This window comes from Dipodomys spectabilis, unplaced genomic scaffold (assembly GCF_019054845.1).
Source record: "Dipodomys spectabilis isolate Male_0828 unplaced genomic scaffold, ASM1905484v1 ptg000228l, whole genome shotgun sequence".
In the NCBI taxonomy this organism is placed as follows: domain Eukaryota; kingdom Metazoa; phylum Chordata; class Mammalia; order Rodentia; family Heteromyidae; genus Dipodomys; species Dipodomys spectabilis.
The window spans coordinates 2,662,818-2,734,906 of record NW_024870905.1 but is presented as its reverse complement, the minus strand read 5'-3'; the positions used below and the strand labels follow the sequence as shown (position 1 = coordinate 2,734,906).

The 72,089-nt window shown below is 38.5% G+C and overlaps 1 pseudogene; it reads right to left on the bottom strand.

Moving 5' to 3' along the window:
• Positions 1-39,492: 39,492 nt before the first annotated feature.
• On the bottom strand, positions 39,493-39,592 carry LOC122123467 (annotated as a pseudogene).
• Between the last annotated feature and the right edge of the window lie 32,497 nt (positions 39,593-72,089).

The following is a 72,089-nucleotide window of genomic DNA, read 5'->3' as shown; positions in this document are numbered from 1 at the left end:
CCCTTACTGGAAATGATCATTCCCCAACCAATAAATTTAAGACTAGATTTACTACGAACCACCGACCTATCACAAAATCAGTGTTGTAATGATTCTTCCACCTGCTTCATACACAATAAAAAAAACCTTGCTGAACAAGAGATTGAGACTGACAATTTCTGACCTGCTGTATCAGGGAAGATTTGTGAGTCCAGCTCGAGCTGTAATAAATGAGCCTCCTGCATTTACATTGGCAATGGCTCTCTGCTGGCCTTTGGGGGGTGTATGGCCTGGTACTTCAGCAGGAAGCAGGAGGACAGCGAGAGTCCAGAAGACAGGAGAGGCACAGGAGTGAATGCACTTTTCCTTGGAGACCACTGGGCCATGCTTATTAAGTTCCCATCATGCACGTGTTGGCCACCACGAAAGTCCCTGGAAGTCCCACTGGTCTGGGGCAAACTGCCTGTTCTAGATCTACAGTCCGAACTTCCCCGGTGGCCCTGGACCTGGCTGGGCTGGAGCTGCACCCACCAGCCATGCTTCCTCCACCAAGTTGCGCATAGCCTCTCAGCCACTACCTGGTCTTCAGCATCTATGCCAGTGTGGCTCTCTGGGGCAGGCTGAGGCTGAGGTGACCATTCCAGGTGCCTGTTCAAGTCGAGTGAGGCCAAAGCTGTGGTGGAGCCAGTCCTCACACACTTACAGGTATGTCCAGAAAGGATTGAACGCCACTGGCCCAGTGCTGCCGTCCTCTCCATTCCCAGAGTTTACCTGCATATCCCCACCTTTGTTGTTGAAATTGTTCAGCCACTGTGATCTTAATTTTCATTGTCCTCCTTTGCAGTACTTGAGACTCCTTCCTCTTCTCACCAGGCCACCAGGCCCCATGGGATCCGCCCCAACAACCCCACTCACAGACATTCTCCAGAACCAGGCAGCCTTTGGGCATGCTGCATCCTAAGCCTCCAGCTTCCTGCCTCTTTCCTTGCTTCACCAGCTTCTGCCAAGGAATCCTCTCCCCTCCACACTGCCCCAAACCCCAACCCCAGTGTGGCCTCCCATGTGGCCAAACTCATCTCCCTACCACGCCCAATCCAACCCCAGTGTGGCCACTGCACTGGAGAAGACAACTAAGGTCCAGCAGCAGCAAAGATGCCACAGTGTACAGCTGGCTGAGAACTGGAGGCAGAGCAGAGAGACCTCTCTCTGATCATCTTTCTCTTCACTTACTCAGGTATTAATTGAATTTAGTATTTAATTTTTGGTACACAAAATTTCATAAGTATCTTCTTATGAAGCCTTTGCAGAATAGCTGGTAGAAATGCAGTCGCAAAATACGGATTGTGTGTTGTTTAATTTTTTTGAGATTCAGAGATGTTTTAAGTAGTTATAATCATCATGAATTCTCACTTTCATAGCAGAGCGCTATTCAGAAAATAATTACTTATGCATCTATTATCAATTATTTACATGACTTGAAACTTAAAGTTTCAAATATTACAGTAAGCACTTTGATTAATGTTGAGTGGATGTGAGTAGGTTGAGCTGTTGCATACATTTATTGTGTGTGTGTGTGTGTGTGTGTACAGGGGGTGTATATGTATTATTGAAATCAGGGATAAGGATGAGCACTGGTCTGAACTTGTTTACTTTTTCTGAGATATATGGTATTTCTGTGTTGGTGGTAGGCTCTGACTGCTTGCCTTTGCCTGATGTGCACTTTGCAGTTTTTTTTTCATATATGCTTCTTATTTCTTATTGAGCAGATAGGGCTCTGATATTGCTTTGCCTTTAATCTGCCATCTAGGATCTTATTTTCCTCTTTAAAAATTAACATACAATATAAATTTTATCCCCTGTCTTATTTTCCCTTTAATTTGCATTTTGAAATAAGTAGTATAAGAAGTTTGAGCTCTGTATTCATGAAGTTTGAATTTTCTGTTTAATGTAATAACTGGACACATTTGTTAGCACAAAGATCTTAAATTTCTTTTGTAGTTTTAGTTTAAAATACCCTCCTCCATGTTTTTAGCATGGGAAGACAAACAATTCCTAGTAAAAATGATAACAATTTATCCTTTAACTATCAGATAATTCATAATTAATGTCTAGTGGCAAATGAATACATTTGCTGAATAGATTTCCTTGATAGACCCGTGCACAAAAATACCCCTCATAGGTTCTGAGAAGGTAGATCAGTGTTAGACAGATTACCTTGCATGCCTGAGGCCCTGGGTTTGATTCCTCATCACCACGTAAGCAGAAAAAGCCAGAAGTGGTACTGTGGCTCGAGTGGTAGAGCACTAGCCTTGAGCTGAAGAGCTGAGGGCAGCGACCAGGCCCAGAGTTCACCACCAGCAACAAAAATAAATAAATAAACAAATAAATATATAAATGAATAAAGAAATAAAACAAACTCATACACAAGTAAATTAATTTCAAAGGTTGATTACTATTTTAGTTAGGGGCAGGGTGCCAAGATATAGCATACCTCTGTCCCAGAGCTTCAAGAAGGATTTCAACAGTTGACAAATACTGAAAACAAAAAGTAAAAAACATAGCTCTGCCAATAACATATAGAATCTCCATTCAAACAGAAAGAAGTACTACGAATGAAATACTTTTTATAACATTTGTTAAGAGATTTTGGCTCTATATTAATTATCATATCAATTAACCTTCGAAAACTCTATAGGTGGGCTTGACTCTCAAGGTCCTCTAACTAAAACTAGAGGAGAGAATCATCAACCTGGACTTTTAAAATTTTTTATTGTTAATATAGTGGACATACGGGTCACCATTTTGTAATTTAGATAATGAGTTCATTTCATGTTCGAAAATCTCATCACTTCTTTGCTCTCTCTCTGTTTTTCCCTCCTTTCCCTGCCCACAAGTGGTATAGTTGATTGTCAACATAATATCTACAGAGTATCACTGCTGCATTTGTTTCCTTGTTCTCCTTGAATTTCTGTGGCTCCCTCACTGCCCAGAAATGGATAAACAAAAAAAGAAAAATCCATCGTTTCCAATTCCTTTAATTCATTTCAATATAAACATCAGTAGTTTTATGAGATTGTCAGGCTCTGTCTGCACATCCCGAACACTTACACTTCCTATACCTAGTCATAACTCCCACCAGATTCTAAGATCCACAAAATAATTTTGTTCACTTTCCACACAAGAAGAAGCTGAGATTCAGAAAGATTAAGTAACTTCCTGGAAATACTGGGCTGAGCATAGTGGCTCACTCTTATAGCCTTACCTACTCCAGAGAGTGAGATCTGAAGATCATAATTTGAAACCAACCAAGGTTGACATATACCTTACATGTTTATCTCGTTAACCAACAGAAGTCAAGAATTGTGTAATTCAAGTGGTACAGCTAGAATGCCACCTGACTTGAATGGGAAACCTAAAGATAGTGCCAATAGGATGATTTTTAAGAAACAGTGCTGCCCCATACAAAATCTCAGACACCATACACACACCTTTAAAAAGATGTTAGTACTGAAACCCAAATAGTTTTTTTTTTTATTTTTATGTTTAGTTATTACCTTTATTGAGGTATTAACTGACAGTCTTTGCTGATGAGCCACAATTTAGTACTTTGTTGTAATTATATCCATGTCTGTGCCAGAGAAACATTCTCCTAGTTGTCTTCCCCCGTTTCTAGCAAAGATAAGTTGTCTCGTCTTGGCCCAGTTTCAAGTACATTGTTCTAGTAGATCACAACCATCCTAATAACAAGGGTTATAGGTGGTAACTACTGTACTGGACAATACCTGCCTTGGGAAAATTGTTCAAATTTCTCCATTCAGTGGAGGTTGTTAGGATACACCCATGATCACTTTGTGCTCAGAATTGGGAACTTTTTAGGTCCAGGAATTCAGGGCAAGCATTGTGTGCTATTTCATACTTGTTAACTTTAATTTCAGCTTCCTATTATCTACTTTAAGCATTGTGTGAAGAGAAAAATTGCCCCTAGGAGACAGAAACACAATACTAACTGTTGTTCTCAAAACACAGGAGGAGGGAAAGAAGTTCTGAAAGAGGCATATAGCCTACACAATGAGTTCTTAGAAACTTGGGCTGCCTGTTATTCTTTACTTCAACATAGAAAGTCAGAGCCTGCAGTGGCTTGTAAGCACCATTTATATTCCTGAGCATGCGGCTCCCTTAGCTCCATTTATATTCCTGAGCATGCGGCTCCCTTCCCCTCAGCCCTTCTGATCCTTTACATCAGGGTTTCTTAGTGTGTCTTAATGTGTTCCTGTTAGTTCAGTGCACAGGTTAAAAATTTAAGCATGCCCAACCATGGGTTTCCATTGCCCTAGTAGATGTTTTGCATTTTAGGACATTCCTTCCAGGGAACTCTCTTCTTGGGCCCTCATATGCATATGATCACAGAAGCGAATGTCTCACAAACCATGGAACGCAGTTGTTCAATGATGATTAACTCACACAGAGGCTCAGACAGGTTGGGTTAGGAGCCTTTGTGAGAGGCCTTGGACTAGGCACTGTGGCAACATTGACAGTAATTCCTCAGAGAAATACCACTGATTAGAGGGCTATGGAGAGGTTAAAGGAGAGTGAATTTAACTAAGTTCTTATCTCAGAGAGAGAAATAGATTAGACAGAGTGATTAGGAGAGTGATTTAAAAGAAAAGAAGAAAAATGGAAATAAAAATTTAAATTTAAACAGTGAAACACTTAAAAATTATGTAAGTTTAAAGAAATGGTATTGAGAGAAGGATAGAATGAGAGGAGGTGAGGGATAGGAGACATGAAAAACTAAAAAATAAAAGTGCTTAAAATTAGTTATTAAAAATTAGGGCTGGGAAAGTGGCTCAGTGGTAGAGTGCTTGCCTTGCATGCATGAGGCTCTGGGTTCGATTCCTCAGCACCACATAAGCAGAAAAAGCTGGAAGTGGCGCTGTGGATCAAAGTGGTAGAGCACTAGTCTTGAGCTGAAGAGCTGAGGGACAGTGCCCAGGCCCAGAGTTCAGGCCCCATGACCAGCAAAAAACAAACAGAGAAACAGGAAATTATATAGGTATAAAGATATAATATTGCTGCTAAAGTATTTAACCTAAGAGCTTATGAATTGAGTAATAAATTTCTGGATTAAGTGTATATACCATGGGGTATAAGGTCTAATAATTGACGACGGGTATATATATGGGGATGAGCAGAATATCAATTAAGTCACTCAAAAAAGAAAGAAAGAGAAAAAACAGAAAATAAAAAAGTACCAAAAGATCAGAAGATATAAAAAAAAAGCACACACACACATACACATAAAATAAAAATTATGAGAGGAAAAAAAAGATTAATAGAAAGCAATGAAAAAATACAATTAAAAAAAGGTACAAAAAGAGTTCTTTTTTGGAGAGGGGATTGGAAGATCCTTTATCTCCACTGTGTCCATAACCACTCTCTTGGTGCAGTCTCAGGTCTGCTTGTGGTGTTTGGTTTTCCTGTGGCTTGATTGGATTCTTAAGTCAGTTTGTTTGAACAGGCAGAAAAATGCTCTGCTTTACCCAGGATTTTGTGATCCTCTTCCCAGGCTAGTTCAATGGGAGGGAGATCTGCTTTGAGTATCACAAAAGAGGGAGATGGCTGTTTCCTCTAGTTTCGAGATGCTGTGATGAGGATAGGTTCTGGGTAGGGTTGAGGCTTTTCAGCAAACTAGCTTTTCCCTGAGGGTCTAGCTCCAGAGACACAGAGCCCAGCCTGGATCCATTCTCAGGGTTTGTGTTTACTGAATTTTAGTTGATTTTCTAGGCTGCTGTAGGGAGGGGCAGCCTCTGGTTCTGTTTACACAGTGAAGAAAATCTCTCCTAAGGTGGGAGGTGGATCTTCCTCTGTCTGGGCTGGATGATTTTCCCCTGGGTGGAGCTGAGCCTGGCAGGTTAGGTCAGGTTCTTGTGACCTGCTAAATGACTCTTTTCTTTTCATCCAAGGCCTGAGTTGTAGCTAGTTGCTCACAGGGGCCTTTGTCAGTATGGAAGATGGAGATCTCTGGTGGTTGGGGAGGGATGGCTTTCCCTCCTCTGCTCCCAGATAAGGAGTGAGGATGTCAGGGTTCTACTCATGCAAGAGTGTTGGTTCCTGAGTTGTCTATGGTGTGTGATCTGCAGGATGAAGATAACTGCTCTTTGTCAGTTCTTGCTAGTGATGAGTAGAATCTACTCACCCGCTGTGTCTGGTGCTGTTTTCCTGAACTCTCTCTGTTATAGGTATGGCCACTACCGCCACTGTCACTGCCGCTGCATCCGTTGCAGGCTTGGCTACCTGCAAGTGCTCAGTTTTGCCTCCTTGTGTGGATTTTCCTTCTCTGGCCAAGCTCTCTGTACCTGACGGCACACTTGGGGTGATTCTGTAGCCTAGGACTGTTCACTAAACAGTGTTTAGCAACACTAAAACTGCTTTCTATGCTGGAGCTTGTTTAGCCTCCAGCTTCTCCTTTGCCATCTGCCTCGGAACTTCTCTAATGAGATTCTTATCTCTAATTAGCAATCAGAAAACTAGAAGTGGACTCTGGTGGAGTGCTTCACTTCAGCTGAAGAGCTCAAGGACAGCACCCAGAGTTCATGTCCCATGACTGATAAAAAATAGAAAGAAAGAAAACAAGTGAGTGCCCAGAGCCAGTGGCTCATACCTGTAAGTCTAGCTAGTCAGAAGGCTGAGATCTAAGGATCAAGGTTCAACAACAGCTTGGTCAGGAAAATCTATAATATTCTTATTTTCATTTAACCACTGAAACCCATAAGTGACCATGTAACTCAAAGTGGTAGAGCACTAGCTTTGAGCACAAAAGCTCAGGGGCAAGATGCAGGACCTGAGTTCAAGCCCCACAACTGACAGAAAAAAAAGAAAAAGGAATGAGAAGCCACCTTAATGAAATAACTAGACAAGTACAATATACAGAATAACTCCTCCCTTCGTTCTTTTCTTCCTTCCATATGTTCACATCTTTCCCTCGTTTTTATCCTAGAACTTAAACTCAGGGCCTCATGCACTTTAGGTAGGTGCTCTACCAGTTGAGCCATACACCTGCTTTTTTTGCATTAGTCATTTTTGTTTTTGTTGGTCATGTGTCTTAAACTCTGTGCCTGAGCACTGTCCCTGAGCTCTTCAGCTCAAGGCGAATGCTTTACTACTTGAGCCACATCACCACTTCTGGTTTTCTAATGGTTTATTGGAGATGAGTCCCACGGATTTTCCTGCCTGGGATGGCTTTGAACTGTGATCTACAGATCTCAGCCTCCTGAGTAGCTAAGTCTACAGGCATGAGTCACCTGCACCCGCTCTGCTTGAGACATTTTTGTGGTATGGTTTTATGTTTATGACCAGGCCATTATGGACCACAATCCTTCTTTTTACCCTTTCTGAGTAGATGAAATAAAAAGCACAATGCATTGGTTTCAGATATTGATTGCGATCCAATATTGTGAATGTTTTGCCTGGGCTAGCATCAAATCATGGTCCTCTCTGCATTAGTCAAGACACAGCAGTTAGCATTACAAGTGTGAGCTCCCATGCTTGGCTCAAATTTCTGACTATTAAAACATATGAATAAAGTTTTAATAATTTCAAATGATGAATTTGGGGACAATGGGTGCTCTTACTTGCCTAGTTTCAAATTTCACCAAAAGTCCCAAACGTTAACTTTTGATTTCCTCGAGTAAATTAAATAAGCAGATAATTTATTTTATTTTATTTTTTTGGGTCCGGTCGTGGGGCCTGAATTCTGGGCCTGGGTGCTGTCCCTCAGCTCCTCAGCTCAAGGCTAGGGCTCTCTACCACTTGAGCCACAGCACCACTTCTGGATTTTTTCTTTTTTCTTATGTGGTGCTGAGGAATAGATCCCAGGGCCTCAGGCATGCAAGGCAAGCACTCTACCACTGAGCTACCTTCCCAGCCCAAACTTTTAAAAGCAATTAACTAAAGAAAAAAGTTAAACAGAAAACATCCTTACCATTGCAACTTTGGATTTAACACATTGTCAAACATTGCTTATATCATAGTTGTTTTTTTCTGGGCAGTATATTCCATACACGAATCATGCCACCACCAAAGTTGAGGGCTAAACAGCTTATAGGCTGTAGGCAAACATACAAGGGAAGGCATGGTCCAGCAGCATTTTAGGTGGTAATGTCCCAAAATAGGACTTGGAAGGTTAGGGCAGCTTAAATAGAGCTTTTTTCTTAGAAATAATACTCTATTAAGCCATACCTCTTTTTCTGGGTTTATCACTGATTAATTGGAGACAAGTCTCATGGACTTTCCTGCTTGGGCTGCCCTGAAATCATGCTTCTCAGATCTCAGCCTCCTAAGCTGTGAGGATTATAGGCATAAGCCACCAATGTCTAAATCAATTATTCCTTTAACAAAAATCAAAATGGCTACAGTATGGTTTAACAGAGAGCTTGAATCCTTATCAGTTTTGCTCCTGACCTGCTATTCTAATAGGACCCCACAAAATTCACATTCAATTCTCCACTGAAGTAGAGGGTATCCATTGCATGCTCTGCAGCATCATAAATCACTTGCTGGTAAGGAAAAATACCTCTTTTCCATAGGAAATGCTCAATAAATTCTGATTATTGAATAATCATAAACCTAGGAGATGGAAAATACCAAAATCCAATCACATTTTTTTGTTGTTCATTGTGGTACTTGAACTCAGGGTCTGGGTACAGTCCCTGATCCATTTTCTAGCACTCTACCACTTGAGCCACAACCCCACTTCTGTGTTGATTTTTTGTTGTTGTTGTTCATGGGGCCTGATATCTGGGTCTGGGCGCTGTCTCTCAGCTCTTCAGCTTATGGCTAGCACTCTACCAATTGAGCCTTAGCACCACTTCCAGTTTTTTCTGCTTATATGGTGCTGAGGAATTGAACTCAGGGCCTCATGCTTGTAAAGCAAGCACTCTATCACTGAGCCAAATTCTTAGCCCCCCACTTCCAGTTTTTGAGTGATTAACTGGACATAAGTATCTCATAGGTACTTTTCTGCCCGGGATGGCTTTAAAACATAATCTTTCCATTTCAACTTCCTGAGTAAGATTATAGTCATGAGCCATCTGTCCATGGCTCAATCCACATTTTTGTACAAGTGAATAAAGCTCAGTGATAAAGTGTCTTCCTCTTTAACCAAAAGCAGATAAATAACCAAAAGTGAATTTGAAATTCAGTTGAATCTCAGGCTATATTTTTAACAACTGGGTTGTAAGTTATTTGATCTTTGCACAATTTTGTTAGTAGATACAGTACAAATGTCATGAATTTTCTATTTCAAATGACCATGTGTTCGCACCATCTCACTCGTACTTCCAGTCTGGGTCGGTCCGATTGGCTCTGAGGTAATTACTCTCTCCAGATGCTGTTTTACCATCATGGACTGCAGCCCATATCAGAGGTTAGACTTTTCCAATTCTCATAGCAAAGCATGACATTAAGGGATTAAGATGGAACCTTGCTAGGTTTGAGAACTATGTTATAAAATTGTGCATGTGTGCGTGCATGTGCACTGGTCTTGGGCCTTGAACTCAGGGTCTGAAGTGAATCTGAGATATTTGATTAAGGTAGAGCTCTACTACTGGAGCCACAGCTCAACATATGGCATTTTTGTGGTTAATTGGGACTAAAATTCTCCCAGATTTTCCTGTCTGGACTGGCTTTGAACACGATCCTCGGATCTCAGACTTTTCAGTAGCTAGGATTTACAGGTGTGAACTATGGGCGCCTCTGTATTTGCTTGATTGCCATCCAGAGAGAACTGTGCTTGGTAAGTATTCTGGAGTAAAAAGATTTGAACTCTTCAAATGAGCAGTGGTGAAAATACTCAAGTTCTAGCCTGGCATTGGTGGATCAGGCCTCTAATTCTACCAATTCAGAAATGTGAAATCTGAGAATTGCAGTTTGAAATCAGTGTGTGGAGGACAGAGTCCTTGAGACTCTTTATCTCCAACGAACTACCACAAACCTGGAAAGTGGCACTGTAACTAAGTGGTAGAGCACCAACCTTGAACAAAAACGCTCAGGGACAGCACTTAGGCAGTGAGTTCAAGTCCAATGAGCACAAAAACAAAACAAATCAAGAAAAAAAACCTGGGTTCTTCAGTAAGAGTTTATCATTATAAATATCACTTTCCCATTATATTAAGCTCTGTCATAGGTACATGAATTTTAGGGTATTAAGAAACTGAGCTAAAAATATAGGCAGCCTTGTGTGTGTGTGTGTGTGTGTGTGTGTGTGTGTGTGTGTGTGTGTTTGCCAGTCCTGAGGCTTGAACCTGGGGCCTTAATCTCTTGATTGGATTTTTTCCATTAAGGCTGGTACTCTGCCACTTGGTCCACAGCTCTACTCCCAGATCTTTTTAATTCTTATTTGGGGATAACAGTTTTACACACTTTTCGGCCTGTGGAGGCCGATTCTGGAATATGATTATTTGAATCCTGCTATAAAATATGTGTGTGCAGATAGCTCTACCATAAGGCTGACTTACATTTCTTCAGGTGTATATGTAGGATTAATAGGCATTGTGCTTAGGCAGACATGAAAATTCAACATAGATTTGATTTGCATTTCCTTGATTATTAAAGATGTTGAATATTTTCATGTATTCCTTAGACACCTATATCTGTTTTGGGGAATGATCTAGTGAATTCACTTGCTTATTTATTGATAAGATTGTTCTTAGGTTGTTTCATTTTTTTGAGTCTATACATCTAAATATTAGGATTTCTTCTGTTACTCAAAAGCAGGAGTTTAGTCTTATTTTACTTAATCTTAGCAAAAGATGACTTGTGAGCTTCAAATTATTTAATAGATGATTGATTAAAAATGATCAGAAGGATGTGGCTCACACAGGAGAGTGCCTGCCAACAAGTACAAGTTCTGAACTCAGACTTCAGTGTCTATAAAAAAAGAGATATATTTAATTATTTTAAAACAATAAAATTTAATTAGTTATATACTCTCAAAATATGTAATTTTAAATATTTCACTATTATTCATGGTAAAACTATTGCAAATTTTAGCACAAGCTAACAATTTTAGTTTCTATTTTTTCCTTGGTAATCATTCAAGCCAACAAAACTGATAAAATACAGCTTTGGCCAGGGGCTGGTGGCTCATGTCTGTATTTCTAGCTACTCAGGAGGCTGACATCTGAGGATTGCAGTTCAAAGTCAGCCTGAGCAGCAAACTCTGTGAGTCTCATCTCTAAATTACCACCAGAAAAATAGAAGTAGTGCTGTGGCTCAAGCGGTAGAGTGCTTTCCTTGAGCTGAATAGCTGAGGGACTGCCCCCAGGCCCCAAGATCAAGCCCCATGACCAACCAAAAACAAAACAAAACAAAAATCCAACTTTATATAAAGAGGAAGATCAAGTCCCATGACCAACCAAAAACAAAACAAAAAAAAACCAAAAATCCAACTTTATATAAAGAGGAAGAATCTCCAAGTCTTTATTCAAGATTTTTAATGCTTGTGGCAAATGATTTATCCGGTAGAAAGTGGAGAGCTTATATCTGTCATTGTGATAAACTTGTTACTATGTGGTTGATTTTCTCCCATTTATAATTTCATTCATCTAAACTTGTTGACGATGAAAAATCCATCAAGGACATGACATACTATTTGGCAAAACTTGTAAGTTGAAATGACTATTTTTTTTTCAAGTTTGGCAAAGAAATTGTGGTTTTCCTTCCCTCTCCAGGATTTGAACAATGAAAAAAAATTTTCCCAAAAGTGAGGAAGACAGCTCATATTCAAATAATTAGAAGATAATGAAAAGAATGTTTAAGACACATAATGTATTTAATTTTGAACCTTCTTCTCAAGAAACTTTCAAGAAACTTAGCAAAAATTGGTTATAGATATTTATATCAAAGAGCTCACTGCAGGTGCCTCATACCTATAATTTGTTACTCAGAAGGATGAGATCTGGGATTGAGAGTGGAGCCAGCATGGAAAAGCAATAATTGCATGGATGATGTCCCCTGCTGTTAGATCATATGTGCCTTCCTCCCATCCTCAATATGAAGCTGTCTCCCCACATTACCATCCTTCTGAAATATTGACATTATCATTGTAATTTCTGGTTTTCTCCTTCAGCATGAAAGGTTCATGGAGCAGGCCACTTGCAGGTGTATTCACATGTTTCTCCAGTTGCCTACAACATTGCCTGGTACTTAGTGCTTAGTAGCCTTGTGTAGATGAAACTGCCCTGCTCATGTAATCTCAGAATTCAGTCAGGAAAGCTCATCAAGCTGTGATCTTGTGGTTAATAGTTAATTCTTCTAATTATTTTTTTCTTCTTTGTGTATCTAAAGTCCACGTAAGGGTGAGATCAGTGGCTGACACCTATCTGTTGTAATGGCAAAGTTGACAGTGATATCATAGAAGTTTATTGTGAAGCTGCATGAAGACTCATCTATCAAAGCACTGCAAATCGTAGCCTCCCACATTCAGGAATAGATTTAACAGCTCTGCAATCAAACCATCATTCGCTCTCTGCTAGATTCAGACAGTGTTTCCCTTTCCTATTTAAAATAAAGAAAAATTCAAGACATGCTTTTTTATGTCATTGAATTATGGAAATGTCCTTCCAAACAAAAAAATAAGAATGCCATTAGTGGAATGTAAATACAAGGCAAGGAATAAAACAAGCATAAAATTTCCTAGGGAAAACATCAAAATTTGCATCTGCTACAAAAGTTGGTCCTTAAAACTAGGACTGGACTCTGACACCAGTAATCCTAATATAATATAAGGTAATGAAAGTTTTATTTCTGTGCCAGTCCAGGGGTTTGAACCTGCACTCAGAGCTCTGAGTTCTCTTGCTCAAGGCCAACAATTTACTGCTTGAGTCATAGCTCCATTTCTTGTATATTTGATAGTATAGTGGTAATAAGAATTTCTCAGACTTTTCTGCCTGTGCTGGCTTCAAACTGTGATCCTCGATGTCAGCCTCCTGAGGAGGATTACAGGCATGAGCCACCAGTACCAAGCTAAAAGTTACTTTTGTGAGATATAAAAATAAGATATATAAAGCAACATAAACAAACGAAACATTAGAACAACAAAACTGAAACAAGTTATATAAAAGATATATAAAGACAAACACGAAGGCCCCGAGTTCAATCTTCAGGAACAGCACAAAAAAAAAAAATAAAGAAGTGTAGAAGAAGAGAAGAAATACTCAGTGACAGGGTTTTAAATTAATCAATCACAAAAGTTTGGCAAAGTAGCAGGGTATAAAATTAACCCTCAAAAATCAATGGCTTTTCTGTATGCCAACAATGAGAAAAGTGCGGCTGAAATTAGGAAAGCAACTCCATTTGTAATAGCTCCACAAAAAATAAAATACTTAGGGATTAACTTAACCAAAGAAGTGAAGGACCTCTATAATGAAAACTTTAAAATCTTGAAAAAGGAAATCAAACAGAACTTAGAAAATGGCAAAACCTCCCATGCTCCTGGACTGGAAAGATTAACAACGTGAAAATGGCAATACTTCCCAAGGCTATATACAAATTCAATGTGATACCTATCAAAATTCCAACGTCATTTTTCAAGGAAATAGAAGAGGCAATCCAAAAATTCATATGGAACAATAAAAGACCCCGAATAGCAAAAATGCTCCTCACCGGAAAGAATACTGCTGGAGGAATATCAATACCAAATTTCAAACTCTACTATTAAAGCCATAGTAATCAAAACAGCTTGATACTGGCATAAGAACAGACCTCAGGACCAATGGAATAGATTTGAAAACCCAGAAATGAACCGGCAGACCTATAGCCAACTAATCTTCGATAAGGGAGATAAAATAATAGAATGGAAGAAAGACAGCCTCTTCTGTAAATGGTGCTGGCAAAATTGTTTAACTACTTGTAGAAAACTAAAGCTAGATCCTTATATATCACCCTGCACCAGAATCAACTCCAAATGGATCAAAGACCTCGGAGTCAAACAGACACTCTGAAAACATTACAGGATGGAATAGAAGAGACCTTAGATCTCCTTGGCTCAGGCCGAAATTTTCTGAAAAGAGACCCGGAAACACAACAAATCAAAGAAAGGTTGGACAAATGGGATTGCATGAATTTGCAGAACTTCTGCATGACAAAGGACATAGCTAGCAAAAATAGTAGAAAGCTTACGGATTAGAAGATCTTCACTAGCCGTACAACGGACGAGGGTTTCATATCTAAAATATACTTGGAACTCAAAAAATTAAATCCCCGAACAACAAATCCTCAAAGAAACAACTGCCCAATAAATAAGTGGGCTAATGACTTGAATAGAAACTTCTCTGAAGAAGAAAGAAGGATGGCCAATAGACACATGAAGAAATGCTCAACCTCCCTAGCCATAAAAGAAATGCAAATCAAAACAACATTGAGAAAACACTTCACCCCAGTTAGAATGGCTATCATCAAGAACTCTAACAACAACAGATGCTGGAGGGGATGTGGACAGAAGAGAACCTTACTTCATTGTTGGTGGGAGTGTAAACTTGTTCAAACACTTTGGAAAGCAGTATGGAGGTTCCTGAAAAGACTTCAGATAGAGCTCCCCTATGACCCAGCAATCCCACTTTTGGGCATTTACCCAAATGTTTACAAACAAGACCACACTAAAGCTATCAGCACGACTATGTTTATTCCAGCATTATTTACCATAGCTAAGATATGGAACCAGCCCAGATGCCCCTCAGTGTATGAATGGATCAAGAAAATGTGGTATGTATACACAATGGAATTCTATGCCTCCATCAGAAAGAATGACATTGCTACATTTGTTACAAAATGGAAAGACTTGGAAAAAATTATATTAAGTGAAGTAAGCCAAGCCCAAAGAAACATAAGTCCCATGGTTTCCCTTATTTGAAATATCTAGTATATGTATGAGTCAAGCAGAAAAGGTCAGATAATGTGATGTTAGGAAAATTAACCCTTAGATATGTATTTAATGTTTTTTTTCTTTCATGCATTTGTTTCTAACGTATTTATAAGATTATTTCTTTGTTGCTTTGTCCCTCCCCCACAGTATAACTCGTGCCTTCACTATATTTGATGTCGGTATAATTTGTGGAGGAGATGGGGAAAAACAAGTCGTTTAAGGATACAGGTGGACCCGCTGCAACTATGAGAAGTACAGGTTGTCATGTCGAAAATGAACTTTACAACTTCGGTGCGGGGAGTGAGGGTGGATTGGTTGGGGTGGCTGGGGGAGGCTGGGAAGGGATGTGAAGGGTAAACAATGGAGGAGGCTGCAATGCTTGCTATCTTGCCCATGTAATTGTAACCCCTCTGTACAGTATGTTCACAAAAATTAAAATTAAAAAAATAAATTAATTAATCAATCATTGGTGGCTTACACATGTTGTATTAACTACATAGGAGGATAGAGTCAGAAAATAATATGTAAAGGTAAGCCCAAACAGGAAATTCCATTGGCCATTTTTCTGTGTGTGCTAGTTATGGGGGTTGAATTTGTTCTACTTTACTCTAGGTTGGAGTTTTATCAATCTCATTAGTGGAATCACTACCAGCTAATTGGAGATAAAGAGTATCATGGAATTTCCTTTGCAGGCTGGCTTCAAACTTTGATCCTCAGATTTCAGCTCCCTGAATCATTCTGTAATTTCCATTAGACTGTTATCTCCAATGAACCCCACAAAAGAAGAAAAAAAAAAAACAGCTGGAGCTTGACGTGTGGCTCCAATGGCAGAAATGTGCAATGATTTGGGGACATTACCGACACCTTTAGATCAATCTCCAGGAACAGTATACACAAGAATAAAATAAATAAATGAAAAGAAAGGTGGAAGAAGAAAAGAGAGAGCCAATTTCAGAGGTTAAAATGAGCAAAACTGAAATAGGTTACACTTGTTCTTGTAGTTACTCAAGGGTCTCACATCTGAGGATCAGTGTTCAAGGCCAGCCAAGACAGGGGAGTCCATGGACTCAACTCTAATTAGGCAAATATGGTTTAAAAACAAAGCCCCGAATTGAGCTGTGGCTCACATATTAGAGGTCTAGCATTAAAAATATAGTGGGACTGAACTGGGAAGCTGACTCAGTGGTCCAGTGCTTGCCTTGCATTCATGATGCCCTGGGTTCAATTCCTCAGCAACACATAAGCAGAAAAAGCCAGAAGTGGCACTGTAGCACAAATGGTAGGGCTCTAGCCTCAAGCTGAAGAGCTGAAGGACAGGACCCAGGACCAGAGTTCAGGCCCCATGATGGGCAAAAAAAAAAAAAAAAAAAAAATAGAGATACAGGTGGACCCATTGCAACAATGAGATGTACAAGATGTTATGTTGAAAAACAAATTTACAACTTTGGCTCACGAGGGTGGTTGTCAGGGCGATGGGGGGTTGGTGGGAAGATGGCTAGGGATGGGAAGGGGAAACAAAGGAGGAGGTAACAATGTTTGATAAGAAATGTACTCATTACTTGCTCATGTAATTGTGAACCCTTTGTATGGCATTTTCACAGTAAAAAGAAAAATAAATAAATAAAAAAGATAGACGAGAAAAAAAATTACTGAGACAATACATAGGCTCTGAATTATAGCCCCAAGCCCAGCATACATGTGGAAATAAAAAAGATCGAAATTAAAATATGTGTTGGAAAATCCAACTAAATTTTCAAAATGAGCATGAGTTTTTGTTTCATGTGTGTAATCCTAGATACAAAGATAGATAAAAATCTGAGGGTTATGGTGTCTCATCATCAAATCACCAGCAAAACAAACAAACAAGAAAACAGAAGTGAAGCTGTGATTGGAGGTGTAAAGCACCAGTCTTGAGTGAGAAAGCTGTGAAACAGTGCCCTGGCGCAGAGATCCAGCCTCAGGATCACAAAAATAGTCATAAGAAGAGAATCTGGTGCTGGTGACTCATTCCTGTAATTCTAAAACATCAGGAGGCAGAAATATGGGAATCCAGTATAAAGGCCAATCCAAGCAGAATAGTCCAGAAGGCAGTTGTTTGTGGGCCATCCTGGGGCTAGTACTGTACTACTCCCAGGTTTCTGGCTGTTAATTGGAGGTAAGGATCTTAGACTTTCCTTCTCAACATGGCTTTGAACCATGAAGGTCAGACCACAGCTTCCTGAAACTGTCCAGGGATTGCATGAGTTCCTGCTCCAGGAGCAGCACAAACAAAACAATGAAATTAATAAATGTAAAGAAGGGTAGAAGAAGAGAAGAACCAATAACCGAGGCTTCAATGAGACAAACAGCCAATCACTGATGGCTCATAACTCTAATTCTAGTTACAAAGGAAGCTAAAATCTGAGGATAATATTTAAAGGCCAGACCACGTAGGAAAGTTCATAAGACATGTGTGTGTGTGTGTGTGTGTGTGTGTGTGTGTGTGTGTGTATGTCTGTGTGTGAGACCTGTTGCTTGAACTTGTACTGTTTTGCTTAAGGCTCTACTAATCTCAGCTTTTCAGTGGTTATAATTGGAGGTATCATGGACTTTCCTGCCCATGCTGGTACAAAGTTTGATCCTCAGATTGCTTCCTCATGAATCAGGTCTGGCTCTACATGATAATCATTTCTAGTTAATCATCAAAACAGAAAGAAAACAGGAATTGAGCTGTAGTTCTCCTGGCAAAACTGGGAAAATATTTCCGGGACAGCACCCAGACCCTGAGTTCAAGCCACAGGACAAACACAGAAGAAATAAAAGGAGAACAGAAGTACAAAAGGAAGAGTCAGTGAGAGTAGTTGAAATGAATCAAACATTTGTTGTTCACACATGTTATACGAGTTAGTCAGGAGGATGAAATCTAAGGATCACGGTTCATGACCAGCTCAGGCAGGAAAGTCTATGAGACACATATATCTAATTTGCACCAAAAATAAGTTACAAGCTGTGCTTTGGTTCATGCGGTTGAGTGGTAGTCTTAAACAGAAAGCTTGGGACAGCACCTAAGTCCTAAGTTGAAATCCTAGACACACATTTCAAAAACAAAAACAGAAAACAAAACCAGAAACAAAAAAGCAGAAACTAAAAATGATGGGTAAAGAGAAACATAAAGTTTCAAAATGACAATGGGTTTTGGTTCATGTTTATTCCTAGTTATTCACTTTCAAAAAGACACTTACAAAAGAAAGAAAAAAGACCACAAATTATAAAATATGGGAGAAAGCGAAATTATAATTTCAAAATGAGCCATGGGTTTTTGGTTTATGTGTGTATTCCTAGCTACTAAGAATGTTGAAATTGAGGATGATAGCTGAAAGCCAGCCTGGGCAGGGCAGTGACTGAAATTTTTATCTCTAAGTACCCAGTAAAAGCTGGAAATGAAGGTGTGATAGTAGTTGTAAAGTACTGAAATTCCATGAAAAACCTGGGAAACAATTCCCAATTCAGCCCTAAGTCGACCAAAAACAAAACTGAAAGAAGAAAAGAAATTACCATTTGAAATTTAAGCCTGGGACTGGTGGTTCTTGCTTATTATTTTAGCTATTCAGGAGGCTGAAATCTGAAGTTACCAGTTAAAAGCCAGTCCAAAGAGGAAAGTCTATGGGGCTTTTTATATGTGTGTGCCAACCTTGTGCTTGAATTCATGTAGGAGCACTACCACTTCCAAAGTCTTGGTATTTAGTTGATGAAAATAGTCTCATGGACTTTCCTACCAAGGATGACTTCAACTACAATCCTCAGATTTCAGCCTCCTATGTCTTGCTGGGCTTTACATGAGACTCTTATCTCCAATTAACCACCAAAAGGAAGAAAAATAAAACCTGGTGTTTGAACTGTAGCTCCAATGGCAGAAATGAGAAAATATATTCTGGGACAGCATCCAGACCTTGATATACACCAACACACACACAAAGTATAAAATAAATAAATGTAGAGAAGGTAGGATAAGAAAAAGACAATTTCAGAGATTAAAATGAGCTAAGCGTAGGTGGCACACACCTCTGATGGTAGCCACTTGGGAGATTAAAATCTGAGGATCACATTTGAAAGCCAGCCCTGGTAGAATTCATGGACTCAAATCTAAGTAGCTACTTAAAACAAAACAAAAAGTAATAGCCACAAGTTATGTGGTGGTTCGTGTCTTAGTGTTCTAATCTTGAATAAAATCTTCTGGGCCAGCACTTGATTTTTAGACCCAGGACCAGTATACAAAAGGAAATAAAAATACAAATAAAAAGGTATAAGAATGGCGAAGAATGTGGCTTAGTAACAGAGTGCTTGCCTACCATGTTTGAATCCCTGGGTTTGTTTCCTCAGTACCTCATAAATAAAAAAGAATGAAAGTGGCACTGTGGAGCAAGTAGTAGAGTTCTCACCTTGAGTAACAAGTTCAGGGACAGTGCTCAAGCTCTGAATTCAAGCCTCAGCATTATGAAAAAGAATAAAAATGTTGTGAGAAAATCCAGTTAAAGTTTCAAAATGAACAATGCATGAAATTTTGGTCAATATGTGTAATCCTAGTGAGTCAGAAGGCTGAAATCTGAAGGTTGTTGTTCATAGCCAGCCTGGACAGGGAAGTGCATAAGTCTGCAACTAACCAGCAAAAAACGCCAGAAATAAAACTGTGGTTGTAGTTGTAAAGCAACAGCCTTGAATGAAAAGCCAATTGAAACCATGCCCTGGCTCAGAGATCCAGCCTCAGCATCACAATAAGAAAATTAAATGGTTGGAAGTAGAGAACCCAGGACTCTTGGTTCATGTCTGTTATTCTAGAAATGCAGGAGGCTGAAATATAAGATCTTATGTAAAGGCACACCCAATCAAGAAATTCCAGGAGACTGTTTTGTGTGTGGTGGCCACACTGGGGATAGGTTTTTGTTGATTGATTGGAGATAAGAATTTCATGGATTTTCCTGTCCAGGCTACTTTCAAACCATGATGGCCAAATTTCAGCCTCCTGAGTCAGGCCAATACTTGCATGAGTTCAAGCTCCAGGACCAACACAAACAAAAAGAATGAAATAAATGAAAAGAAGGGTGGAAGAAGACAAGAAAGACCAAGTAACAGAAGTTTCATTGGGGACTCATATTTGTAATTCTAGCTACTTAGGCTAAAATTTGAGGATACTGTTTAAAGCTCAGCTCAAGTATAGGTGTTCATAAGACGTGTGTCTGTGTGTGTGTGTGTGTGTGTGTGTGTGTGTGTGTGTGTGTGTGTGTGTGTTTGGCAGTCCTGGTGCTTGAACTTGCACTATTTTGCTCAATAATCTACAACTCCAGATTTTAGTGGTTCATTGGAGAAAAGAGTGTCATGGACTCTCCTCAATTTTCAGCCTCCTGAATCTGGCTTAGCTATACATGATTCTTTTCTCTCCAATTAACCTCCCCACAAAAGCCAAATGTTGTGGTTGGTCCCATGTATGCCCTGAGACAACATCTGAGCTTCAATTTCCACTCCCAGGAAAAGTAAAAAAGAAAAAAATGAAAAAAAGGTGGAAGCAAGCACATATTAATGTTTTAAAGTGACCCAAATGTTGATGGTTATATGTGTAATCCTTTTTACACAAGAGGCTGACAACTGACAATTGCAGAGTCAAGTCAGTCTAGGAAGGAACATGCTTGAGATTCTTATCCCCAGCTACACAGCACAAAGCCTTGAGCTGTGGCTGAGGTGGTAAAGCACCAATCTTGAATGTAAAAGCTAAGATATAGGCCCCAGAGACAGAGGTCAAGCCACAGGACCCATAAAATTTTCAAAGGAGAGAGGATGAAGATAGGCTGAAATCTGAGAATCATTGTTCAAAGCTACCCCATGCAAGAAAGTCCATGAGGCTTTCTCTGTGTATGCATCTGTGTGCTATGTTTGGCTTGAAATTATGCTGTTTTGTTCAAGGATAGAGCTTTACCACTCCCAGTTTTTCAGTGATTAACTGGAGTTAAGAGTCTCATGGGATTTCCTGCCTTGGTTGGCTTTAAACCGTGATCCTCAGATTTCAGCCAACTGATTCATGCTGGGCTTTGCATAAGACTCATCTCCTATTAACTACCAAGAGTTAAAAAAAAAAACCTGGAGTTGAGGTGTGGCCCAAGATGCAAACTGGGCAGTCACATTCTAGTACAGCACCCAGAGTTTTAGTTCAAGCACAAACACAAAACAAATATTGCCACAAGCTATACTTTGGCTTATGTGCAAAGCCACTACTCTTGAAGAAAAAGCTCTGGCATTGCATCCGGGCCCTGAAATATAGCCCCAGGACAAAAACATATACAAAAGTAAAAAAAAAAAAAACAAGGAAAATTTTAACAAGATAAAGTGGAAAAAATATTAATATTTTAAAATGACCAATGGGTTTGTGGTTCATGTGTGTAATTGGAGCATCTCAGGAAGCTGAAATCTGAGGATCACGGTTTGAAGCCAGACTATCCAGAAAAGTACATTAGAAACTAATGTCAAATAAACAAAAAAAGCTAGAAGTGAAGCTGTGGTTGAATTTGTAAAACATCGTCCTTGAGTCAAAAAGCTAAGAAACAGAAGGGCACTGCTGCCTCTACACTGTAATCTCAGGAGGCTGAGATATGAAGACCATGGTTCAAATCCAGCCTGGTCAGGAAAGTTCATGAGACTGTTGTACTCCAATTAACCACCAGATAACCTGAAGTGGCTCTGTAGGTCAACTGGTAGAGCATTTGCCTTAAGTTGAAGACCACAAAGACACCACCCATTCCGAGTGTTCAATCCCTACCCCCATTCAAAACAACTAAGGAACAGCAATGTGGCCCAAAGAACAGGTCTACTGGACAAAATAAAATGTACTGAGGTTGAAGGCAAGAAAAAGCTGGTTAAAAATATTAAAATAAGATGGGCACCAGTGGCTCATGCCTGTAATCCTAGCTACTCAGGAGGCTGAGATCTGAGGATCACAATTCCAAGCCAGCCCAGACAGGAAATTCTGTGAAACTCTTATCTCCAATAAAGCACCATAAAAGTGAAAGTGGTTCTATGGCTCAAGTGGTAGACTGTTTGCCTTGAGCTGAAGAGCACAGAGACAGCACCTAACCCAGAATTTAAGCCCCATGAATGACCAAAAAAATTAAAATGTCTGCGGTTGAGTGTTCATGCCTTTAAATCCTAGCTACCCAGGAGGCTGAAATCTAAGAGTTGTAGTTCAAATCCAACCCAAGCAAGCAAGTCCATGAGACTTGTTAATGTAATTACAATACTAGGGCTTGAACTTGCCCTGTTTTACACAAGGCTAGATACCGTTCTACTACCCGCAGCTTTTTGGTGATTAATTGGAGATAAGAATCTCAGACTTTGCTGCTCAGACTGGCTTCAAATCAAGATCAGATTTCAGCCTCCTTAGTTGTGCTGGGATTTGCATGAGACTTTTCAAAAGAATGAAGCTGGAAGTTTATCTGTGGCTCAATTGGCAGAACTAAGAAAAATCTCTGAGACAGTGGCTAGTCCTTACATGCAGAAAAAAAAAACATAAAAATTTTCTTTTTCTTAATTTTTATTTTTTAGTGTGAACATACTATACAGAGTGGTTACAATTACGTGGGCAAGATAATGAGTACATTTCTTATCAAGCATTGTAGTCTCCTCCTTTGTTTCCGCTTCCTATCCCTTCCCATCCTCTCCCACTCCCCCACCCAATCCTCCCTGCTACCCCCGTTCCCCCGCACCAAAGTTGTAAAGTTCATTTTTCGATGTAACGACTTGTACATCTCATTGTTGCAATGGGTCCACCTGTATCCCTATTTAAACGATTTGTTTTTCCCCTTCCCCTCCACAAATTATACCAACATCAAATACAGTGAAAGCAGGAGTTATACTGTGGGGGAGGGACATACAAAGCAACAAAGAAATAATCTTATAAATGTGTTAGAAACAATCGCATAAAAAAAAAAAAAACATTTGAATACCTTCGGGTTCATTTCCCTAACATTTTCAAAAGTAAATAATAGTAGTTGTATAATATAGAAAATAATCAAAAACCATGTTTAATATGATACAAAGGAAAACTATGTTTCTTTTTAAATGTAGCAAATGAGAACATAGTATAAAGTTTCAAAATGACATGCTGAGAGTAAGGGAAAAAGGAAAAATTTAAAAATTCATGTAAATATTAAATACAAGTTGACATGACCAAAATATAATGTGATCAGAAACTTATCTCTCAGTTATCTATCACTTGCAATTACTTACAAATAATTGTCCCTGCAGTTTCAGCAGTAACCATGGAAATTTAGACATGACCTCTCTATGCAGCCTAGACTGTGTAAGGGTCTTCCTGTTTTAGCCTCTTGAATTAGATCTGCAGGCATTGCCCTCATTTTAATATATGAGGTTTCCTTTAAAATTTAAAATTAATATTAAAATAATGGATTGTCTGTAAAGCATGACTAAACATCAGAGATCCACCAGAGATCCTCTGAGGGATACAATCAAAATATTAGAAAAGCACCTACCACTCAAGGTAGGTAACAGAAAGATGATTTAGCATTTTTTGGATGTGCTGGGGATGAACGCAGGGCCTCATGCTTGTTAGGCAAGTATAAAATTCAGTGACATTAGTTATATGCACACCATTACCTCTATTTGTGAACTATCTTGTTGATACTGATGGAATCCACACAATCATTGAGTAATAATCACCCCAATGACCTGCCCCAGAAATTTTAATCTTCCATTTTCTCTTATAAAATGGTTTGGTAAATGTTTCACATAAATAGTAGATTATTTTTTGTGTCCATCCGTGACAGATATATATTAAATGCAGCATTTTTGTGGATGGCATAATCCATTAATGCTTACCTCATATTTTGTAAACCTGTATATCTGATAGACACTCCAGGTAATTCCAGCTTCTGACTAATGTGAACTTTGCTGTTATTATTGGCATATGAGCTATTAGTTTTTTCTTTTCAGTTCTTTGGATTATGCAATGAGCAATGGAATTGCTGGGTAATGTGGTAATGCTATGTTATGTTTGAAGAATGGGTCATATTGTACCATAATTGCTATATCACTTTTCATCATCACAGAAATGTACAAATGGTCAATAAAATGTATTTCAAATGTATTTCAAATGTATTTCAAACCTTCCACAGATGTGCCCTAAAAAATCATTTTTTTTTACTTTTTACTTGCTTTTATTTAGGCCATGCAGGCCTGGACCTATGTAGCATTGTCTAGAGCTGAAGTGAGAACAATACCAAATGCCACTGACCTAGCCTCCAAAAACATTTAATCTAGTAGCCATTTTTCCTAGAGATAAAATTTAGTGATTATATGCATTTTTACTCTTCTAAAATAAGGTTTTGAATTTTAAAATGACTTATATATATGTAACACCTCTGTGTACCTTCTTTTTATTAAGAAGAAAAATTATATTTACAAGAAATATAAAAGGACAAAAAAGCTTCTCAGCAGGAAAATACATTACAATCACAGTCTGATTCTGACCCAAGCACATACAATACAACACAAAAAATAATACAATAAGAGCTCATCTAAAGTAAAATGAAGAGTAAGGCCAGGCGCAGAGGTCAAGTGGTAGAGCACTAGGTTGCCTAGCACCAGCCTCTGAATCAAAACCGCAGTACTTCCAAGGGATAAAATAAAGTATTAAAGTTAAGGAAACATGCAGATAAAATATGATGGACAACAAAGAAGGACACAACTGTAATCAAAACACTTGGGAGATTAAGCAGTAGAATTATGAAGTGAAGATCACACTTGGCTACATAATGAGACTACATCTTAAATAACATAGAATAAAATAAATCAAACAAAAATTTTAATGACTAGGGTGTAGTTGAAGTGTAATTAAAGTAGTTTTTGTATGCACAAAAATTGCATGCTTTGATAACTACAACTTTCAGTTTACACTGCAGTACAAGGTGCTCAGTGGCTGGAATCCCTCCTGAGGAACTCTATGGCAGTTGATGCACTTGTATTCTTGGCTGGACTGAGGGTTTTGCTAGGCAAACAGTGTTTTGATCTCAATTCGTGGATCCCACTTACAACTCTTTTTTTTAATACACCACCTACAAATCTCTCCCATCTCAATAACAGGGCCTTCTGGCTTTCAAGTGAATTTATCTTTGATATCTCTTAGGGTTCTCCTCCCCTTTGTCTGGAACTGCTCTGTTCCTGGGTCCACATTCAGCAGCTTATTCTGAGAAGAGTTGTAACTATTTGCTAGCCATCTCTATCCACTGCCATCTCCACCCCAAATTATTCTTTGGTATCAGTATGAGTCAGGTCAGAGGATAGAGCCAGCCTGGGCTGGCTTTGAACCATGATCCTCAGACCTCAGCCACTTGAATAGCTAGGATCACAGGAGTGAGACACTGGCACCCGGCCATCATTTCTTTCTTCCAGGAAAATTTAGGGGGGTGGAATAGCACAGCAGCACATATATTTGATAGCAACTGCCCCAGGGTGAACCAGATGCTCAGATAAAACCACTGACTTTGATATTGCCTTTGGTATCCAACAGGATATTGTTGGAATTAAGGTATCTGTGTGTGATTCTGTTCGGGTATGGGTAGTGAACAGCACTTACAATTTGTGTGAAGAGCCTCTTGGTTTCATCCTCATATAGGCGGCAGGATTTTGAGATCCACCCCAGAAGGTATCCCCTATTGGCCAGTTCCATTGATGAGATACATATACTCTTCCTTCTCCATCACCTGGTAAAACCTGATGGTGTGTTTGTGCCATACCTTCTTAAAAATGTCCACTTCATTCTTTAATTGTTGACTGGAGGACTCTTGCTGTTATGCCATGGTTGCAGGACCTCCCCCCCCCCCCCCCCCGCCCCGCAAGAAGACCACTGAGAGTCAGACTCTACAGCTGTTTTATTTAAATGGGCTGCAGCTTGGGCCTCATCCTACACTCTGACACAGCGGAGCTTAGGAGGATAGCCCCGAGCTAAGGATTTGCAGGTCTTATAAAGGCACACAATCAACCAAGTGTTTGGATTACCACCACATGTTGCTTTGCAACAAGTGGTCACTGTCTCAAACTTTAGCCTTTCAATCCCAACCCCCGCGCTTGATTTATGGTCCTGAGCCACAATCTTGTGGCTCTAGCCCCAAACTAAACTTCAACAGCTCTTGATCTTGAACGAGTATACCAATAACAATCAGTCCATTTATCTTTTCTTGCGTATGCGGAGTGGTTGGGTCGGATGCTTGGAGACTTCCCATGATTCCTGATGGTCATCCAGGGCAAAGGGGTCAGCTGGTCTGGCATGGTAGCAGTGGATCTAAGCAGCAACGCCGTCCACTTTAAGGGCAGTGGGTGTAGCCAGTAGCACCATGTAAGGTCCCTTCAATCGTGTTTCCGGAGATCGCAAGTTGTGCCTTCGAACAAACACCCAGTCCCTTGGTTTAAACAAATGTGGGATAGGAATAGAAGCAGAATCATATAATTCTCTAAGCTGGGGCCACATACTCTTATGCACCAGCTTTAAATAGTCAAGCTTACACAGAAATTCAGTATCATCCAAATCAGCAAGCAATTAAAGACAAGCCGATAGGGTGAATTTCTTATTCTAAACAAAGCAAAAGGAAGGAGCGATACCCCGTCTACACCAGTCTCCAAGGCCAATTTAGTTAAGGTCTCTTATAGAGTCTGATTCATACCTGCCCTGAACTCTGGGGTCTATAAGCACAGTGCAATTTCCAATCCATCCCCAATGTCGGAGCTATTCGCTGACTTACTTTTGAGACAAAGGCCAGTCCATTGTCTGACCTATTGGGGGATGAGAAGCCATACCTGGGTAGAATTTCTTCCAGGATCTTCTTAGCCACGACATTTGTGGTCTCATGCTTTGTTGGGTAGGCTTCAACCCATACTGAAAAGGTTTCTACAAAAACTAGCAAATTTTTATATCCAAATTTTCCAGTTTTAATTTCTGTGAAGTCTATTTCCCAATACACACCTGGCCTATCTCCATGGAGGCAAGCTCCTTTAGTAACCGGCTGATTGGGGGCATTGGTGAGCTGACAGGCTTTACAATTTTTCACAATGTCCTCAAGAGTTGATTCCCTTGCCTAATTTTTACTTCTGAGTGTCAGAGCAAGTCCTGCATTCTTCAGGTTCCCATGTGAGAGACCCGATGGATTCTCTTAAGAATCCCCTTGCCCAATCTTTGTGGCAAGGTAAGTTTTCCCTCACCAGTTTTCCACTAGTCTTTTTTTCCTTCTCTGCCAGGGGGTTTATAGGCCATGGGAATTTTCTTTATCCACTCCAAGTCTTCTTGGGAGTACTGAGGCTCAGGAGGCAAAGCTCGTGGCCCTGGGTCTACTAGAGTCAGTACTTATGCTCTGGGCTGGAGGGCCGCCTCCTTAGCTGCCTGATCAGCCGAGTTATTTCCTTTGGTTATTGAATCAGTTCCCTTTTGATAGCCTGGGCAGTGCATAATGGCAATATTTGCTGTTTCCCATTGGGCACAGATGAGGCTTAAATTTTCTTGTTTTTAATAGTCTTTCCCTCAGCTGTCAGCATCCCCCTCTCTTGGTAAATGGCTCCATGGATATGCACGGTGGCAAAAGCATACCGACTGTCTGTGTAAATGTTTAGTCTCTTCCCTTTTCCCATTTGTAGGGCTTTTGTTAGTGCCACTAGCTCTGCTCTTTGTGCAGATGGTCCCTGGTGGAGTGCTTCTACCCACGCTATCACAGTGTCCATGGTGACTGCTGGGCCCGTATACCTTTTTCCATCTCGAATGAAACTGCTGCCATCTGTGAACCAGGTAGTGGTGAGTCCATCAAATCTGGCCTCTTTTCCTTGGCCCGGTTTCTCTTTTCATGCTCCATTTTACGTTCTCTGTCCTTCCTTTCCTGTCTTTGCTCCTCTGTCTCTCTTATTGTAAACCTTTCCTGCTGCGGCTACTAGATCCCTAATTATAGCCTGTCTAGAGCCTGCAACTTTATGTCTGGTGCAGCTTGATTTATATAGGCAAACATAATCATCTGAGCCGACTCCTGTGTCTCAAGATCATATTGAGTATATTGACTAAAAGCTTCCAAGAGCCGCTCAAGATATGCTGCTGGACTTTCACTTACTCCCTGTCTTATATCATAAACCTTGGCCATATTAGTAGGTTGGCAAGCCGCCACCTTGAGACCTGCCAACAGAGCCTGGCGGTAGATGAGGAGATGCTCCCTACCTTCAACTGTTTTGTAGTCCCATGTTGGTTGGATCTCAGGAAAATAGGCAGCGATCAGGGCAGGATCCATGATGGGCACTCCCGTGGGGCCACAGATATGTTTCTGGGCCGCTTCTCAGATATGGTTTCTCAATTCAGTGGTAAAAAGAACTTGTAAAAGCTGACTGCAATCATCCCAAGTGGGCTGATGAGTAAAGAGAATAGTTTCAAGCAAACGAATTAAATCCTAGGGTTTCTCAGAAAAGGGGGCATTTTGGATACACCAATTGTATAGAACATTGGTAGAAAATGGACACTATTGTGTTGCTGTTGACCATCCACATCCACAGTACCTATGGCACCTAGGGAAAAAAAACAGCTGCATTAGATGGGGGGTTGATCCCACTGCGGCATTGAGTGACTGGCCCCTCAGAAACTTGAAGGGCAGGTGCCAAGTGTTTTATAGCTCCCTCCTCCTCTTGATCATTCTCAGGTTCTGCAAAAGGAACCTGGGAAGGGGAGTATGGGGGAGGAAACATTTCTTCTTCCAAGTTATCTCCCTGAAAAACCAGGGGTACACTTTCTTTTCCTCTTTCTTAGTTTCTTTTTGTAAGTCTAGGGGGCTAGATGGAGTGTTGCCCGTGGTTTCCAGTCCTGTCAGTCATACAGTCCATAAAACAATAAACAGTACAAACAAAACACATGCAAACCTGACAGTTACAAAAAAAAAGCTTACAAAGTGGAGATCTCCCAAATTGGTCCACTGACTCCTGTCATGGCGGCGTTCCATACCCATGCCCCACAGCAGAAGGAACAGACCCACAGTGGGCGAGTTGGGCTTCGGTTAGAAGGCTTTCTTGGTCAGTTCCGGCCCAACACCAAACCAATTCTCGCCCCACAATTCACACAGCGGGGTTCCAAGGATCCCTCCCCCCCGGCCCCACACAGCAGGGTTCCAAGGACCCCTGCCTCACACGGCAGGGTTCCAAGTACCCCCGCCCCAGACGGCGGGGTTCCAAGGACCCCCCCCACTCCACATGGTGGGGTTCCAAGGACCCCTGCTCCACACAGCAGGGTTATCCCCTCCCCACAAGAGGATCTGGGACATCTCCCAGTTCCTCCAGTGTTGTCGTGCAAGCGGGTCCACTTTGACAACCCTTTACGAATTGGAGGGGCCATCCTCACAAGGGAAAATGAAAGTAAAACAGACAAACGAGAGGACAAGGCAAATTAACCAAGACAGCGCTGTTTTACCTTTGGAGTCTGAGGTCTCCAGGGTCTTTGGGGGGTATCCCGAACCAGCCCCCACTAATATGTTATGCCATGGTTGCAGGAACCCCCCCTCCGCAAAAAGACCACTGAATGTCAGACTCTACAGCTGTTTTATTTAAACGGGCTGCATCTTGGGCCTCGTCCTACACTTCGGTACAGCGGAGCCTAGGAAGAGAGCCCTGAGCTAAGTATTTGCAGGTCTTATAAAGGCACACAATCAACCAGGTGTTCGGATTACCACCACGTGTTGCTTTGCTAGACAGAAACAAGCAACAAGTGGTCACTGCCTCAAACTTTAACCTTTCATCCCTTCAGGAGTATTTTAACTGCCACTTCCATGTGTGTGAGGTGTGGATAGCCAGCTTCACTTGTCCATTGGTACCATGGTCAATGAGCTCTTTCATCTGGTATTGACTGATGATCTCTTCATTCAAGGATATGGAGGATGATTCTTTGTATTCTTCCATCCTTCTGCTATGATGGCAGGTAGCAAGTCTACCTAAAATTAACTAAATAAAATAATGGAAACACAGAAAAAATAAAAAGAAATACCAAAACCAAACGACAACTCACACCCCCCACACCATATCAGAAAAATCATGAATTTTGCTTTGAGTCAGTCCAGCATGTCACCAATCAAGAGCTCCTAGAGGTGTTAACTCACATAGGTTGGAGCACAGTGGCTTCCTATATACACTGCATGACCTCTCAAAAGGGAGATATCGCAGCCCATCACAGTGACATCATAGAAGAAATGGACCAATCAGAGTCTGGGCCAGTGAAGTCAGAGAAAAAGTGGACCAATCATAGCTTGCCAGCATTAATACTCTAGCCCATAAGCTTCAAAGACTGTTGCTAAGGACTCCATCTGGGCTTGAGGTTGCTCTGGTCATTGTTATGCCATTCCTGAAACTACTAGGACAGTGGTCAAAGTCCTCTGATCTTGTAGAGGACTCCTGAATCTCATAAATTGCTTCTGTGGAGACACTGGCCAATAGCCTCCATGCTTGATGGCCACCTTATCCTATATTTGTTCCAGCAATGACATGGCAAGAAGACCTCCGTCCTACTCAAGGACAGCTCTCCTACAATTTGCTTCTGAGGTTACAAGGCCCAGGCTGTCTTTGAGCCACAATCCTCACAATTCACCTTCCTGAGTAGTTAAGGTTATATGCCTGAGCCATCATTAGGTACTTAGCTCATCTCTCTCACATTTGGGGGAAGTATATATATATTTGATAGAAAGGTTGGTATTAGATATGTCCTTTTAACACCTTAAATGTGTTGCCCTTGCTGTCTAATATTTAATCTAGTGTTTGATTAGAAATTTGTCATAATATGATTGAAGATCCCTTGTGTGATGAGTTGTGTCTCTGTGCTTTGGGAGGTTTCCTGTCTTTGTTTAATTAGAATGTGTCTTAGTGTGGACCTGTGTAATTATGTTAATTGTCTTCTTTAAGCTGCTAGATTCCTGGATAGAAGGGTTCATGCTTTCAATCAAATTTGGGAAGGATTTGGTCATTATTCCTTCAAATACTATGTATTTCGTTTTTTTTATCCCTGTATGTTATACATATATACATTATACATTGTACATACAATACATATTCACATTGTATATTTGAATATACATATATATGCCTACATATTTATATTATATATACATTTATATACATATATTTTTCACATAACTTCCACTTTTGTGATTGTTTATGGTAGGAAGTCTAGATTGATCCCAGCTACTCCATCAGAGTTAGAGTTAGGAGTTTTCCTTTTTATTTCTTGGTGAAAATATGCATTTCTCAGCAAGGATAAAAAAACCGGTACAAATAAGAGCTAGCTTTGAGTTTTTTCTCTCTCTCTCTCTCTCTCTCTCTGTCTCTTTCTCTCTCTCTTTCTGATTTCCTGCCTCTGTTTCCAGCTCTCTGAGCACAGGACCATTGCTTACCAAGTTGTTTTATTGTGTGCTGTGATCTACTAGTGTGCGCACAGTCATGTTCTGCTTCAAAGGTCACCATGCTGCACCTGGAAGAGGAGCTGTCTACAAAGTCAGCCTGAATGGGTGTGCCTGCCTCTTTCTTGAGGTCAGAGTCCCCATAGCTACTGGGGTGGCCTTAGTAGATGCTCATGTGACCGGACTGCTGACTGCTGAATGTGGGCGACTCAAGCACAGCTTCTTTATTTACCCAAGTCAGAAGTCTGTGTTGGATCCTGGGGGCACTGCCCTGTTGGTGACTGTGCCAGGAGGAAGGCTGTGGGTAGCAGGAGCCTCAATGTGGCCTGACATCTGGGGAAGAGAAAGAATAGGTCAACTCTAAAGGGAAAAAGAATGAAGAGAGAAAAGAAGCAGTAAAACCTTTATCAATTAAAAACATAAGAGTTTGGAAGTGGAAAGGCAGTGGAAATATTCTAAATAACAATAAAAATTGCTAACATGGATAGAAGATGGATCACATTTTGTCATATATAATTTTGAAAAAAACATACTAGGAATGAAAATTTAAAAGTCAAAATTTAAAACACTATTTGGATTATAACTACACAGTATAGCTCAGTGGTTAAACATTGGCCTAGCATATGTGAAGCAATGGTGTGATCTCTTAAGCATTACAAAGCACACACACACACAAAAACCACAAGAACACACACACACACACACACACCACATACACACATTTGGAATATTGATATTATCATATTAAACAGAGGAAATTATCACAAATAGAAAATGTAGGTTAATATATGAAATAATAATATTTCTCATCCTATTTAAAAGTTTAGTAGAAATAAAATAATCACAATAGATTCTTATAGATTAAGTAAACTGAAAATTAAGCAATAGAAGACATGAGAACCTTTTCAAATAAGTTTTAAATAATAAACATTTTGACACATGTATCCTTTCATTTTGACAAAAAATTGATGCTAGTGGTGTTTTAAGTCAAGATTTAGAATATTATAACCAAGTGCTCTATATCTTGCTAGGGGTGGCTATATCTCTAATCATTTCTCTCTGAATATTTTTATAATAAGATATTATAGTTGCTCAGTGTCTCCCGAATTACAAACCCTATTTACATTTCCCACCATAGCTAGAAAATAGCAGCCAAAAATCACCATTCCCAGCTCAAACATTTTTTTTTAAGTTAAGTAAAAATATTTCCAAAAATCACCAGGTAATGAAACTTTTCTTAATAAAGTATGTGCTTCTTAAAAATACAGTATTTGCTACCTGGACAAATATGTTTACATCTATAAGAAATAATTTTTTAAATTTACCAACCTTATAAAAATTCAAAAAATAATTTTTAAATATTCACTTTATAAATATTTTAAAAACAAAATATATGTGTCTGAATAATTTACATGTGTAAAAATCATGCAAAATTATATTAACTAGTCCTACAACTCTGAAAAAAGAATTACCCTGAAGAAACAGAAGAAAATATTTAAGTTCAAAATTTGAAATTTAGAAAATAAAATGAAATGTACTTTTTAGATGACTAAAGTAACTGTAAACCCTCTGCATACAAATTTTCTTATAAAAATGCATGAACAAAGAAAGCAAAAACACTCATTGATCAATAGCCACAGCAAAAGCATCAGTAGTTCTTTTTTTTAGCATACAAAAAAAATCGATGGAAGAGATAACAACGTTCCTTCCATAAGCTGGGAAGGGAGGTGAAGGGTAAACAAAGGAGGAGGCTGCAATGCTTGGTAAGAAATGTATGCATTATCCTGCCCATGTAATTGTAACCCCTCTATACAGTATGCTCTCAAATAAAATAAAATAAAATTTAAAAAAAATAAATAAATAAATTAAAAAAAAGAAATGTACTTATTTATGTAACTGTAACCCCTTTGTACATTACCTTTACAATAAAATTAAATTGAAATTAAAAATAAAGCAAACAATATACCAATAAGAATTCTTATAAGCCATTGGTTAAAACCTTTGTAAAAAACTGCCCTAAGTACCCAAGGAATATATTTTGATGATGCTACTTTAATAATTATACTTCAGTAGAGAAGCAAAAATTGTAAAAACTGTTACAAAGTAAAGTAATTAATCAGAATATGTTACTATTCATAATAATCATAAGCTGAATTTATAGGGATAGTCAAATATGTAAGAAATGAGACAATTTGCCATACATTTGCACTTAATATGTGAGAAAGAATTTTCTAGGTCTTATATATATCTTAAGCTTAATACTCAAAACTTGAAATATATCTTAAATTTAATAAAGAACCTATTCTGTCACATCATATGATAATCAGATAAAGCTGATATTAGAGCAAAGAACAGATTCTACTAAGTTTTTGTATGTTGATGTATATACTTATTTTGGTTGTGGGAAACTGGGGATTTCGACTTTAGTTATTGCTCATACTAGGCAGGCGTCATATCAGTGGTTAATTTTAGGATAGGGGTTCCCTTTCCACAAGAACATGCATCTGATCTGTCATTTTAGCCTTCCCATCATCAACGGAATCAGAGTTGCAGACCAACTTGTCTAGCTTCCTACCTTGCCTGGCCTGGATTCCGCAGTCCTTCCAATCTTAGACTGTAGATAGTGCAGTGTGGTGGAAATGATCCAATGCACCCAGCTATAGATTGAGAAGGAGGTCCACTAAACTTTCGGCCTGGTTCTATTCTCAAGCCTCCTCAGTAGTTACGAGTAGAAGTGGGAGCCCATGGTGCCAAGCAGTAAGAGTATTTTCTAAAGTAACTAGACATATATATGACTTGTGATTACCTCAGGAAAAAAATAAAAAAGCAGTGAAGCATAGAGGACAGACAGAATTTTAACTAGCTACTCAGAGGCTGAATCAGCTTAGGTAGCTACTCGAGAGGCTGAGATCTGAAGGCCACTGTTTAAAACCAGTCAAATCATGAAAATACATGCGATTATCTCCAAAAAACCAGAAGTGGAACAGTGGCTCAAGTGGTAGACCATTACCGTTAGACAGAGAAGCTGAGGAATAATGCTTGCGCAGTATGAAGCCTCAAGAATAATGAATGTATGCATGAGCACATGCACATGTGTGTGCGGGGACTCGCACGAGCGTCCACACACATGCACACAAACACACACAAATGAGTATTTCAATGTGAAGTTCTTTCATTTTAACCTTGCTGTACTTTATTTCCCTGTATTAGTTCACAAATTAACAAAATCAGCTAACCACCTATTTACATACAACTCATGTTTCTTTAAAGTCTACTCTCTTTTTGGAAGCCTGATTTTATTTGACCCAAAAGTAAATTATTCAGGAAGTCAATTCATCTCTCTCAAGTCTGTTGTATTAGATGATTTTTAGGTTCCTCCTAGGAACATGATTTTGTGTAATCCTGCATGAAGCAACATAACCCTGTCAAACAATTAATAATAGGTTTTTCTCCGCCTGGCGAACATCTGTAGTTTTACTAACTTCATAAAATTCATGATCTGTCTGTGTATGCCAAAGACTGCTGGGCAAATAAAAAGACCCTTCTCAGAACTTAGCATTTGTATACTATTCATAGGTATGAGGTGTTTAAATATTACTGAATTTTTTTTGGAATAAATAATATTCATCTTGACTATCTTGAGAAAGAAAAATTAGTTTCTCAGCGCTTCAGGTAAGAACATGAGTGAAAGAAACAAAAGGAAAAGTGAAGAACAATAATCCATATATTCAAATGAAACAAAACAACCAAAGAAAACACAAATTAATTCAGTACTCAAGAACCTGCAGGAAATGCAAATATAAAAAAAATCAACTATGACAAGCTTATGAATATCCTTAATCCATGGGAGTGAACTGTTGTAAGGATAGTGCTTAAAGCCCAGACTGGACAGAAAGATCTGTACACAATGCCACGCACCTGTTATTTTAAATTCCAGGAAGAATAACATAAAGTGTACTGAGCCCCAAATCAGATACAAGTAGGAAGCCAGATTCTATCTGAAAAATAATCAGGATAATTTAAGTCTGAGGACATGACAAAATGGTAAGAACAACCATTTCGGGGGCACAAGACACTCAATTCAAACTCTAATATTATGGGTATTAAAGAAAAAAACTATGATTTTAAATAATTGGAATAATGGTAAGATTTGAGTATTTGAGTGGAGAAAAATCCATGAGAGAGATAGAATGAACCCACATTGCAATACTTTCTACTTAAGTGATAATGTTTTGTGATACTTCAGACAAAACAGTTACCTTGCTAATGAGTATGGATTTGCACTTGGGTGATGGAAATACTCTACTTACACAGGGGTAAATTAAATAGATTTTTGGGGGTAGATGGTACTTCTTGAACTAAGACCCTAGATGATGTCCCTGAGCTTTTTCTCTCAAGGCTACCACTCTACCACTTTCAGCCACAGTTCCAATTCTGATTTTCTGTTGGTTGTTTGGAGATAAGAGGCTCATGGACTTTCCTGCCCAGGATGGCTTCAAACCACAATCGTCAGATCTCACCCTCTGAGTAACCAGAATTCCAGCCATGAGTCATCAATGATTTTAATAATTTAGTAAATTGTGCAGTTACAGAAGTTATAAATTATCCTTATAACCTGTGTAATATATGTGTGTGTATATATCAATGCATACGGATAGAAATATTTTAGCATATTTTTGTATCTACAATAGAGTTGTGAAATCATCCTTCATTATAAAATAAAATGGTAGCCGGGCGCCGGTGGCTCATGCCTGTAATCCTAGCTACTCAGGGGGCAGAGATCTGAGAATCGCAAGTCAAAGCAGACAGGAAAGGAAAGTTGGAGAGATTCTTATCTCCCAAAAACCACTCAAAAACCGGAAGGGGCACTGTGGCCCAATTGGTAGAGTGCTAGCCATGAGCTGAAGAGCTGAGGTAGAGCGCCCAGGTCCCAAGTTCAAGCCCCATGACAGACGAAAAATAAATAAATAAAAATAAAATAAAATGGAAACAAAAGTTAATAAGGAGCAAAACAAAGAGAATTGTCACAGGTTTCTTGTTGTTGAATGTAATATGAATTGTGAGAATCAGTTTGGCAAAATCATCTCTACTTTAACAAAATGGATAATAGCTATTAAATCCAATCCATCTATTTGCCCATATTGTGCATCCTCACACATGAGTGTCAAAATCAAACCACAGTTTCTGCCATTGTATTTAACTCACCTGTTATAAGTTAGAGGATAGATGAAGTAATCAAATAAAGATTAAAATAATAGTATGTGAGGCTATGAGTTAAAGCTGAAAATGATTTTAAGTATGATAATAGCTTATTAAATTGCATATTTCTTACTTTTACTCTATTGTCATGTCCCTCATTCCCACATTATAAAAGTACATAGAAGGTTCTCACTAAATTATATGTACAATTATGAAAAAAAGTATTGAAAAAATATGGACACAGTGTGGTTTTAGCTTATTGTGACCTGTAGGGGGTAGTGTGTTTTTGAGGATATGCAATACGTTCTAATGGAGATGAAGAGAGGGATGTGATTATTCTGGAAAACTGGCTAGAGTGTTGTTCCCAGAAAGATAGTGATGAATTCTTCCAAAAGGTTAGAGTAAAATCACTTTCACAACCATGTTCACTGTTGCACTATTCACCGTAGAAAACTGATGGAAATAGCCCAGATTCCCTTTGGCAGAAGGATGGTTAGAGAAAGTGTGGCACATGTACACAATTGGATTGCACCAATCCATTCTGAAGACTGTTACATTATTTGCAAAGAAATGGATAGATCCAAAAATATGTTAAGTAAACTAAGTCAGAGACACACACACAAAGGAACCATGTTCTGTCTCATATTTGGAAGATAGAACTTTATGCAAGTTTTCACAACAATATTAACCAAAGCATGCTATTTGCAGAAGAGAATTTCAAAGGTGTATTTTCTTATAAAATTGAATTTTTAATCCAACAAAATGAATACCAGGAAACTATCACTTAAGATGTGAGGGGAATTCAAAGGGAAGGAATAAAAAGAGTTATGGAGGAAGAGCGTGAAGGCATAATATTCAATACAGATAGTATGAAAGTAGAAAAAATTAAAGTGGGGTGAGATTTGGAAGGGTGTGGAGAAGTTATGTAAAGATCCATTGTACTTAAAAACTGATTTGTTGAATGGAAATTCTCTTGTACAATTATTTAAGATAATAAAAATATAATTAAAAACAATGGAGACATTTTATCTTAAACTGTGTTCTCTTAAACCATGAGTCAATATAATAGTTTCCTCCTCAGAAATGTTCTTTGCAGGTATGTTCCTCACATTAACAGAAATGTGATCAGCACAATGTATATCAATCCATCACATTGCACATCATAAAGAGACACACTATAAATTCTATTTCCATCTCTTTTAAAAAAAATTGTTTGCTCTATAAATTAATCAGAGGCATGGATTTTGTGGCTATTTAGTTCATTGAACATCTGTCTCTCTCTTCCTCTCTCTCATTCATGGTTCTCATATGATTGTTCCATAATTATCCTAATTTATTTTGTTGTTATATTTTTGGTTGCATCATTTCACTTTCTGCTCTGCCATTTCCCAAATCATTTACATAGAAAGTATTATTTCCTATGTTTTCATTCCTAGAATAAGCTGCACATGGAGACACCACTGGTCCTCATTTTCATTCTGTACCTTTTAATACGGAGGAAAATCTTTCCTCTGCTTTCTATCAATTCTCTACTCTCCAGTTAGAATAATTTAGAATAGTAAAAATGGAAAAAGAGAAAATAAGTCATGGTGAAAAAAAAAAAGATGCAGAAAATTCACTGGATTTTTCTGAACAGTTCAACCAACGTCAACTACTGGGGAAATACATAGACACCTCATTCCGACTGTTACTCAGTCTCTGGTTAGGCAATTCTGATGAAGACAAGGAACAAGATGAAAAAGTGAGGAATGGTATCATTTGCAAGAAAAAAATGGAGAAGGATCCAAGCAAATTTCTTCTTTGGGCTGCCGAAATTAATCGGCTTTCTACAGTGTGGCGAAACCTTTCCAAAAAGGCCACTAGGGATGACGATGAGTATACCGCTCTTCATCAGGAAACCTACAGTTGACACTGACACATTGTCCATGAGTTGGTGGCTCGAGGCAAATATTCATGCAATAACTGTGAATGGCTGGACACACCTGCACAGTGCTTATACGTGGAATAATACCAGTGTGGCTTCTTTCTTACTTCATCATGATGCAGATACCAATGTCTAAACGAAAGGCCTCTTGACCCCCTTGCATCTTGCTGCTGGGAATAGAAACAGCAAAGATACGTTTGATCTCCTTCTTTTGAACCATTATATTAAACCAGGTCTGAAGAACAACTTGGAAGAAACTGCATTTGATACTGCCAAAAGATAAGTATGTATGACTACCTCTTTGAAGTTGTGAAAGGCTGTACAAATTGTTCTCCTACGTCTTAATGATTTGGTTAAGTTACTTAAATTTCAAAAATGCCAGTCCATCCTTTGTCTCTGTACAAAATATTTTCACAATACAAAGCAACAGCAATATCTTACTTTAAAAATTCATGGATTCCATGGTATTCTTCCAAATGAATTGCCTGACTTTGATGTCAAAATATATTCAAGAGTTGTTTGTATACATCTATAATGATTTCTGTAGAGCTTGTGATTTTTAAAATCAGAAATAATTTTAATGTATCTGTTGAAATGAGTAGTACAGAACCTAAAGACATTTCCGGTGTTTGTCTGAAGAAAGTATATTTTAACATATTCTGTATTCTGTTTGTAAAATGTCCATAATCTATTTCATTCTCTCCTAGATATAATGCTTTGAATACTACATTATTATATATTATATAAATTCGTTAATAAATGTGTCCTTACAGATTGCATTCCATATAAAAACAGTTTAAGATTCTTTTTTCTCCTAGGTCCTTATAGTATTTTATTTCTTTGGGATAAAATTAAAATGTTATCTAATTTCAAAAGTTTTGTAAAGGTTATGCTATGTAAAGACCTTTCTAAATTGAAGATTTAATACACTGATGTCAAACTAACTTTTAATTATATGAATCACATATGTTGTTACACTTGTATTTTTGCAATCAACTTTTTAATAACTGTTTTTCATTTCTAGCAACTGAAGAATGAAAAATATGGAATAATTCGCATATTTTCATATCATCCTTGTCCAAGTGGCATGTTAATCTCTATATTGTTGTAATTTATGTATACGTGCTGCTGAAGCATGTAGTATCCTGTAAATTTAAGTTGTTAATGATGCAATCTTTATACAGGCATATATCCTTGGTTGCCTATTTGTAGCAAGGAAACCTTATTGTTACTAACAATGTTATTGATCTTATTTCTCTGAAATTCTGTGTATAGTGGAAAAACATATTGTTTGGTAGATTGCTCAAACTTGCATTTTTTTGCCAATGACTATTTTAAGTCTTTTTCATTTTAAATTTGATCATACTTTGAAGCCTTTATGGCTAGGTTCAAAGAGATGGCTTTTCAAGTACTTATTTATCAACTGAGTTAGCTTTGTGGAGCTAATGGATTCAAAGTAAGCCTTGCTGAAGTGCTACTTCTAAACTTTTGCAGCTTAAAATTTCCCAAATGAGGTCTTACTGGCACAAATGTCTACTGATCCTTTACCCTTCTTCCATGTAGTAACAGACCAAACAGAATATCTTACCCTGACAGCAAAGATTATCTTACTGGAAAAAAACTAATCTTAGTTACAAGGGATCATAGAGAAATAAACAGTTCTGACTAGAAAGTATTTTATCATAATATAATTGTTTATTATACCTACCATTTCAAAAGTAGCTAAAGCCAAGAAGGTGAAAAAAAATTGTTCTTATGCATGATTACCTAATGTCCTGACCATCCAACCAGGCAGGAACTTACACTACTGAATTTCTATCACCAAATATTTCCATGGCTCCAGGAGAAGTCCATATTTTTCTCCTTGATATTAGGCCTTAAATTGGTAATGTTTTAATCACAGTGTTTCCTCTTGCCTCTAGGCTGTAAATCTACAAATGGTAAAGCTTTAGGTCTAACTCTACCAAACTCTGGGGTAGAGATAATGGAATAATACTGTAAAACAGAGTTGCCTTTGATACCCTAACCACAACAGAACAATGAAAAACATTTCCTTATATTACATATAGTTATATATTTTATATTTATATGTGCTAATTTTATGTTTCACACAATGAAACTTACTAGAATTAATCGATAATTTGACAAATAAATTGATATTTATTACAATAAATAGATTGGAATATAAATAATTAGGTTTAGAATATATATTAGAATATAAGAAGTATCAATGCAATGTCTTTGGTATAAACTTGTGATACCTTCTAAGTGTTCTTAGTCTACTGAATTCACATGGTAAAAAACAATGTTGTTTTCCTCTAATCTGCAAGGGATTTTACTCTGCTGCTCTGTATATTGTTTTAACTCGTTGGCCCAGAATGGTTTTCTAAATATTTCTGATCATACCCAAATTTTGCTGATATGATGTCCAAAAGGTATTATTATTCTACAGGACCCACGCATCCTAGGATCCCAGGTCCCAGTTATCTGCATCATCAGATAACAAGGGCAAGTCTTCCCACCTAGGCCCATGCAACATGCCAACAGAAAGTAATTGAAGACTCATCTTAACTTCTCATTTCCTATAATAATTTAGTGCCCCAATTACACAGGGTTTAGCAGTAAGCAATTGTGAAATGCAAGGCAACTTAAAAATGAAAGATGAGATCACAAAATCTGAGAGAAACTACTGTAATTAACACTTTCAATTTACAGATGACTAGCCCATATGAGTGAACATGATCACAAATGTCACAAGAATATTTTTAATACCCCTCTCCTAATGATTAATGAAAGATTTCAGTCTAGTATAAGTAGGGCAAAAAATAGTTCCTGGAAGGATAGATCCATAATTTGTCTACCAAGTCTCGGAAAACTTGAATTAGAAGTCAAATATCATTCAGAAAAACATTAATTGAGAAGATCCTTAGTGCTTCAAAACACTGGTACTTCAGTAAAACTTGGTTATGTAGTATAAAAAGGTTGTCATTCCCAAATCAATGGGAACCTATATTTAATCTATTGAAAATATATTCCTTTTCAAATAATTTTTAGGGGGTCCGGGTGTGGGGCCTGATCTCTGGGCTTGGGCACTGTCCCTCAGCTCTTCAGCTTAAGGCTAGGACTCTACCACTTGAGTCACAGCACAACTTCCAGATTTTTTTTTGGTCATGTGATGCTGGGGAATTGAACACAGGACCTCATGCATGCAAGCAAGTGCTTTACCACTGAGCCACCTTCCCAGCCCCTCAAATAAACTTTTTAAAGACACATTCTCCAAAATAACATTTGACGAGTAGATGATACTTAGTGACATTACAAGTTTTTCAAATGGAAGGAACAAGTTACAATAGAATTGATTTATTATCCAGCACTAATACCAAACAGGTTCAACCATTCCTTAAATTATAGAAATAGTAGCCCCCTCCATTTGTGTTGTTCAGTAGATGCCTTCCAGAAATGTGTTACATAGATCAGTCTCCCATATTTCAAGCCTAAACATTAGCTAATAAAGTAAGTTTCATCAAATAATAAGGTACATTTTAAAAGATCACGGATATTTGCCTTATCATGTTGATTGATGTTTTCCTTAAGAAAGATGACTTCAAGTTTTGAATATGGGTACTCATTAGAAATGTGACAAACATAAAATCTGTCTTCTATTTCTATCATATTCCTCCACAGTAATAAATTTTAGTTTTCTTCTTTTCCCAAAAGTTATAGGTAGTAGAAAATATTATCCCATGTGAAATAAAATAATCACAAACCATTGTACGAAGCCATTTATAAAAACTGCTATTTAGGAAAACATTCTAAGCCATTTTTAAACTTTCTTGTTGACTAGAGATTAATCTTCCAAATGGATAAGAATAAAATCATGTCTAGGTGCTTCACGTCTCCAGTCTTGCAAATTGTTATTGCAGATGAATTAATTATGGAAATATAAGCTGATATCAGTTCAAGTATATGCAGGATTGAAATGCCATGGAATGTACATAATCCTGTCAAACTATGAACAGACAGTTTAAAAGAATGATTATCAAGAAGTTTAAACCAGAGAAGAATATTAGTAAAAACATAGAATGAATGAAAAATGAAAAAATGGCAAGTACAACTAGAATACTCAATGTACACATGTGATAAAGGAAGTGGTAAATCTGAAATAAATCTTGGAGAAGAGTTTGGTTGAGAATGATAGAAGGAGTGACTCTGATCCAGGAGCACTGGACAATTACAAGGACATATTTAATTGTAACACACTACCACAACCTTTTGAAATTCAGTTAAAAACACAACAAATACCAAACACACAAAAATCACAACCAAACGGCAATCTCTAGAGAGTATGAATATGACCTCTCAAAATTTTAAATAGTTAATCAAAAGCAGTATGGGAAAAGCAAACCAACTGTTCAAAGAGGGCAGTTTGGGGTAGGGGAGAATTTTGAACAGACTTAAATAGATTGTCTAACGTTATAAATCACCTACATCTGCAGCAAATATTTTCTAATGGGAGATCTCTTTGTCTGAACTGGATATTCCAGTCCTGAGATACACTTGATAGCTGGTGAATATAGAATGGAAGAAACAAGAACAAAACCCATTACTCCATTGGAGAGAAAACAGTCCTCTATGTTTTCTCTCATCGCTCTTTACTACTCTTTTTCATACTTTTCAGTCAAGTGATTTTGAATTATATCTTTCCTTCTTTGTTCTGGCAAAGTAATAGGTCAATGTAATTCATTAAATACTATTTGCCATTTTTTCTATTATGCTGTTTACTTGTCCAAGCGAGTCCATTAAACTTCCCTCTTGTATTTGGTTGCCACGAAAACCCAACATCTATGATAATGAGGACAAACTCTCATGTAAAACGTTGTCTCCACAAAACCAGTCCAAGAAGCTGTGATCACAAATATTTAGCTATACTTTTTTGTTCTTTTACCTTGAAAGTCTTCTTGTGTCTAAAGTGCCCACAAAAATAAGTACTCCACCACTTTTTGGTTCAATTACTTCTAACCTTAAAGATATAGTTTGCTAACAAGATGCTTAGAGGAAACCGAAGAATACTCCACTTTTATCTTCTCACTTAAGACTCTTGTTAGATACCATATCAGGAACAGTGAAGTTATATTGCAATATCTCAGATAACATAAGATTTAAAGTCCTGTGTTTGAAATCAGTGTAAACTAAGTATCTAATCTTAGGCCATAAACTCAATTTTTTCCTATTTAAATGTGAAAATCTTTTTTCATCCCAAGGAATCAGTAGCTCTGGATAAAATATTCTCAGTAAAGACTTTATTAAAATTTAACCATAACTAAAATTGTTAGACTAATGAGTGCAACGTATTAATACTGTATTTTAACCTATTTCCTACAAAAGCTCTTTGTATTTTAAACAGCCTTTTCATGTCTCTCTTCTAAGAAGTCAGTGTTTTAGTTTCAGTTCTATGTTTAGAAGGGTAGGCTATAACATTGGAGCAAGGAGGTACACTCCACATGTTTCTTTCAACCTAAAGGGAGAAGAATTGAGGCAGAAGAGATGACACGATATTTTTGCAATTGTTAAACATAAGCAGATTCTTTGTCACGATACTTAAATAAATAGAAGTATGTCAGAATGTAGTATTTACTTCCAGATTATAAATGTGATGGGTAAATTACTGTTACCTGGCTACTTAAATTTCGTCCTTCAAAGAATTTTGTTTGATTTTCATCAGCAAGCATCTTTGTGTGGACATTGTTTTAGTCAAGAAAAGAAAAGAGGGAATACCTAGCAATAGCAGGTCTGGGAACTTGAAGGCCAATGAGATCCAAGGATTATCACATTAATTCAATTTTGGACAACTAAGTGAAAGATTAGGCTTCCCAAACTGATGCCTGATGGTGGACTTCATATGTACCTGTTCTTTTGTAAGTTGATTTTGTGTGTGTGTGTGTGTGTGTGTGTGTGTGTGTGTGTGTGTGTGTGTGTGTGTAGGTCTTAAGGATTGGAACAAGAGCCTGAGTGCTGTCAGCTTTTGTACTCAAGGTTAGCATTCTACCATTTGAACCACAGTCCCACTTCTGGCTTTATTTTCAGGTAGATGGAGGTTAGTTGGACATAAAGGTGTCATAGGCTTTCCTGCCCAAACTGGCTTCGAACCCAGATCTCAGCCTCCTGAGTAACTAGAGCTAACAGACATGAGCCACCAGCGCCAGGCTGAGTCTTGTTTTAATCACCCATATGTATACTATGTATTGCATTTAATTTTAATATTCTGTCTCTAAAAGAGTTGTTGATTTTTAACCTCCTTTGCTTTTTCTTCTTCTTCAATAGATTATTTTTCTGTTGGTCTTGCATTTGCTTAACAAGATGTATGGAGGGGCTGGGAAGTTGGCTCAGTGGTAGAGTACTTGCCTTGCATGCTCGAGGCCCTGGGTTCGATTCCTCAGCACCACATAAGAAAAAAAGCCGGAAGTGGCGCTGTGGCTCAAGTGGTAGAGTGCTAGCCTTGAGCTGAAGAGCTGAGGGGCAGCGCCCAGGCCCAGGGTTCAGGCCCCACGACCAGACCCCCCCCCAAAAAAAACCCAAAAAACAAACAAACAAGATGTGTGGAGAAGAATAGAGTTAAATCACCCATACCTTGGATGACAGTGTCTGTTACAAAGGACAATACTTCTATGTCCTATTTCTATGTCCTCCTCTTAGCTCTTACCTGATTTCCAATTAATCACAGCTTCTTGGCTTAAAGTCTAGTGAAGTGGAAGGACAATAAGGCCTCCCCCACTGCTACGTCTTCATGGTTTCTCTTTTAAAACTGTTTTATTTGGATGTGGAATTTATTTTTATATCTTCATTCGATCTAGTGTGCATTGAAGTGAGCCAAATAGGCTCTGTAAAACCACTTTAGGTAGCAAAAATATTAAGACAATCTATTTTAAAAAGTTTTGGCCTCCCTCCACTGCTGAAGCCAATACGCTTAGCTAGGGCTTCAAAGAACACTGTTTTCTTACTATTATTTCCATTTGCTCTTCTTTTCTGATCCCAAAACTTTTTGGCTTATGTAATAAGAGAAGTCTTCACTGTCTCATGTTAATAATGATATTATATTTTTGAGCCACTTAGAAATGTGAAATCATTGGTTTGAAGTATTCAATCAGATTTTTTTCTGTGTTTCAGTGCTTTATGTGCAAAGACATTGTAGAATATATTATAAACAGAAAAGTGTAAACCCAATACCTTCTTTCATTGTGGAGGGAACTTTCTCCCTAAATAGTTTGACCCCAATTATCTTTTTCAGAGAATTACTGTTTGGTTAGTAAAGGTCAAATCATAATTTTGATGTCTATTTTTAAAGAAGTTTGAATTTAAATTCCACTACAACCTTGTTTCACACAGTAAGAGTTTATTTCTTGGGTAAAGACAATTCTCAAGGTAACCTACAGGATTTACAGCAAGGTTTGTGAGGTTTGTTTGTTTCGTGTGAAAAAGAGCCATCTTCACCCACATTGCTCCCTCTCAGCTAAGTCTCCATGGATTTCTTTGCATGAAAGCCTATTCTCCCAGGCAATTAAAAAAAATTTTAATAGGCTAACTTGTTAAAAATTTTGAACAATTAAAATTTACCTGTCATAACTTTAAAACTCTTTTGAAATTCCTTTAACAGAATCCTAATTCAACCTTTACCATCAAAAACAGTTAACATGTAGTTTTCATAATATCGTGTCCATGCAACTCTTATTTTCCAGGGCCTTTGTTATGCTATATATATGACCATATATGCTGATGCTAAGCAAAATGAAATCCAAGATATGGAAACAGAGATTTTTATTTGCGGTTGTTGTTTTTAATGTACTATGTGATTTCTATTTTCTTTTGGCATTTTTCCCTATGGTTTATTCCCTGCTGTATTTGATTTTGATACCCTGTGTATTGGTATACATTTACCTTACTTAGGGAAGGGAATAGGAACAACAAAATGGCGAGAAACAGGACAAAGGGCAAACCAATACAATAGCAATGCTCACAAGACAATATGATGGAAATGTACATTACAACTTGTGAGGGGTATTGTGGTGAAGGAAAACTGTGAGAAAAATGAGAAAGGGGATAACAAGTTTGAAACATTATGTATTCACTACCTTACAATTTCTGTAACTCCACTTTACATAACTTTGACAAGAAAATTAAATTAAATAAATAAGCTACACGAAATAAAATTTCACTGTATTGGTATAGTAAATATTATTTTTAGTAACTTTTAAAAATCAATACTATTTGGCATTAAATATGAATTAATTACCCCTTTTTAATCAAAGGGCCATCAACTTGAATGTTATCTGCCGAGACAATATTTTCACAATATACTTGCCAATACTTTGAAAAAAGAATAAATTTAAACTTTCTCATACTAAAACAGAAAACAGTTTCATTCTATTGAAACCCATAACTTTTAAAAGTAAATAAGTTGTTAAGAGGACAGAATATATGTGTTCTTCAAAATTCCTATGACTAATAACTACTCATTTTCAAATTCTGAACATTCCTACCTGAGAGCTTCAAAACAGTACCTGTTTGCATGTTATGTAATTCTGCAATAGATTCATATTCCAATGGGTTGCTACAGATTGAGAAGTAAACAGAAAAATAGCCACATTCTGGTAAAGGATAAAACTATGAAGCATCTGTAATAATTAATTCTTCAAGAGTAAGCAATTGTTTATCAGAGTAAGCTATTATTTCTATGACCATTAATCAGAAGATTTATGCCATAAAGTCATCCTAGCCCAACAGTTTCCAAGGTGTAGGGTGCACCTCAAAGTTCCCTTAATTTACATCACGAATAGCTTATCTCTATTGTGAAAAAATACTACACCTCTGCTAATGTGATGCTTTCTATGTTCTGGAAAGAACACCACAATAAACTGAGTTGCATCATTTTCCCCCACTAGTATTCTTGAGATCAGAACATTTGCAAATATTGTTCATATTTATACTTTTTTAACTATCAAAGATATTCAGGATGCTAAGAGTGCAATGTTACAGTTCAAAGCCCACCCAGGCAGGAAGGTTCCTTAGATGCTTATCTCCAATAAACTTCTCAGCAAAAGCCAGACAGAAGTGGCACTGAGATTGAAGTGGTAGGGCACAAGCCTTGAGCATAAACAGGCTCAGAGACAGTGTTCAGGCCCAGAGTTCAAGCACTAGGACAAACCAATAATACAAAAACAAAAATGAAAACAAACCCCAAACCTAGCATTTTTTCTCATTGTATACAGAGGCACATAATTAAGGAAATTGCTTCCTGTGTTACATATGTAGAAGAAAGAAGATGTCACACAATTATTCTCCTCATACTATGTTATACCAAAGCCTCAAAAAATTGCTTTTTCTAAATTTATAAATTAATATCATCCACTTCTTGGCAACTCTGTCTACATTATTCACATTATCATTTTATACATGAATTGTTGGAATTATCTATTAACTAATTTCTAATTTTATCTCTCTTGAAAAAATATTCTAGGCAAGTAGACTGCAAGAATCATTTGTGAATTTGTCAATTAAACCCTCCACTTCAAAATAATTTTGGGGCTGGGAATGTGGCTTAGTGGTAGACTGCTTGCCTTACATGCATGAGGCCCTAGGTTCGATTCCTCGGCACCACATAAGCAAAAAAACCCGCAAGTGGTGTTGTGGCTCAAGTGGTAGAGCACTAGCCTTGAGCTGAATAGCTGAAGGACAGTGTGCAGCCCCAGAGTTCAGGCCACACGACTGACAAAAAAGAAAAGAATTTTGTAGTATCCAATAGAATATGAAATTACAAACAAAACCAAAATATTTATTTTAAATCTCAATTCTAATTTAGCAACATTTACAAAGTCCTACATTAGACAAACTTTGCTATTTCTCAGGCTTAAGCTTTTGTAATCCTTCATTATTTCTTTGGAATCCAACAGAATGATGATTACTTACTTTCTCAAATTTTGGAAGGTATTCATGAGTCATTTTGCATCTAAGAATGATCTGTAATGGAGAGAGAATTTAAAACACAAGTGAGGATTATATATGAGTTGCATTTCAATAGGTAACTTGACTTCTCAAAAATGACAAAATTAGCCCAACCTTCTGTGTATTCCTTTCTTGTTTGGTTTGTTTTATTAAGACAAAATTATACTACCTGGTTCAGGGAAGGTATCACTATGTAATTCTACTCTCTAATCTGTTTTAGTCTGAGTGCTAGAATTCTAGGCTTATATCACATTGCCCTGCCATAGTTTCTTGTTTTATTTAATCTAGTTACAGATTAGCAATTCTGAATTTCTCTAGTGATATTACCCCCTACACTGCGCAGACTGTTCCTGTACTATTTTCAAACATTTTCTAACATTTGACACAGAATATGAACATTTTCACATGCACCTGCGGAGTCTCTGATTCATTCCTCAATGGATCCAATAACTTTAATAATGATTACTTGATTCTCTTACTATCTCTGGTCCCTACCTATGTAATATTCTCAAACATTTTTGAAAAAAGTAATTTGAGGACTTTCTTATATTAAAAATTATCACATGATTCTAGTGTTACTCAGGACATATTTTCTATTGTTTTCTAACTTTTCTACATTTTATGAGAGTCGTTTCATTTGTGTATTTGTGTGTGCACATATAAGTGCCTCAGTGTGTATGTGCATGTTTGTATGAAAAAGCCTCAAGCTCTTATTCATCAATCTTGCTCATGACTGGTATTACATCACCTGAGCCATTCTTCCAATCCAGCTTTTGGCTCCTCAATTATAGGTACTGTTGCAAAGACTGTTCTTCCCTAGCTGGATGCAAACGGAACTTCCCAGACTCCTTTACATTCTTAGGTTTTATTTCTCTAGGAGTATCAACTTTTAAGCTATAATCATTTTTGTGAGTGTAAGTCTATGCTCTAGCCCAGTTTTTTAACTCAAGAATTCATATAAAGATAGCTGAATATACCCATTACATATCCTGAGTGTACACTGTTAGAAATGTGATAGTAAGCTGAGTGGTGGTGAGATCTGAGGATTGGGGTTCAAAGCCAGCCAGGGTAGGAAAGTTTCGGAGACACTTTTCTGCAATTAACTACAAGAAAACTGGAAGTGGCACTGTGGATCAAATGGTAGAGCATTAGCCTTGAGCTGAATAGCAGAGGAACAGTGCCCAGGCCCAGATTTCAAGTGAAAAGACCACCACCACCAACAATAAATATATAAGGAAAGAAAAAGAAATATCATCTTAGCCAGCAGTTCATTACTAGTATAAGCCCTGTTCTCTCAAGATGGATTTTTTTTCCAGTTAAGTCCATGCTCTTATATCTGACTTGCATTGGAACCAGAATTATACTTCCATTCTACTTTCTACAGAGTTGTGTGATTAGCAAGCGTGATTTAGGAAGGGAGTGGCCTCATACTTCGTGTTCCACCTAGGAGCAATGCTTTCTCTATATCACTCCCATAAATCTGCATACTGGACTTGGCTTTATTGTTTCAATGTTGTCTTATTTGTAGAGTCTTCTATAGTGTATTGAACCCATATATTTTAACACAGAACTTCTCTTTCTCCTCTTATTTCTATAGTTTCCCGTAATGTTAACTCATATACACCTGGGAAATAATGTGCTGTACATACACTCACAAAAAGAATGATCTGAGAACCTTCTTCCCATTTAAAATTCACTTTAATTTACAGAGACCTTACAAAGTTTGAACTCAATATACTCATGGATAATATACTTATAAGCAATATAAATTTCATATTTTCTCTTTACTGTTTTCTCTGAAACCCATGTTACCTCAGTTCCAAAGGTGTCCTTGTGTTATTTCAGTGAAGCCAGAAAACATTCATTATACCTCAAGCAGCGCCATCGATTATTACTTGAAGTAATGGTAACTGGATATGGAAACTGATCCCAGGAGAGGAATGGAACATTGAGGAATGACAAAGTTCAAGTTAACTTGTGCTTTCCTTTCTACTGTACAAGAAAAGAATCCCCAGGCTTGAAGGAAACTCTGTCCTGGTCTTGTTTGAGTATGTTCTTTACTCATATAAAACTTTTCTGTAAAGTTATAGTTGAGAGTATTACAAAAAGAAATAATGTGCCATTTGAAAGCCATGATAGAACAAAAGGAAATAACATTGTTTGAAAAGTGTTCTACTGCAAAGAAACAAAGACATGGAGGTTTTAAAGTGCCTTATGGATGGATATTTCACCCCTGAGATGAATCTCTATTTGTAGGAGTCAATTATCAATTTGTTTAGTCTGGTCCTGAGTTCTCCAGAGCAATAAGGATTCCAAAAAAGCAGGATCCAGTGAGTATGATCACCAAAAGGAACCTCTTGTCAAATGAGTACTCCTTTAAGGAGGGTCCCAAAGAAATATCTGGGTTTTTTTTGTTTGCTTGTTTGTTTAGTTTGTGCTGGTTCTGGAGCTTGAACCCAGATGCTGGACCCTGTCCCTGAACAGTTTTTTTTCCTGCCCATCTGCCCCCAAAGCTAGTACTCAACTGCTTGAGCCAAAACTCTACTTGTTCTTTTTTGGTGGTTCATTAGAAATGAGTGTGACAGACTATCCTGCCTGGGTTAGCTTTGAACTAAGATAGTAAGAAAGCTAAGTGACATCAACTGAATAGACTTCTCTTTTGAAACATCTAATATTTGATGAAGTTTGTAAAGCTAATATTTGACAGTTTTTAAAAGTAGAGAATATGTCCAGCAAAGAAGCCATAAAGTAAATAACTTAGAAAAAGTAGGCTTATTGAATCATTTTGGAATTTATTTTTCTGCTTGGGAAGATTATTAATCTTGTCGTTCCTTTGGGGGAAACAAAGTCATATTTCACTTTATTTGTTAGTCGTGGGGCTTGAACTCTGATCCTGGGCGCTGTCCCTCAGCTCTTCAGGTCAAGTTGAGTGCTCTACTACTTTTGCTACAGCACCACTTCCGGGTTTCTGGTGTTTAATTGAAGATAAGGGTCTCATGTGCTTTCCTGACCAGGCTGGCTTTCAACAACAACCCTCTGGTCTCAACATCCTGAGTAGCTAGTACAACAGGGGCGAACCACCAGCACCTGGCTCAAATTTGCATTTATGTGCACTGAATGACACTATGTAGACAAACAATGGAAATTTGAACCCAATGATGCCATTGCAGTTTTTCAGAAAATTTGAGGTAGCAATAAATATGTCCTCCTTTTCCATTCTGTTACATTAATGCCTCATTAGCTATGGGACCCCTCCATTAGCATCCTCTACCATCTGTATAGGTGTATTTAGTATCAGGAAATGTTCATAGAGAAATATAGAAAGACAGATTTTTAGAAAGCAAAGCATATCGAGTATGAAAGAACAGCATAGAGAGAGATACATTTATCACACAGAGATTAAGAACTAGCCTAAGAGATTTACAATGCTAAAGGCAATGAGGAATAAGCCTAGTTGAAAACTAGTTCTTCAATAACCAAAATTTTTTTGTAGAACAATTTCTGGTATACTTTAGTTACTATCATTCATTCCTTCCCTCTGGAGTTATTTTTTCTCTTGTGTCACAACTATTAATTAGCCTCTGCCTTTTTGTTGCGGTCACTGACCAAAAAGGTTTCTAAATGTCACTTAGATTACCCTTCTCTTTGTGATTAGCAGTGACCACACAAAATCCTGGAATCTTTGAATTTCCAGAATTAATCTTCACCTGACATCTAAGCACATTCCTGGCATTAATTGCTGTGACCTAATAACCAAAACTTTTTTTTAACACATTATTATAAGTAAAATACATGAATTAGAGACTGTTGTCAGGTGTCAGTTTGTAAGGAGCAATTATATATTCAAAGTATGGATTCTTTATTTTGCATTTACTAATTTTTTTCTTTTTATATTGTGAACATTCTGTACAGAAGGGTTACAATTACATGGGCAAGATGAGTACATTTCTTATCAAGCATTGTATCCTCCTCCTTTGGTTCCCCTTCCCACCCTCTCCCATCCTCCACCTGCCCCCAGACCCAATCCTCCTTCCCAACCCCCACCAAAGTTGTAAAGTTTGTTTTAGACAAAACGACTTGCATATCTCATTGTTGCAATGGGTCCACCTGTATCCCTATTTAAATGATGATTTTTGTCCCTTCCCCTCCACAAATTATACCATTATCAAGTACAGTGAAAGCAAGGATTATACTCTGGGTGAGGGACATACAAAACAACAAAGAAATAATTTTATTAATGTGTTAGAAACAATCACATGAAAGAAAAAAACATTTAAATACATATAGTAGGGTTCATTTCCCTAACAGCAACTTATCTGATCTTTTCTGCTTGACTCAGACATACACTAGTTATTGCGAATAAGGGAAAACCAGGGCTTTCTTTCTTTCTTCCTTCCTTCCTTCCTTTCTCCCTTCCTCCCTTCCTCCCTCCCTCCCTCCCTCCCTCCCTTCCTCCCTACCATCCTTCCTTCCTCCCTCCCTTCCTTCCTTCCTTTCTTCCTTCCTTCCTTCCTTCCTTCCATCCTTTCTTCCTTCCTTTCTTCCTTTCTCTCTTTCTCTCTTCCTTTCTTTCTTTCTTTCTTTCTTTCTTTCTTTCTTTCTTTCTTTCTTTCTTTCTTTCTTTCTTTCTTTCTTTCTTTCTTTCTTTCTTACTTTCCTTCTTTCCTTCTGTCTTTCTTTCTGTCTTTCTGTCTTTCTTTCTGTCTTTCTTTTTTTGCTCAAGGCTAGCATTCTACCACTTGAGGCACAGCACCACCTCCCGTGTTTTTTTTGTTTATGTGGTACTGGGGTACTGAACCCAGGGTTTCTTTCATGCATGCTAGGCAGTCACCGTGCCATTAAGCCACATTCACAGAGCCCTAAGTGACTTTCTTAAGATGGCATTACATTTTCATTCCATAACTTTATCATAATTTTGGCCAGGTGCTAGAAAATGATGTAAGAAACAATACAATACAATAAGTCCAGGAAGGTTGGATGGAAAATGAATAACCGTCATGGTCTAGACAGGGCACAGAGGGGCTTACGTCATGGAGCTGTTTCAACAGTCTGAGCTAGACTGCTCCTGACCCACAGCCCACCTCCTGAATGAGAAGGCTACCTTGGGTTCTAGCCACATAGGGACACTGGGCCACCTCATCCAGAAAACATTCAGCCAGTTACTATGAGAGAGACGAAGAAAGAAATCAGCATTGTGCTTAAGTTGGGTGCTGGTGGCTCAGAACTCTAATCCTAGCTACACAACAGGCTGAGATATGAGGATCAGGGTTCATAGCCAGTCTGGGCAGGAACGTCTGTGAGACTCTTATCTTCATACAACCACCAGAAAACCGGAAGTGCGCTCAAGTGGTAGAGCACTAGCCTTGAGCTGAAGAGCTCGGAAACAGCGTCCAGGCCTAGAGTTCAAGATCCACAACTGACAAGAAGTGGATTCCCACCACATGAAGAGGACTGAATAGCACCCATTGTCCCAGGGAGCATGGTAGGGAAGTCAGGCTGAGCTTCCTGTGACCTTGAGGTCATAAGCAGGTCACCCAGCTTCTCCGTGCATCTGTTTCCTCAGCTGCAAAACTTAACAGAGTGAAGGATCCCCTTCCTCATGGGGATAGGGTAATGATGAGAGCCATGCTTTGTTTCATAATCCCACACCTGTTGCACAATTAATAACAGATCCCACCTGAGCCCTTTCCGGGTATCTTCCTGTCATATGCTCACAGAATTGCCGAGAACCTTATCTGAAGGATGCTCCCTCTGTGCCTAGCCATGCTCCACAGATACCTCTGTATAAATCCCTTGTTTCCTCACTGTCCTGTGAGGAGACTGAGGTCCGATGGTTTCGGCACTATCCAGAACTTCACCTGTGGTCAAGAATCTGCTGGCATGGACTAAAAGTTTGGGATAATCTATCTAAACCAATAACTGAGCATGGCGCTACACGTCTACCATCCCAACTACAGAGGACCATGCTTGGTAGAGCATACCTGTCACAGATAGGAGGACCCTGATCCAGCACAGCCTGAGTCTCTATTGAGTCTCAGAAATGCCCAAGACAGAAAGTTGGCTCCTCAGAGCCAGGGAGAGGAAACAAGCAGGAGGTCATGGTGCCCCCAGTGGTGTGTCTGACCAGGGGCAGGGGTGGTGTTGGGGCAGCCACTCACCTCTGCTGCTTGGAGAAGATGTTGGCAGCCGTTCCAGGTGGGAAGAGCAGCGATGGAGGTGGCATTGTGGACACATGGGCCCAGAGCAGAGGACCAGAGTCAGGGACCTGGGTGGGGCCTTATGCCTGCTGGTAGTGCGCCATTGCCTGAGGTTTGAAACCCAGCACCGCAAGAAGGGGGGAGGGAGCTGGGGCACTGGTGAGAGCATCAATTTCCTACTATACTCCAGTCTCTTGCTGATCACTCAACCACCTCTACCTTCCTCAACTTCTGGTAGTGTTGTAAACAAACAGAGGGAATCCTGGTGCTACCCAGCAGCATGGAATGTGGGCGTGGCCACCATTCTTGTATCCCATTGGTCAGAAAGGAACATGAAAGAATGGGGGTGTGGCCGGAATCCTGTGATGCAGGCAGTATGGGCAGAGCAAGATGACAGCGGCTACCCTAGCCTTTTTCCCAGGGAACTCTGTCCAATGCAGTTGGGGACAAGAGGGTAACCTGCTTTAGCTGGATGGCTGCACAGTTTGTTGTGTATGTCTGTGTGTTGCCAATCCTGGAGCTTGAACTAAAGATCTGGACACAGTCTGTGAGCTGCTTTTGCTCAAGGCTGGCCCTCCACACTTGATATGTTGGCACTGAAGTTAGAAAGGGGTCTCAAGGACTTTCTTGGCTTGGGTGACTTTGACCATGATCCTCCTTTCACAGCCTTGTAAGTATCAAGGAGGACTGCTGAGAGCCACTGGTGCCTGCCTAATCATTGGTCTTTCTGATGTTCTTGGACAGACTGGTGAGTACCCTATTCTCGGGTTGATTTGGTGGGAGCTGGAGCCCACAGTTTGAATCCTGATCCTTCCACGTCCAAATGGCAGGAGATCCTAAGAAACTTGTTTCTATCTATATGATACCCAATGGAATATTATGTATGTCATGATTGAATGGGTATTTCTTGAATGATTCTATGATAAAATTATACACAATTATATTATAGGACACTAATCAATTTAAGTTAATACTTTATTAAGCATTTAAACAATCACATTCATAAAATGGACACATAATGAAATTATGTGTCAGCATGTCCTCCTGGGGCAAATTGAGCTGACAGACTGTTCCCAGGACCTGAGATTGAGCCCAGGAGTTAACAAAATAAGAACAGATTGACATGCAGATGGCAGTAAGCTAATAAATATATATCTTTATAGAGTGCCAGAGATGTCTATACATTATTTAGTTATATAGACTACATTCCTACCAATTCTTGGGTATTTATTATGTGTCCATGTAAGTAATGTAATTGTTTTCTTTCTTAAAAGAAATCAGTGTCGTGAAATCTTTGTGTTCCTGTAAGTAATAATAATCTTTTAATGCTTCATAAATATTAAATAAAATCAATCAGCTTCCTGAAATCATGCTGCCTAATTTTATGGAGCACTATTCACGAACAACTCTTTCTGTGACATTGACAACATTCCATTGTTATTCCTATGGTTGGAAACCTATTTCTTAGTATCTCCTGCCATTGGTTGGTCAGGGCCTATATTGCCATGTGAGCCTATGGCTTCCCCAATAGTCTGCCAGCCTTCAGCAATGCAAGGTGAAGTACTTTTTGCAACAGTGTAATTCAGACTCAGGAGGGTCACGTGCAAAGGAAGAAAACCTAAAAAGGCCACAGTTTTTCTGTACATTGTTTTCCCTGAAAGGCCTGGGGGTCGAGGATCCCAGGATCAGCTGTGAGTCCCGTGGCTGCACCCCAGCCTAGGGTGATCGAAGCTGAGGCAGAGTTACCACGACCTGAGTTCAAGCCCAGTGCTGAGAAAAAGTTTTATAAAATTAGCTCCCTGGCTTGCAATTCCCGCTATTTATTCTGCCAGGTGTTGGATTTGAACTAAGGATCTGGGTAAATCTGCAGCAATGTGGATGAAGGGGAAGATCACCGTACTTGAGGATAAGAAAATCAAGCCTGTTCACTAGTCCTGAATTCAAGCCTCATCCCTGGAAAACATACTATTTATATACATTGTAAAGATAGGATTTATACTTACCTATAGATGTTCAGTCCATACATGTTTGGTGTGGTTGTTCCTTGTATTTTTTGTTTTATTCATTTATTTACCATTGATTTTACTATATGAAACCCATTTCGTTTATTACATTGATGACATCCTATCACAGAGCACTAGGTTTGTAGAAATGTACTCCATCATGCTTGACACCTAGAATTCTCAGAGAAAAGGAAAACAACTTTCACCCTCGGCTTCTTACTTGACGATCCACTTGTTAATATTGCTGGGATCTGAACTCAGGGCCTAGAAGGACCAATTGGCCAATAAATCAAGGTGAACACACCAACCTGTGAGCAACCAAAGAGCTAGGTAATTCCCAGGATCTTATATTGATCTCCAGGGTGGTCCACTATAAGTTCATAATTTCATACATTCATAATTTAAACATAGGATCAATATTGACATACATGTGTGGACAGCATCTTGTGTTTGGTGCACTTCTCCTTATTTTGTCTCTAATTCATGGAGGTATTGTTTATTTTACTAAGAATGATGACAGGTATAACTGTGCTGACATGGATGAAAACCTATTTCCATGGCTATAGAGGTGCCTATATAGCATTCTCCATCTGCGCTGAGAACCAGGGCTTTCGCAGGACAGGAAAAAAGGTGGATCAATTGGATTCTCACATCAGGTTGAATATTTTGGCAGTGCTGCCATTTGAACTCAAGGGCCAGCAGGCCCAATGAGTGAAAGGGACATGTTGACACCACCCTGTGAGCCACTAAGGAGCTAGGCCATTCCCAGGACCTGAGTTCCAGCCCTGGTGGGTGCCAATACAGCCATAAATTCATAATTAAACAGAGGATCTATATTTCTAAACATTGGTGGGTGGCATCTTGTGTTTGGTGTAGTCATTCTCTTTATTTTGTGTCTTATTCATTGATGTACTATGTATTTTCTTGAGTATAGGATGACAGACATAACTCTGGTGAACTGGATGACAAACTATTCCCATGAGTATAGACTTGCCTATACATTCTCCATCCTAGCTGAGACACAGAACTTTCACAGCCTAGAAAAACAGATGCAACAACTGGCCTTTCACATCAGGGTGAAATTTTGGCAGTGCTGGGAATCGAACTCAGAGCCTAGGAGGCCCAACTGCCCAATGGGTTCACGTGATCACACCAGACTGTGACCCACTAAGGAGCTGGGTCATTCCCTGGAACTGAGATCGAGCCCCAGGGAGGCCTCAGTAGTCCTCAATGCATCATTGAAACAATGGATGTATATTCACATCCGTGTGTGGACTTCCTCGTGCATTGAGTGTAGTTATTCTCTTTATTTTGTATGCTATTCATGGATATATTGTGTATTTTCTTGAGTATATGATGACAAGTATACCTGGACTGACATGGATAACAACTTATTCCCATTGCCACAGGGTGGCCCATTTATTCTCAATCCTAGTTGAGACCCAAGACTTGCACAGAAAAGAAAAACAGGTGCAAAGATTGGCTTTGGACATCTAGATGAATCTTTTGGCAGAGATGGGATCTGAACTCTGGACCTAGCAGGCCCAATTGGCGAATGGGTCCACATGAGCACAACAGCCTGTGAGCCACGAAGGACCTAGGCCATTCCCAGGACCTGAGATTGAGGTCCCCCTGGCGGGGGGAAACTGGGTTGCATAATAGTCATCCATTCATAAGCTGAAGGTAGTATGCAAATAAGTACATATTTGTGTAGAGTAGGAGAGATGGTGACCTGTAATGGAATTCATTCTGTGTGACTACCATTTCTTGGATCTTTCTGGATGCCTCCTTTTCATGACTGTGATGATAATTATCATGCTTCATCAACTCTTCTTTACAAATAATCAATACTCCATGAGTCTTGCCTATCATTTCCTACTCCCATCATGCAGGAAGTACTCATTCAGGGATGAGATCGATCGCTTTCCATGACTCCTCCTAGGTTCAGAAACAAGTATCTCAGGGTCTCCCGCCATTCCCTCCTTGTAGGGGGGGGGGCGCTGAATTCAAGCCTCAGACCTGGAAAACTTCATCTTACATACATTTTAAAGTTAGGATTTGTAATTCCGTACAGATGTTCAGTCCATATTGTGTTTGCTGTGGTTATTTATTTTATTTCTTGTTTTATTCATTTATTTACCATTTATTTTATTGACTCTGATGATACATATACCTTTTATTACATTGTTTACATCCTATCACAAAGCACCTAGATTTTAGATGTGTTCTTCATCAAGCCTGACAGTGCTAGGATCTGAATTCAGTGCCTAGCAGGCTCAATTCAAGAATGAGTGAGTTTGAGCATGGCAGCCTCTAGCCAATGAGGCTGTCAGGTGGTTCCCAGATCGACCCCCTGGTTTGGCCAAAACAGTGATACATGGATAGGCAGATGGTGGTATATAAATAAATATTGGTAAAGAGTGCCAGGGCTGTCTATCTATGATTAAATGACACCTACAACTTTCCTACTAAATCTTAGATCTTTATTATACCTCCATTGAAGGAATATTATTCTTTTCATGATTAATAAAGTATTAATTAAGATCAATCAGCATTCTACTATTATTGCATCCAATTTTAGACTAGACTGGTGCATGAACTACACTTTTAATCAGTATTCCTATGAATAGGAATGAGTCTCTTGTGATCTCCTGCCGTTGGTGTCAGGACTGGGATTTGAATCCAGGGCCATGTTGACAGGTTGGCCTATGGTTTCACTGATATCCCACCAGCCCTCAGCAATGACAGGTCAAGTCTACTGCAGCCATATCATTCAGACCTAGGATGGTCAACATGCAAAGAAAAAAATTTTAAAACCCCAGCACTCTGCACCTCACCACTTTTTGTGCTTTCCAGCTTTTTTTTCTTCCTAAAATCCCTCTAGGCCTAGGATCTCAGGATCGGCTAAGTGTCTGGAGACTGCACCCCAGCCTAGGGAGATCCAAGCTGAGGCAGAGTTTCCATGACATGACGTCAAGCCCTATGTTTGGCCAAAAATTAATTAATTGATTAATTAATTAATCATTTAACTAAATTAAAAAAAATAAAACTCCCTGGTTTGGAATTTCTGCAAGTTTTCTTTCCTAGCCTGGGATTTAAAATTAAGATCTTGGTAAATATTTAGCAATGTGAGGGAAGAGTTGCCACTACATGAGTTCAAAGCCTGTGCCAACAAAAAATGGAAAACTAAGTCACTGACCTCGGCAGGGGGAGGTAGTTGTGGAGATGGGAGGGAAAGGATAGTAAGGGGAAAACAAAGGAGGAGTCAACAATGCTCAATAGAAAATGTACTCATTAACTTGCTCCTGTAACTGTAACCAATCTGTACAACATTTTAAAAAAAAAAAAAAAAAAAACAAAAGAAGAAAAACAATGTAATTCTCAGAGAAGCACTCAGGGAAATACGTCTGAATAGCTGTACAAAATTCTACACTGCTTTTTTAAAATGTTCAGTATGGAACTGAAAAAACATAACTGCTTCCATTAATAAAAACTAAATCACTGTCTTGGACCTGGGGCCAGTATTTCTGCCATTGCTAGGATTTGAGCTCACCATCCAGGTAACTCTTTTGCAGCGTGGTTGAAGGCAGAGCTCACTGTCCTTGAGGAAAAGAAATTCAGGCTAGAATCCCCATGTCCTGAATGAAGGTCCTGCAAGAGAAAAAATATTTCTATACATATGTAATATATATACTTACATATGTATGTTAATTTCACATTATGATTTTTATTATTGATTTTGTATTTTATTTTTCTTTGATTCATTTATTGATTATTGTATTTAGTATTATTATACACATAATTTTTTTACATTTTGCACATATATTTTAAAATTAAACACAATAATTTAGGATATTGTCTCATTTTTCATTAATATTTTATTAAGTGTTGAAACACAGTACATAATTAAATGGAAGCATTTGTCACAGTCTTCACATGTTTATAGCCTGCCCCAAGTATGAGCTTTGTCTTATCTTTGGACATCTTCCCATTGGGATCTCTTTAGAAAGTTTATATTCAGAAACCTTTTCTTGAGGATAGGCAGGTGAGGGATAAAATTGGAAGGGTGGGGTAGAAATGTGGCTTAGTGGTAAAGAGCTTGCTCAACATGCATGAATGACAGGGTTTGAATCCTCATTGCCACATAATCAGAAAAAGCCAGAAGCTGTGGAGTGGCTCAAATGGCTAGACTTGAGAAAAAGAAGCTCAGGGACAGTACCCAGGCCCTAAGATAAAGCCCCAGAAGTGTTAAAAACAATAGGCCAGATGACAGTGGCTCACAGCTGGAACCCTAGCTTCTCAGTAGACTGAGAGCGGAAGACCAGAGTTCAAAGACAACCTAGGCAAGAAAGCCTGTTAGACTCTTATCTCCAGTGAACCACCAAAAGACCCTATGTGGTGCTGTGGCTAAAGTGGTAGAGTGTTAGCCTTGAGCTGAAGGGATCAGGGACAGTGCCCAGGCTTGAGTTCGAGACATACACCTGGAAAACAAGTGAGGGTTAATCAAAGTACTTTTCCTATTTATTAATGAGGAGAACATTCTCTGGAAAATGAACACTGATGTACACCAGAATTGCAGTTAGAGCTCCAGGTTCAAGTGTAGCAGATCCATATACCCAGGCTCTCAGACTCTAGCATTGTAACCTTGTGTCCTACAGGGTTCTGAACGGTCCATTGTTGAAAGGCATAATATGCTCCTCAAACACTTTGCAATAAGCATTTGACTTCTATTGTCAATGTCACTACAGATCTGAACCTACCAGAGCTCCAGTAGCTCACGCTCATCAACCTAGCTCCGGAGGCTAAGGTCTCAGGAACACAGGGTGAAGCCAATCAGGGCAGGGAAGTCTTTGACATTCTGACTTCCACTTCTGAAAGGTCAGATGTACAAGAGCTTCTTGTGTTTCCCTTGGTGATGAGAATTTACTTGCACTCTAAATGTTCTTAGAGTTCCTGAGCTATAGAAGAAGGCAAAAAACATCAACAACCCATCCGGGGTTCAAATGAAGTTCTCAGAATCCAAGCCCTAGCCTTGTTAGCAGGATGAAATCCACTGTAACACTGTATTTGAAGGAAAGAAAACAGTTGCAAAAGCCAGGCTAGTTGCCAAGACCTAGCCCTGCAGGATTAAGAGGCAGAATGTACACACTCAACAGGGAAGTGAGCTGCCAAACCACTTCATTCATTCCAGGAACAACCAGTAATGAAGGGAAACCTGAAATATTTGTTAGAGTTACACCAGGGTCAGGCTTTTATCAGCCTCTTCAAATAATGACTAATTAATCTTCCTCCTTCAGGTGAAAGGAGCCTCAGGCTATCTTTAGGTTACCAATAGAGAGCCAGTTTAGTGAGGGAGAGGGGAGGAACAGAGTAGAAAAACCCTGCTCTCTGGTCTTAGGGAGTGGGTTTTTGACTCTCCATTTGTCAGATTTGAAGCCCTTCTACCTCTGCCAGTCCATTCTCCTTCCTTCATTCTCCACTTAATTAATGCAAATCCCCAGACCAACTAGAGGCAGGGCTGTTTCTCTTCTGTCTCCAAGCCCCTGAGTTAGAACCTAGCTCTGCCCTCGTGGCTCTGGGGCCTTTGGCTACCTTAGAAGTGGGAAACAGACAGTCTTCCTGCTCTGTCATTGTGTGAAGGTGATGCTGGTGACCTAGCACACTGCAGAAGGCCTCATGAATGGGAAGTGTTCCCTTCCTTCCTCCTGACATCCAAGACCAGATTTATCTATCAACTTTCTATCTATCTATCTATCTATCTATCTAATCTATCTATCTATTTATCTATCTATCTATCTATCTATCTATCTATCTATCTATCTATCTATCTATCTATCTATCTATCTATCTATCTATCTATCTATCTATCTATCTATCTATCTATCTATCTATATATCTATCTATCTATCTATCTAATCTACCTACCTACCTACTTAGGTATCTCTTTGCCAGTTTTTGGATTGAACTCAAGGTCTGGGCACTGTCTGTAGCACTCTACTACTTAAGCCACAGCACTAATTCTGGCTTTTTCTTTGTATGTGATACCGAGGAATCGTACCCAGGGCTTCGTGCATGCTAGGCAAGCACTTTCTCACTAATCCACATTCCCAGCCCCTTCATCTTTTCCTTAATGGTAGTTTTTACATAAGTATGCTACCATTTTAAGTCCCCTAGTTTAATTTTCTGAATACTGGTTACTTCTACAAAACCTGATTTTCTTTTCCCCTGCCTGATTTGTGACTGGTCCTGCATTGGCCTAATAATTAATGTAAATAAAGGCTGCTGACAGCTGCAGTGTTCATCATATAATGACACAGGACTGGAAACCTGGAAGAGAAAAGCCATGGGTCTGAAATGAAGAAAATGGTGCAGTATGCACTAGGAGCATATTTGAAAAAATGAACAAGTAAATAAAAGAAGAAGCAATGCATACAGTCTGTTTGCACTCAGGGAGGTAATATACACACATAAGTAGGTAGGGCATTGATAAAAAAACTTGGCCTTCTCTTTTTGAAAATTTTTTTGTGGTCATCCCAGGGCTTAAACTCAGGGCCCGATGCGTTCCTTGGCTGTTTTTCCCAAGGCTGAGGTGTTACCGCCACCACAGCTCCACTTCCAGCCATCTGGTCATTAATTGGACATAAGCACCTCCCAGGCTTTCCTGCCTGTTCTAGCCTGTCTTTCCTGCTTGGCTTTCTCTCTCAAAGCTGGAGCTCTTTCCTCTGGACCACTGCTCCACTTCCAGTTTTCTGGTGGTTTATTGGAGATAAGAGTCTCACAGACTTCCTGCTCAGGTTGACTTTGAATGGCGATTTCCCGAAGAGGATTCAAGCAGCTTTTCTCAAGGATACACAGAGGAGTGCTCCATACAAAACCTCATTGTAAATCTCGAGAGGCACTAGAGGAAAAGAGATACATGAAAATGCTTCTAGTGTGTTCTAGATACTTAAGGTTGGAGACACACAACCCATAATTATTAGATCATTTTATGTGCAAAAGGAACAATGCAGACATTATGAGAATCATTGCAGCTTTCAGTCCTCTCATCCTGAGACAGTAAATTCACTGCAGCTCAATGCTAAGTGACAGAACTGGCATGTCCTGTGGATATTTTCTCCCAATTCCTGTGACACTCGTTACTCACTTTTGGCTTCAAACCTGTGACCAGACGGGAAGATGAGGCAAGAAAATCCTTCTCAGTGAAAACAGCCATAAAGATCATTGGGTAGTTAACTTATAAATTCAAGACATTGGAATGACCCTGTTAAGAAGTCAGATTGTCCAGATTAAAAAATGAAGAAGAAAGAAGGTACCAGTGGCTGCTGACTGTAATCCCAGCTCCTTAGGAGGCTGAGATGTAGAGAATCTTAGTTTGAATCCAGCCAGCATAGGAAAGTACATGACACTGTTATTTCTAAGAGATCACAGAAAAAACCAAAGTGGGGCTGTGATTCAAGGTTAATGCACTATCCTTGAGCAAAAGGAGCTCAGGGACAATGCCTAGACTCATAGTTCAACCCCAGGAACTGTCCCATCAAAGAGCCTGTACCTCCATATCTTTGTGTATGTATGGACGTATTCCTATAGGTGAAGCTCCAGAGTAGCTATGATGAATGGCACCAAGCTAGGAAATTTGTATTCAATAAAATGATTTCATAACAGAGACTGCTTTCATGACACTGCATGTTCCAGGGCTCCTTTCACTGGTCCCAGTATAACCTGTGGATTTCTCTGTATCCCAGGCCTTGTGGACGAAATCTCTCTCATTTCCTGGACAGGCAGAAAAAAGGCCTCATTCCTGTACTGCTGTGTAACAAACAACTCCATCCGGGTCAGATAGTGAGGAGGAGTGCAGGCGGGCTCTGAAGGTCAGGAGAGAAAGGTCACTATGTACTCGCAACTATCTCTCTCCCCAGGGCTCTGTTTTGACAGGAAGCTTTCATTTGTGCCATCTCCCATGACAGGCCAAGTTCTGTGCAGTGTTCAGATACAGTTCTCAATATAATTCAAAAGTCCTTCTGGCAGACAACTAGGGCACTGAAGCTTATGAAATGTTTCATTGAGGGCAATGTTGGGCCTATGATGCCTCTCCTAGTTTTTCACAAGCTTGGGAAATCCAAGCACATATCTGACATCACAAAGCTTCCTGTCTTCTAGGGCTGGTGAATCTCATCAGGTTTTGAAACTTTTGCCCTCTCCTATTTGGGCCCAGGGTGGCTATCTTTTGGGAACACGGAGCTAACTTGCTGACCATGATCTCAGTGAAGAAGCCCGGTACCTTACCATTTTGTGTAACAGTATCACTCCTAGTCTGTGTGTGTGTGTGTGTGCACACACGTGTGTGCGCCTGCGTGTGGGCCCATATACCATTCTTGGAAGTTGAACTTAATGTAACAGCATGGAAAAGGAAGACATATTAATTGCTACCTCAAATTTTCTGAAAAGCTGAAATGTCATCATTTGATTCAAATTTTCATTATTTGTCTACAGTGTCATTAAGTGCACATAAATGCAAATATGAGCCGGGTGCTGGTAGCTTACGCCTGTCATCCTGGCTACTCAAGAGGTTGAGACCGGAGGATTGTGGTTCAAAGCTAGCCTGGTCAGGAAAGTACATGAGACAATTACCTTCAATTAGCCACCAGAAACCAGGAAGTGGTGCTGTATCTAAAGTGGTAGCGCACACAATTTAAGCTCAAGAACTGAGGAACAGTGCCCAGGATCAGAGTTCAAGCCCCATGACCAACAAAAAAAGTCAAATATAATTTTAGTTTCCCCAAAAGGAACTATGAAGTCAATAGTAATCTTCCCAAGCAGAAAAAAGTTTCCAATATGATTCAGTGCACCTACTTTTGCTGAGTTATTTAAGTTATGGCTTCTTTGCTGGAAGTATTCTCTTCTTTTAAAAATTGTCAAATATTACCTTTATAATAAACTTCATCTAATATTTCTTTGTTCAAAAGAGAAGTCCATACAGTTGGTGTCTCTTAGCTTTCTTACTATCTCAGTTCAAAGCCAACCCAGGCAGGAGAATCTGTCAAATTCTTATCTCTAATTAAACCCCCAAAATCCTGAAGTGGACTTTTGGCTTAAGCAGTAGTGTACTAGCTTTGAGGGCAGGTGGGCAGGAAAGACAAATGTTCAGGGACAGGGTCCAGCCTCTGAGTTCAAGCCTCAGAAGCAGCTCAAACTAAACAAACAAACATGAAACAAAAAAACCCACATATTTTTTTGGACCATCCTTAAAGCACTGGTTTGAAAAGAGGCTCCTTTTGCTGATCATACTCACTGGATCCTGCTTTTTGGAATCCTTATTGATATGGTGAACTCAGGACCAGAATAAAGGAATGGATATCTGACTTTTACAAGAGAATCATCTCAGGAGTTAAGTATCCATGCATAAGACATTTTAAAACCTCCGTGTCTTTATTTCTTTGCAGAAGATTGTAAAACAATGTTTTTTTCCATTTTTTCTATGCTTGCCTTCAAATCTCATATTGTTTCCTTTTGTAATACTCTCAACTAGAAGTTTACAGAAAGTTTTATGAGTAAAGAGCACACTCGAAAAAGTCAGGGACAGGGTTTCCTTCAAGCCTTGGATTATTTTCTTGTACAGGGTTTCCTTCAAGCCTTGGATTATTTTCTTGTACAGTAAAAGGATCACACAAATTAACTTGAACTTTGTCATTTCTCTATGTTCAATTTCTCTCCTGGATTCAGTTTCTACTTCCTCTAAAAGTTCCTTCCAATTACTTCTAATAACAATCTACGGTGCTGCTCCAGGCAAAATGAATGTTTTCTGGCTTAATTGAAATAGCACAAAGACATATTTGGGCATGAGGTAACACGTGTTTCAGAGACAACTTAGTAACGAGAAAATATGGAATTTAAATGGCTTATATAACATTATCCATGTTCATATGGCCATATAAGACTATGTTAAGTGAAATGAGCCCCAAAATAGGGACACAACTTGTTTTTTTTCTTTTTTACTATTGTTTTTAATGTATCTAACATGTATTATGTGATTTTTTTTGTTTCTCTTCCATTTTCTTCCTCAATGGTATAACCCGTTTCCACTGTTTGATATCGGTTAACTGCATCATGCATACACATTTTTCTAATGTGGGGAGGGGAAGGGAAATAAAATGGTGAATCAAGGATACAGTATGACCTGTTGTAACAATGAGATGAACAAGACACTATGTCGAAAAGGAACTTTACAACTTGGGGATAGGAGAAGAGAGTTGTGGTGGTGGGGGGGGGAGGGATGGCAGGGGAAAGACAAAAGAGGAGGTAACAATGCTCCTTAGATAATGTAGTCATTAACTTACTTATGTAACTCTAACCCCTCTGTCCACCATTTTCACAATAAAAAAAACATGAAAAAAAACATTATCCTGGAGTACATTAAGTTCAAATTTCCTAAGTGCTCTGTAAATTAAGACCAATTTTAAGTGGGAAGAATGTTCTCAGAAACATATTTTGGTCAGTGTTTGTGTTGTGCATTATTACCCAAGTGTACATAAGTTAACAGAAGGACAAACAATAGGTATAGGAGAAAGAGAAATTCTGTATTTAAGTATAATTGTTCGATACTAGATAGAAGACTCTGCAAATAAGACAACGTTGAAATAATAAAGCGAAGGCCAGTATGTAGATCTATGGGAGTGACATAGAGAAAGCATTACTACTAAGTGGAACATGAAGGGTGAGACCACTCTCTTTCTTCTACTAGCTCTAAATCATGATAGGTAATCATGCAGATTTGTAAAAAGTAGAATGGAAGAATAATTCTGGTTCTAAGCAATCAGATATAAGACCATGGACTTAACTGGAAAAAAGTCCATGTCGAGAAAGCAGGAATTATACTAGCAATAAACTAGTGGCTAAGATCACATTTCTTTTTTTTTTTCTTTTCTTTCTTTCTTTCTTTTTTTTTTTTTTTTTTTGATGGTAGTGGGGCCTGAACTCCGGGCCTGGGCACTATCCCTCTATTTTTCAGCTCAAAACTTTTCTATACCTTTGAGCCCCACACCACTTCCAGTTTTCTTGTGGTTAATTACAGATAAATGCCTCAGAAACTTTCCTACTCATGCTGGGTTTGAACTGCAATCCTCAGATCTCAGCCTGCTAATTAGCTGGGATTACATGTGTGAGCCACTTGAACCCTGCTTAGGATCACATTTCTAACAGTGTACACTCAGCATATGTAATGTGTATGTTCATTTATCTTTATATGAACTCGAGTTAAAAATCTGGGCTACAGCTTAGATTTTACACTCACAAAAATGGTTGTAGTTCAAAAGTTGATACCCCTGGAGAAATAAAACTTAAGAATGCAAAGTAGTCTGGGAAGTTCAGTTTGCATCCAGCTTGGGCAAAACAGTCTTTGTGACACTATAATTAACCAGCCAAAAGATGCATTAGAAGAATGGCTCAAGTGATGGAATACTAGTTAGGAGCAAGATTGCTGAAGAAGAGCTTGAGGTTTTTGCATACATATATACATACAAATACGCACATACACACAGAGGCACTTATATGATCAAACACAGATATGGAACAACTCTCAGATTCTGTAGAAAAGTTAGAAAATATGTCCTGAGTAAGACTAAAATCAAGTGATAATTTTTAATATTAGAAAGTCTTCAAGTGAAATTTCCCCAAAAAGCTTGAGAATATTACGTAGGTGGGAACAAAAATAGTAAGAAAGTCAAGTCATCATTAATAAAGAGATCAGATCCAGGAAGGAATGAATCACAGACCCCTTCAGGTGCATATGAAAATGTTCATATCCTGCGTCAAATGTTAGAACATCTTTGAAAATAGTACATGAACAGTCTGAGCCATCAGTCTAGTGGAAAATATTATTGGAGAAGTTCAGAATTGCTAGTCTGTATCTAGATTAAATAAACCAACAAACTATGGTAGGACAATGTGATACAAGCCAAGAATTCTATCACTCAGACTTAAACAGGTAATTAGAGAATGGAATGACATAGTGATACTTTCACTGGACTAGGTAGTATAATTTTGTCTCAATAAAACAAACCAAGAAAGGAATAAAAAATAAGTCAGAAAGAAACACACAGTTGGAAATTTGGGCTAATTTTGTCATTATGTTTTGAGAAGTCAAGTTTCCTATTGAACTGCAACTCATATATTTAAACTCAGTTGTGTTTAAATATCGCCTTCATTACAGAACATTACTAGATGCAAAAGAGCACATGATTCCCAACCAAGAATTTGAGAAAGCAATAATCATTCTGTTAGATTCCAAAGAAATGATGAAGGATTAGAGAAGCTTAAGCCTAGAGAGACAGGAAAGTTCATTTAATGTAGGACTTTGTAGACCTGGCTAAATAAGAATTGAGATTTAAAATAAATATTTTTGTTTGTAATTTAATATTCTATAGGATACTATAAAATTGTTTTTAAGTAGAAGGTTTAATTTACAAATTCACAAATGGTTCTGGCATTCTATTTGCCTAAAATATTCGTTCAAGTGAGGTATAATTAGAACTTAGTTAATAGTTAATTTCAACAGTTCATAAGTAACACAATAATGTGAATAATCTAGATAAAGTTGCCAACAAATTGATGCTATTAATTTATGAATTTAGCAAAAGAGCAATTTTTTGAGACTTTGGTGTAACATGTTATGAAGAGAGTAATTGTGTAACATCTTTTTTTTCTACATCTTTTTTTTTTCTATACATAACACAGGAAGAAATTTCCTTAATTATGTACCTCTGTATACAATGAAAAAAATGTTAGGGTTTGTTTTTATTTTGTTTTTGTTGTTTGCTTTGTCCTAGGGCTTAGCTTCTAAGCCTGGGCACTGTCTCTGAGCCTGCTTTTGCTCAAGGCTACTGCTCTACCACTTGAACCTCAGTGCCACTTGTGTCAGGCTTTTCGTGAGCAGTTTATTGGAGGTAAGAATCTAAGGAACCTTCCTTCCTGGGTGGAATTTGAACCAGGTTCTTCATATCTTAATATTCAGACATTCAGATCTCCTGAATGTCTATGATAGATAAAATATATAACTGTAAATAATATTTTCAAGTGTTCTGATCTCAAGAATAACACTGGAGCCGGGCGCTGGTGGCTCACGCCTGTAATCCTAGCTACTCAGGAGGCTGAGATCTGAGGATCGGGTTCTAAGCCAGCCCGGGCAGGGGAGTCCATGAGACTCCTATCTCCAGTAAACCACCAGAAAACCGGAAGTGGCACTGTAGCTCAAGTGGTAGAGCGCTCGCCTTGAGCTGATGAGCTGAGGGACAGAGCCCAGGCCCAGAGTTCAAGCCCCACGACCGAGAAAAAAAAAAAAAAAAAAAAAAAACAAGAATAACACTGGTGGAAAATGATGCAGCAAAGTTTAGTGTAGTGTTCTTTCCACAATACGAAGGGCAGCACATTGGCAGAAGTGTAGTATTTTTTCACAATAATTATATGCTTGTCCTGTTGTGAATTTAAGGAATTTTAAGGTGCACATTACAAGTTGGAAATTCTTGAGCTAGGATGACTTTATGGCAGAAAACTTGGGATTGATGGTCATAGAAATAATGGCTTACTTTGATGAACAAATGTTTACTCTAGAGGAATTAATATAGATACTTCATATTTTTACCTTCTACCAGACTGTGGCTATTTTTTCTGTTGAATTTAAATATGTAACGCCACATTAAAAACTGCACCTATTGCAGAATTAAATAAAATGCAAACAGGTAACTCTTTTGAATGTCTCTAGTATGGCATGTTCCGAATTTGAAAATGAGTAGTTAGTAATAATAGGAATGTTGAAGAACACATATTCTCTGCCCTCTTAGCAATTATTCAGTTTGAAAAGTTAAGAGTTTTCATAGAATGGAACTATTTCTGTTTTAGTATGAGACAATACTAAAATAAAGTTTTTTTTTCAAAATAATGGCAAGTATATTCTGAAAATATTGTATATTTTCATAATAGTCAAGATGATGACCTTCTGACAAAGGGGTAATTAATTCAAATTAGTAGCCAAAATGTTCATTTCTTAAAAAGGTAATACACATAGAATAATATTTACTATATCAATACAGTGAAATTGTATTTTATGCAGCTCATTTTTAATTTAATTTTATTATAAAGGTGTTATATAGAAAGGGTTGCAGTAATTGTAAGGTAATGAATACATAGCATGTTGAACTTTTTACCCGCTCCCTCATTTTTCTCACAGTTTTCCTTCACCCCTATACCTCTCATAAGTTGTAATGTAAATTTCCAACATGTTGTTTTTGAGTATTGCTATTGCATTGGTTTGGCCTTTGTTCTTTGTCCCGCCATTTCGTTGTGCGTCTTCCCGTGCCAAATTAAGATAAATGTATCTACAATACACAGGATACCGAAATCAAATATAACAGGGGATAAACCAAAGAGAAAACACAAAAGAAAAAAGAAATCACATAGTACATTAAAAACAACAATCACAAACAGAAAATTCTTTTCCCATATCCAGGAGGTCATTTTGCTCGTCATCATCTTATATGGTCATAAAAACATAGTTATTGAGCAATTCTGATCAACTGCTAGGACAATCCTAGACATTTCTAACTTATTACTAATGAGGAAACCAGGGAATCTGTTTCTTTGTGTCTTGTTTATTTTACTTCATAGGATTTTTCCAAGTCTTTCCAGTTCTGTATGAATTTGAAGTATAGAATTCCACTGTGCATACATAAACCACATTTTGTCAATTCGTTCATCTACTGACTGCATATAACTATCACATAGTGTCATTCAAAAATGAGAGATGCCACTTCCCCAGACATTCTAAAAGCATGATTTCTAAGTAAGATAGAATTTTATGGTGGTACGAGTTTTGAGATATCTGGATGAGTCTCATGTATATCTTGTACTGAATTAGGCAGGAAGATATCCAATATCATAGAGGATAAAAATGGTAGTGACAAAAATATTTCCCTTGAGAAAGATATAGAAGGCTGCCAGAAGTATAAAGTAGTTCAGATAATTTTGAAGAATTTAGAAATGCAAGCTTAAGTATGTCTCTTTAAATAACAATTATGTAAGTGGAAGGGCAAAAGAAGGGGAAGAGAAGAAAATGACTGACAGCATATCATTGTCCCAAGATAGAGTATAAAAAGACATAATCTATAACTTTCAAGTTAAAGAGAGACCAATAGAATACATCCTACTTAATTTAGGTACATGCAAAATAATTACTTGGCTTTTTCCTATTTTAACGCTCCAAAACAATTGAAGAATTATAGAAAAGTTATGTGATTGTCATTGCTTGAACCTGAACACTAACTGTGATGAGCCTTTTTTTTCTCACTTTGCAGTTGGAAAACAGTCCCTAGTTGATGATGTTGTGGCTGATTAGAGTCAGAGTGAAGGGCTTGTACTTGTACAATTATCCCAGAATAGGTTAAAGCAGTT